We start from the raw sequence: 70,155 nt of genomic DNA, 5'->3' as shown, positions 1-70,155 counted from the left end.
TTTAGAAACCACGTGGTCCCCCAAGATGTTTAATTTTAGAATGACTAGTATGAGTTGTCCTTGTTTGGAATAATCATTCATGTATTGTCCCACAAGATACAATCCATAGCTTCCTTGACAGATCTTCCCTGGATAGGAGAAAAGAGTTTTACCCCAATTTTACGCTGCCAGAGAACCAATCAATCAAGTTCTGATGTGATTACAGTGCAGCTTACAATTCAACTGTTGCAGGGCAATCTGTGGTGGCTATCTATTCACACAAGTTAGCAAAACAAGAATCACCTCGCTGATACAGGGAAAAAAAGTGTTAATTCAGAAACCCTTCCTCAAAAGATGATGGAGTTCATTCCTCCCACGTGGTCGAGCAGTGTTGGGCTGAATTGCCTGTTCTCGTCTTATGTTATGTTATGTTATGTTATGTTATGCTTTGTTATGTTGTGTTGTGTTGTGTTGTGTTGTGTTATGTTATGTTATGTTATGTTATGTTATGTTATGGTAGGGATAAGAACAACTGGTTTTGAAATAGCACACTACCAAGCATTCTGACAAACTCAGCATATTAATAGCTTCACCCAGGCCTGGTTTTTGCCCATTTTTCTTATGTTACACTGTTAAGCAACTTTGTGATAGTTCTTAGATAAAAAATAATTATAAAAATAAAGTGGCTATATAAATTAAATTGATTTGATTGGAAAACATTTAAGCATATTTTTAGTTATAATAAAAATCAAAATATATATTTTATTTATTTTTATTCAAAATTTCTGTGTTTGCACCTGAAGTCTCCATAGAAATTGGAATATAGTTCCAGTATGGAGAGAGTGAGCTGCTTAGGCAAACATGACGCAAATACAACAAAAGAAAATACAATGCATCACACCACCTGCTGCAGTTCCGGACCCATTATCCAACACCCGGACGGGCGTACTAAATGTTACGGCATATTGCTAGGAACATCCCCATGGGCTCAAATCTGCATTCACACCATGCAGCACGGATGCAACAAGGTCACTGTGTTATTGACTGGATTTTCACCGTTATGTCACAGCACGCCACGGCTCCCCGCCCTGACCAGATCCACCTACAAAGGTGGGGGGAGGTCTTAAAGCTGGAAAGAACAAAGAAAGAGAACTCTTCTAAACAAGCTAAACATGTGATAGAGAAATAAAGTGAGGGAAGAGGTGATGGGGAGAACAATAAAAAAATGTAATTGATGGGAGTCACTATTGAACGATCGTTGGGAAGTGGAAGGAGGGGCTGGAGAGGGGAGGTGGTGGAGGTGGGTGGGAAGAGTGTGGAAAAACAAGCCTGTCTTGAGAGGGAGAGGTCGTGACAGAAAGGGGAGGCGCTAATGTACCAATATGAGGGGAGAGAATAATCGTTCAGGTTAAATACTTTATTCTCGGGCTTGAAGTCGGACGGATACATTTCATTACATTTTTTTGCGTTCGTTCACACCAGAAAAACACTGGATACGGTTAAGTATTGGATCGCTCTACACCGTCCTGGGTGATATGATGCTGGTGCACTTCTTCACATAGCCTACCTGAAACAAGGAAGCGCTAAAGGTGGTCAGAACTGAGGACTTGTAAAGAAAAAAAGCTAAACAGAAACACAACCGTCAGTGGAATACTGGATCCGAAATTGCGGGTGATTTTCACTTGAGCCAGCATATTGTCAGAAATGTCAGAGTGATACAGGCATATCATGCATTTGTTTAGTTGCGTTGGATGAATGCAGGTTAAACTGACAAGGACAGCAACCAAAAATTAAAATCTCATACCATAAAATCTAAAGTAGTTGTAAATATATCGTAGCTACAGTCGTATCTGAAATATCCTACAGTTTAGCAGCGATTCAAATTCGTATGTAACTTCGAATGAAGAGTGTAGCTACATAACTTAGCTACTATCACTGAAAAAAAATTACGTAATTTAAACAATAAACAAACACGTTTAATGAATATAGGCTAAGTCTTAAAATTATACCAGGCTATAAAACTAGAAAGCTGGTCACTTTCTGGTTTTAGTATTTTATTTTAAATTAGGCCTGCTTTTAATATTTCGTATTGACGAGCAACTATTTGTGTAGATATAGCCTAATTATCTTACATTTTTGCGCGGAGAAAAGCATATATGCTGTCACTTTAGTGCAATATATCGCTGGCCATCTCAGGGAAGGTCCGCATGTGAGCGCAATAAGTAACTGTAAATCAATTAATACTGGGAGTCTATAAATATCGTAGTATCGCTACAATATCGTTATTTGTAGGCAACTGGGTAAAATACACAGGGCAAGTTTTCCTCTCGTCGTGTAAGTAGTCGAAAGTATTTTAACCAGTGAAATAAACTCACACTGTAGGCTAAGTGTAGTTTCAGTTGTGCCTTCTGAAAATAACACATTTCATCCTGAGATTTACACGAGATTTGTGTTAACAAGCGCAAAGCCAGCGTTTTTCTATATCAAAGAAAGATAGGCTACCGTTTGTAAAAGTATAGCCTATTCATCGTTTTTAATTTGGTAGTATAAATGGGGTGGAAGTTGGTTACAGTATTTAGTACAGTATAAAATACACAAAAACACTGTTTACTGCCTCTCATACAGACACCGTGAGATCTTCAACTTGTAAAGACTTCTCATTATTCTGTAGAGAACTGAGGACCAAAATTCTTTTTTAAATAATAATAATCGTGCGCGAGAAAAAAATACTGACCAAAGGTTTTATAAAGCCACAACACTGAAACATATTCAGGCGTACGGTCAGATATTTTCTAACGGATCGTAGAACACTATAACTAAAATGACCGACGGTCCAAGACAGCGAGGGAACGCGGCATCCACGCCAGCCGGGGATTCCTCTTCAGACACGGGAAAGGACTCTGGAGTGGCTCTGAAGAAAGAGATCGGCCTCGTTAGCGCCTGCGGGATCATTGTGGGTAAGTCTCCTTTTGTTGAGAACACGGTTGAACGGATTTATTATGAAGGCTCTGCGCTTTACTTTCCTATAATTTGAGATAACGCCAACATGATGCCCGAATTCACGATGAAGTGCACGCTCCAATCAGAAGAGCCGTTGTAATTGAGAGGCGGAACTAAAATATTGAGTGAAATCATTCCTTTCATGGGCGCATCGACCGTGGGGTCTATGGGGTAGTTTGAAAATGTTCCTTGAAAGGTTTTATTGAAGAAGACAACAACTAAATGAAACTTAAAGCCAGTGGTAACCAGATCTACCATCATCTATATCTTCATTTCAACCCTAAATTGGCACACCTGACTGCTAATTAGCAGCTCAACAAGATCTCTTGCTGTTGAATGAGATGAGCTTTGTTAGGGTTGGAATGAAAACCTGCAGGATGGTGGATCTCCAGGAACAAGGTTTGTTATCACTGCTTTAAGTCATGCCGAGTAAACAGCGCAGTGTGTGTAAACCATAGAATTTTAGAGAGAGTTTCACAGGTTATTTTTTTGGGGTACTCCTTGAAACCTCATTGAAAGTCTAGGGGCTGCATGTGTGCATTACTGAATAGTGAATATCTAAAATGTGAAATAGTGCTTTGCAGTTATGCACGTAGGGTGAATGTGCATTAAAAAATCTGTCCTCACATGGTGAACAAATTCTAGCAAATGATCTTCAGTCTGCTTTTCCTGAAGACCTAAATCCTTCCATAATGTACAGTACACTGCCCTGTTACTAGCTGCAGGAGGTTCAGGCCCTGTTGCTCATTCAAAGCATCTTGCAGCAACACTGATCATACTCCGTGCCTGTACCTTTTCTTTGTCTGTATGCATTATGCATTGCAGATGTTAACTCTGCCTGTGTCCTGTCTTTGTCTGCTGTGCGCCTGTATCCACTGGGTGCCAGTGTCTGCTATTTGACTGCACAGTGTGTAGTATAATACCTATATCACTGAGCCCTTTTCGCTTTCTGTCTGTTTCCCATGTTCTGACATATCTATTTGCTGCCCGTTCTCCACGGCTGCCGTTGCTTTTAGCACTCGGTGTGCCGGGTCAAGGTTTCATTCCTTCTCACGTCCAGTCAGTCCTTTTCACGTGAATCGTCTTATCAGTCAACTGAGATTTATTGTGCCGTCTCTCTCGCCAGCCACCCTTTGCCCTGCTGCGCGCCATATTGAGCCATATGTGGACCAATCAGGAGCAAGCGCCAATGGCAATGTCTGTTCCGCCCCCCCCCCCCCTTCCCTATCATCCCCTCCAGAAAATTAAATGAACTAAAACAAGAATCTCATCGTGAGCTTTTTGGCCACATGGAACCAGCCTGTCTCTTCATTCATCAGCTTCATCCACAGATTGCCGCTCTTCTTCCTCTCGTCCGTCAAATCCACGGTCACAGTAATCGTCGTGGGCCCCCCCCTCAGATAGTAGTCTTGGGAAAGGCATTAGCGGGTCTTGGAACATCAGTAGATTTGGAGCGTTATTTGCGGGGGCACTGGCAGACTTTTTTTAGGGGAGCGAAAGAGATTGGTCAAGGGATCCTTAATCACCCAAATCAAAGCGCTCTGTGCTCTGGAGTGGACGTAATTTTGGGCTTATGCGCATTCTTCCCGGTCCTTGGCGGTTATTAAAATCATGAGGCTGTAATGAAGTGCTGCTGTCAGGCTCGCGTGCTCTGGGCTGCTGCCTTTTTGCGCAGGTTCCCAGCCTGACATGCTCAGGAGGATTTATGCTTAACTGCAAGCGAAATGTTAATCCCACTAATGCTACCGGACCTGCAGAATGGCCGCAGTCTGTGCAGCTGTGCAGTGCAGCATTAGAAATGAGCAGTAAGACGTAGGGATGCACAGTTATCTTTGCAGGTGCACATTTAGTTTTGAAGATGCACAGTTAGCTATAAGAAGGGCACAGTGAACTATAGGCATGGCCAGTAATATGGAAGCATAGGAGCTTAAGGACACAACATTTAGATTTGATGTTATCTTTTATTGTCCTTATGCATGGAAACGAGTATTCTTGCTGATTAGCCATCACATGCAGTTCCCACCATAGTCAAGGTACATAGTTTAACCTGATTCGTCCACACACATTTGCTCAGAAGGGTTACAGAACAAGATGATCTGTCTCTGATTCTAACCCAAGGTTAAGTACTTTTGACAGAGCAAATTAAAAAAAATCTCTCACAATCCAGGCACCAGCCTTCCCACTGCCTTGACACACAGCTCGCAGTCTAGTCATGAGAGTGAAAAAGTGTTTTTCCCCAGGTGTGGGTACTGCTACAGGTAGCAGGGATGAACCATCAAAGCTGGTATAGGTAGACCTGGATGACCCGGGAGAACAGACTCATTGTGAGAGAGAGGTTGGCACAGAGACTTAACCTTCTGTAACATTGTAATAAATACTCCAATGCAAGGGAGAAGCTCTTTGAAAATGTAACCACTGGTATCCAGCATTTCCCAAATATGATGCTGATGAAAGTATACAAAACATTCTTGAAGGGCCCAGAGCTGCACTAGGAGCCAAATATGTGGCCATGCGTCATATCGTGATGGGAAATGGCCTCTGAGTTGCTCCTAATAACAAAATGCCATTACTATTATGGTACCAATCGTACCATAGTTATTAGTTATCAGTAGTTAGTCATTGAGAGAGAGAGAGAGAGAGTAAAGTATGAGAGACAAGAGATAAGGGGCTTTGAGACTGGTAGAGAAAACCAGGTGGGTATAACCTAGATTTTTATTAGGTTCAGATTGCATCAAGTTGTTCTTTGAACTTTGACCCGTATACCAGTTGGCATATTTCTGAAAGGTACAAAAGTCATACTTAATGAAGGAACAGGGTTCAGATCACCAGCACTGATGGTCTGGGCCTCTGCTGGAGAACTTCAAAGACCTCCATCACTTTCAAGTATACAGAAAGAGTGGGGGTGGGGGGGGGGGGGTTAGGGAGGTGGAGGGGTGAGGGAGGGAGAGCGTGGGCAGGCAGGAACAAGATAAAAAAGAGGAGATTATGATGTTCAAGTGATAAATATGTTTAATGATAAGCTATCCCAGAATGCACCAAGGCTTTTCCGACAGCAGTTTATCCCCTGGGGTTTAATGTCCTTAACGTTACATGATTGACACCGCGGTTCACTCTGTTACTTGGTCGCTGGTGGTCTTGATGGAGGAAGATTACTTTTTTTTAAAACTCCCAAACAGCTCTCTTACTCCCCGCCCTGTAGCTTCGAGGCCGAAAAGTCAGACATAGCGGAATTTGTGGGGCAAGAACGCCGGCCTGTTTTTGTCCTGCCTGCTAAAAAAACGGGAAACGGGTGACGCGCTCGCAGGAAACAGGTGCTGCGTCTGTGTCAGCACTTTGTGCAGCTCGGGTGCAGTGCGAACGGCCTTTCTGTCCCACTGTCACAGTCACGCTATCGGCTACTCGCGCATGGTAGGCGCTGTGGACACGCTGTGAGCTGACCTGACCAGCTACACGATTGCAGCTGCTGTGCTGAATCGCTGAGTTGTGACTAGCAGAAGCTGATAACGTTTTTTTATTCTGCGGCAATTTGTGAGCCACAGGCCTATTGTGTAAGGAATGCATTGGACTCCAATGTTGCCCTCGGAGAACGTATAATGCTGCCCACAAATCTGAGAACGCATTATATTTCAAATATATATATAGATATAGATATAGACATGGACATGGACAGTGATTGATTGATTGATTAGATTTTTTGGCTTAAAATATGTACATATTTTACAGCCCAGAGGATAGCATGTTAAAGTGTTCAACACAAAGTGTTTACAACATGGTCCTCGATGGAACATTAAATGGATGATGGTTTGCACTTTTGCCTGGCACGAACGAGGTCCTGGCTTCGAGTCCCAGCTGCCCTGGTGGGTCTCTGTGCGGAGCTTGTATTTTCTTCCCGTGTTTGTGTTGGTTTCCTCCGGGCACTCTGGATACCTCCTACAGTCCAAGTACATTCATTTCAGGGACTTGGCTAACCCTGGCACATCTACAGAAATATTATTAATGCGCATTGTCTCTGTCAAATGAACGAATAAAAATGCTTATTCATGCTGCCATGTCCTTGTATTTCCCCTCTGCCGGGCATGCATGGTTTGGTGTTGTACTCACGTTTAATTTGTGTTTTACTCCTCCAATAAACTATTTACCAGGCTACTCTTCAATAAGCAGGTGCGCCTTGCTGTCTCGTCAGATTAGCCGTAGGCCAGAGGTATACAACTCTGCATGCCAGTTTGGTTTTAGTTCCAACTGACTTTTTGGACAGCTCTATAAACCATGCTGGTTCACTCCTCTTTAGGATTCAGTTGCAGTCTGCGGCTGCAGCTGGTGCTTATACGAATGTCAGGTCAAGACACGACTGAGCTAATTAGATCATTAAGAGCAGAAGTTGGGGCAAAATCCAGAAACGGATCGGTCCTCGTCGTGCATCCCCGCTATAGGCGGTCCCTCGACAGCCTGTGTTGGTGAAACTGACCAAGGTTCAGGGTTTGGCAGATCGGCTTGTGGCTCGGGTATGCTCATGAGGGCAGTTATCGTTGCTTGTTAGTGCCGGGCGCTCTGTGTTGCAGGTGGTAATTAAGCGTGTGACAGCTCATCGCACGTGGCACAGTCTAACCAGTCTCTGCACACTCGTGACAAATGCACAGCAGTTATTGAAAGAGCTAAATCAAGGCTAAAATGATAGCATCATAAAATTAAAGGAAACTCAATGGGATTCCTTGCATTTGGTTGCCCTCTCCAGTTGTGACGGTCGCGCTAAAATTCTCACACACAGCCGCTGTGTTGCTGATTGGCACAGCGAGTATGCCTTCCAGAAGGCCGTTGAACAGTTCATGAACTGGGATCACCACAATTGGTCTAGAAAGTTTTTCGCAATACAAAAGGGGGCAAGTGAAGCTGGTGTACTTATGGAGCATTTTACTGTAGTGGGAACGACTGGACTGACTGTATGCAGTTGGAAGGCCCTGCGCCTGCACATGTGCGTACACGCTGGAGAGCGCATGTGCAGCGATCGTGCCTCGCTCGGTCAAAACCGCAGACCTTCCTAACCGCACGTGCTCGGCTCGGCGGGCAGGAACTACGACCCCTGACCTTTGAGTTGTTATATCTGTCACGGCGTATTTGTGGATCCGTAAAAGCTGACGCGTCACCTTCGACCGCGGGCTCCTCAGATCCCTGGCGGCGGCGCTTGTGAACCCGCGCGCACGGGCGGCTCTCCTCACGTGGAAACGATGACACGGCCGTCTCGCTTCAGTGCGCCCCTCACCCCCCCCCCCCAAAAAAAACCGTGCCTCCTAGGGGACCCTCTCCAAACTGCCTGTCTGTCCGATGGCCAAGGAGAGCGTGAATGCTTTGTTCAAATTAATACCCACCCCCCCCCCCCCCCCCCCAGTCTATCCCCCATTCCCCCGTGTATTTTCTAGAGATTAATTTTCCTTCTTCCCCTTCCTGTCATTGTGTCAGCTACACTCATCTAATGTAGGCTATGCCATTTCATTATGGCAATGAGTGTATTCAATGAATTATTAAATACAGATTAATAAGGACAGCAGTAATAAGGACCACCGTTTTTTTTCTTTTTTCTTTGTTGTTATAATCAGTAAATAAGCACAATTTCTACAAATTAATTGCTCCGAAGGCTCACATTCTCTTATATGACTTATTTTTTATTACTGCCATTAATACGTAATGTATAATTATTATTATTTAATTTTTATTAATTATTAATGAGCCCCCCACCCCTCACCTGTTTCCTCTGTCTCCCAGGTAACATCATCGGGTCAGGGATCTTCGTGAGCCCTAAGGGGGTGTTGGAGAATGCCAGTTCGGTCGGGCTGGCCCTGATCGTCTGGATTGTCACCGGGATCATCACAGCCATCGGGGCGCTATGCTACGCCGAGCTGGGGGTCACCATCCCCAAATCCGGGGGTGACTACGCCTACGTCAATGACATCTTCGGAGGACTGGCGGGGTGAGAGACAAAAACAGACTGTAATTGACAGCCCCAGTGTTGCCCCAGTCATTGTGAGGTTCATGAAGCTTCTCCTGCCATGGAGTACTTTAATGTGAATGACACTGCCTAAGTAATAGACAGTTTGAACTATGGTCTTTGTACCCACTCATGGCTGAAATATAGCATTTAGTCATTTAGCTGACACCAGAGCGATTTGCAGAGATAAAAGCTTTTTTACAGCTGGATATTTACTGATATTTACTGAAGCAATTCTGTGCTCAGTGGTGCAATGGCAGTGTCCCAATCTTCACTCTCTAAATTACAAGCCCTGATGATACTACACTATCTCCCATATCAAAGCTTGTGTGCAGCTGTGGCGCTGTGTGTTCTTACCAGTATTGAGGCTCGAATCTAACAAACCCAACCCTTTCTCTCTGTATCTATGGTCACTGGTCCTTCTCAGTCTTCGTGTCTATGGTTAGTAAGGCCTTCTACTCTCACCATTTCCTTACCTACTGTAAATGGACTGCATTTATATAATGGACTGCATTTATATAGCGCTTTTATCCAAAGCGCTTTACAATTGATGCCTACTGTCCGCTCTGTCTCTATGGTTAATAAGCCATTCTAATCTGTGTATCTGTAGCCACAAACCCATCCCTTTTTCTCTGTATCTACGGTCGTTACTCCTTTGTGTCTATGCTTAATAAGCCCTTCTACTCTTACTGTTCCTATGGCCACCAGCCCCTCCCCTTCTCTCTGTATCTATAGTCACTAACTCCTCCCCATTTTCGCAGGTTCCTGCGACTCTGGATTGCGGTGCTAGTGATCTACCCAACCAATCAGGCTGTGATCGCCCTCACCTTCGCCAACTACATCCTGCAGCCCCTATTTCCCACCTGCTTTCCCCCAGAGAACGGACTCCGCCTGATGGCAGCTGTGTGCCTACGTGAGTGTCCTAGGGAGGGTGGCAGGGCATAGAGCCGGGGGGGGAGAGAGAGGGAGAATACAGTACGAGAGACAAACAGAACAATCACTGGGTGCTCAAATATAGAAATATCTACAAGCTCCGGAGATCAGGAAAAACCAACAAGGTGCTCATTGAACAAGAGGGCAGAGATAACTCGAAGGGAGCAAAGAAGGGTGCCTCAGTGCAGAAAGTATTAAACTGGGCTTACTTCAGTGCAGTTCACTCTCGTGCCTTGAACTGCATTGAAGTAAGCCCAGTTTAATACGTTCTGCACTGAGGCACCCTTCTTTGCTCCCTTCACAGTATGAGAGACACCCGTTATGTGTGTGTGAACACAAATGTAAGGAGTTGAGAGAGAGGAGTGGGGCCTCTACAAACTTCACACGTGCCGCAGAAATATCACAGCCGGGAGGCAGACGCAGAAGGGGAGAGAGATGGAGAGAGAAGGAGTCGTGAATCCCGTGTTCTGCCAGGCCAAATGCGGCCCTCCTCTGTGCCAGCTTTCACTCCCGACTCTGTTTGTCCATGCTTCTGTCAGATTTTGTATTTTTTAAACCCACTCTTAGTTTATTGATTATTCCTTCCCTTCTTTCTTCGGGTGTACACTTTCAACGTGACGGTGGCACTGTCACTCGATCTCTTGTTGTCGGCTGGGGCGTGTTCACACAGTTTGGATTCTGGCCAATGAGGGGCTAAGTTCACCAGGAACGTGAATGCGGCGTTGGATCACGTGACCGAGTTTCACCTGACACATTGCATTCTTAAACCAAAGCACTCTATCACCACTATTTTAATCATCCAGTCTGGTCATTAGAGATTCGCACCATGATTGACAAATTATTGGTCTGCATTTTATGGTTCCCTGGACCTCAGTCACTGGAAAGGCTAAAAGGAATAGACTGTGATACTTCACTGCTCCCCGAAAGGGTGAGGCAACATTCCAGGTATTTTTCTTTTCACTGTTAAGACGGGTTGACAGAATGTGACGAGCCATCCTGAGAATTTGAAGATGAGTGACACACTGCATTCTGCATAACAGCACACCTCCAAAACACAGACTATTGGTATTGAAGAAGGAGTTCTTTTAATTGAACACTTTTATTTGATTGGCTCAGGCAGTAGTATTTTTGCCACTGCTGCACTTCCTTGTTCTTAATTGGGCAGATGTTGGCAGGCAGCTTTGGAGAAAACGGCTGAACTGCAGTTTTTTTGGGATGTGTTTTTGTTCTTCAAAAGAAACTGGGGGAAAGGTTACTGGAGGACACACGGAATGAGTTTGGACGGTGTGTGTGTATGTGTGTGAGTGTGTGTGTGTGTGTGTGTGCTCGTGTGAGTGTGTGCGTGTGTGGATGTCTGTGTGTGTGCGTGTTTGCACGTGCGTGTGTGTGCGAGTGTGTGTGAGTGTTTATGTCTGTGTGTGTGTGTGTGTGTGTGTGTGCGCGTGTGTACATGCATGTGTGCCTGTGTGTGTGCGAGTGCGTGCGTGTACTTGTGTGTGTGTGCATGTGTCTGTGTCAGTGTGTGTGTGTATGTGTGTGTACGAGCACGCGCGCGCATTTGTGTGTCTGTGAGCGGGGTTGTACAGTAGCTGTCTGCTTTTGTTCTCTCATTTCATTCATGTTTCTTCAGCTTTTCTCCCTCTTTCCAGTCCCTCTTCCCAGTGTCCCAAAACATTCCTGGTAGGTCGGGCGTCGCTCTCAGGGCGCTCCTCTGGGAAGTGAGAGGGGTGTGTGTTTTCGGCGTAAGGGTTATATAACCATCTTTTGCAACATATTCCGAGAAGTCAAAAAGGGGAGCATCCTGCCGACCCCTCCATCTGTTTTCCCTCCCACCGCGTAAACGGTGTGATCCCGGGAACTCTCACCTTCTGTCTAGCCGGTGAGAAAATCTGAAGCAGAGACGAAGAAGTCTGTGTGTATGTGAAAGACAGCCACAGAGGAACACGCAGAGAGAGAGAGAGAGAAAAACATTTCTGAAAGAGAGTGTGCGTTTTGGAGTGACGGTCTGTTTGTGAGCTAGAGGAAGAGAAGAATTTGTGAGTGTGTGGGAGTGAGCATGTGTCTATGTGTGTGCGGCGCGTGCACGTGCACATTTGTGTGTGTATGCGTTGTTTGTGTGTGTGCGTGCATGTGCAGCTGCGTGCGTGCGTGTGTTCGTGTGCGTGTGTGTGTGTGTGTGCACGCCTGCGTGTGTATGTGTGTGTCCCTCCACCCAGCTCTGCTTTAGAGCCTAAGTGGGACACGTTCCTGTACCCACAAAAAAACATTTATTTCAGGACAGTGTTACTTTATTGGCCTTGTTTTTGACGGTTCGCTTTCAAAACAGGAGGCTCCCTTTGACACATGCATCTGTCCTGAAGCGTCATACTGATCTATAGTGCTGGAAAGCTGCCTACGTTCTGGATGACATCGCTCACCCACACACTATGATTTAGGACGCAGTACAGCTAATACATTCTTTATACAAAGCCAAAGTGGTGTACATCCATAAAGCTATGCACTCTTTTTACATGTAGAATGCTATACTTAATCTGTTTACATAACACCTGCGTCTGTTTCCATATAGAATGTCCTCATTACGCACAGAGGTATATATACTGTACATGGTGTTCATACTGCATTTCGCAGTCTGTTTGCACATAGAGAAATATAGACGTGGTATAGTGTAATAGTGTAAAGTGACACTATTATATATCTGTTAGCAGAACTAGCAGATATATATAATAGTGTCACTTTACAAAATGTATTACTATTTATAGTCTGTTTATTCATGACGTCACGCGTGTTCTGTAATTCTACACCGCGTGTAGCCCTAGCTGTTGCGGCTGCAGCTGTTGTTTGCCGTGGTATAGAAGGGAACACCGCGATGCCCATCTCAGCCCGGTCCCTTTTAGCTCTTTCAGGACAGCTGCAAGCAGGCCCCAGAGCTCCTGGGAAGAGCTGCGCTGTTGGCTTCCTGACAGGGCTTTTGTGCTCCTTGCGTTCTGCCCGAGAGCGTCTCCCTGCCAAACCCGCTACCTGAGAACCCCGAATGGCCACCTGTACAGCGTCTCATTACCCAGCCTTTTAAACTTTTATGTGGGAATGACTTTACTGAAAGAGAGAAGGAGAGAGAGAGGGAGAGAGACAGACAAAGAGATACAGACAGATTGTCAGGTTTCTCAGCCCTGCCCTATGCAACAGCAGGACAGTCAGTGAGTGAATGAGTGCATAAATGATTGAGCGGAGGAGCGATTCGGGTGAGCGAGGGAGCGCGTGGGCCGAGCGATCGAGTGACCGGCTGACTGAGCGAGCCAGAGGCCTAGCTCAATAGCAGACGAGGGAGTGACGTTGTCCCGGAGCGGCCTGGCGGACAGCGGCCGCCGAGCCGGGCGCGGGGGCGCTTTTTGGGATTGCGGGGGGGCTCATGTGACTCTGCTGAATGAACGGCATTGGTGAAGGTAAAACGGGGACAGGCAGCCCACTGTTGGGTTCCGGGGCCGGTCGGCGAGTTCTGCGCCCCAGGGCCGTAAACAGGAGGAAAGCTCAGAGAGAGGATGCAGCAGAAAGGCCAAAGGGTTTGACATTTGGTTTTAGTGACAGGGCCCTCCTTCATGTGTTACATGAGAGCCATTAAATCGCCCGTGCGTGCGCCCTCCCTCTCTCTCCTCCCTCTGCCCTGTCAGTCAGTGAACACATGCTGCGTAAACCCTCTCTCTGTGAAGTGTTAACGCACTGTTAATATGTGTGACCAGTGTGTATATGTTATTTATCCAGTCTCAATGCTGTCCATGTGTGCACTGTACTGTGCACTCTATCCTTCTCTTAGACACTGACCTGGGAACGGTTCTCCAGTTAGTGAAAATATATACTGTATGATATCTCTCTCTCTTTCATTTCTACTGACCTGAGAACAGTTCTCCCGTTAGTGCGTATATACTGTATATGCTATCCCTCTGTCAATTCTACTGACCTGGGAACAGTTCTCCTGTTAGTATGTATATACCTTATATACTATTCCTCTCTCAATTCTACTGATCTGGGAACAGTTCTCCAGTTGGTGTATACTGTATATTTGTGTTCTCCCTCAGTGCTCCTGACCTGGGTGAACTGCTCCAGTGTGCGTTGGGCCACTCGCGTGCAGGACGTGTTCACAGCAGGGAAGCTGCTGGCCTTGGCGTTGATCATCATCATGGGCATAGTACAGATCTGCAAGGGTGAGTGTTCATCGCCTGTCTGTGTGTCGGTCAGACCCGAGCCCTCGTCTGTCTGACGTCGGCGTGTGCCCTTATAACCCAGCTCTCTATGTTTTTCTGTTTGTCTTGTCTGTCTGTATCTGGTTTTATTTGTGCCAGTCTGAAGGGTGTGCTACAAAAGAAGCTTAACATTGCCCAGGGTTTCTCTTGTGCTTGCTGGCTTGGCAAAACCTAAAACCACAATCTGGCTTAACCGGTATCAGGCTGGAGGTTATCAGCTTGCTAAGTGAACACGGGCTTTGTTAACCAAGCTTTGTGCGCGTCTCCTTAAAAGTGGACCGTACTCCAGCTGCATGTTTCTCACCTGAGGAAAAAAGACAGATATGGACGGATATAACAGAGGGATACAAAGAACATAAAATAATCACAATGTCAAAAAGAAACACCGTTTCCACCTGCAAAGCCAGGGACGAGGGTTGGCAAAAAAATCCTAATAGTGTAAATTTCTTAGTTAATACCTTTTTTTAATATTAGTGTTTGATATTTAGGCTACCTTACCACTCATAACGAATAAACCTACACTCTTACTAATTGTTCTACAGTTTATTTATAATGTGACAAATGCTTATTCTAGAGTTCCTAAACCTTAAAAGTTATAAATTTAAAATATTGCCTGAAGCAATCACACCAAAGTTTATTCATGAACTTTAGGGAATTATGGGACTCAGGTCCATAATTAAGGGAAATAGATATGGATGCGTCTGGTTCCCTCTGTAGAGAATTTATATCTTCCGTATAGTTTATCCTCGAAGAAAGCCAGCGGAGTAATTCAGTCTTGAGAACACCCCCGAGCTCTCCAGGAATGGAAACGCCTTTTCCCAAAGAGTTGATTGGTCAAAGGACAGTGTTTTTATATGATTCAGTCTGATAGCCTGAACATAACCAGCCCTGGACCAGGTTAGCCATGCGGCATGATTTACCATGGCGATATACCTGGATTTTAAGTTATTCAGTTCCTTGATATGGAAAACCCAGGGTTAAAGCTTAAGATAGCTTGCTAACCCTATAATTGTATACACCCCTCTGATCTACATACACGCGTATGTGTGTCTGTGCGTGTGCGTGTGTGTGTGTGTGTGTGTGCGCACACGTGCAGGCACACCTATGCCTTTGGCCATTTTTGTACCCTCTCACAAATTACCTGTCTGCTGTACTTTTTTAGATGTAGTAAGTCCTAACATGCTCAGCGATGCAAAGTAAAAGTCCTCGCCAGTATTTTTTTTCCAATCACCATTTACTCATTGGCACAATTCTTCAGCCAGGAGATAAAACTGTTCAGTGAAATCAGCTGGCTTCAGTTCATGGGTGGAAGAAACACATGGCAGGACTTTCTGCCTGCTGGATTTTCCACCTCTGCATGTATTCATGAAAAGGGTGGTGCTCAGCTTTAACATGCATGTTCAGTGCAGACAGTTGCGCATTTTGCAAACTAAGCAGTTTCTTCAGTACATAACAATTAATTCAGTTTCTTTAACCTCAGACTCCAATAAAAATTGTATTTTAAACTTAAAAGCTGACACATTATCCACATATCCATGGTTGATAATACTGAAGCAATTCACACTCAACTCACACTCAAGAGCTAAAAACAGCATGTACTGTCCTAAGATTCCAATCTGCTCTGCTACCATTTGGTAGACTGCCACCTGCACTGGCCCAGCGGGACACATCCTAGCACACCAGTGACATCACTTCCTGTTGAAAGGGGATTGGTGTGATACGAAACCTGATGACATCAGCCAATATGGAAGCAAATTTCACCTCAGACTGGAGGTCATACGCTATTGGCCGTGTAGTCATAACACTCATGGCAATGTGCTTATCACAGCACAGCGACCTAGAAATAATAAGGATGAAAACGACTTATGAGTAATAATAATAATGGTGATCAGGTTTTTCTACGACAGCCTCAGGCGTAACACTACTATGAGCGCCCAAGAAAAACAGAGGGATCTGCATTTATTGTGATGGGCTTATTAGTGCCTTTGCCTGTGTAATCACCCATGTGTGGGAATTGCACATTGAGGGCAGACAGAGAAAGAGACAGAAAGAGAGGGGTGGGAAAGGGTGAGAGACGGAGGGAGGAGTATGCTGGGGGTCAGAAAAGAGTTGAGGGCATTTAGAATTTTGTAAGAAAAAATAAAGGCCGGCATTTCATCAGAATTTGTCCATAACTATGACTGATCAAGGCTCATCTTTTCTTCAGAGTAAGCTCAGCATTTACTAAGAATAAATAGCCAAAATTAGTTTGTGAAGAAAAAGGGTAATGCTTGCAGTTAGTTTTATGTTAAGTTTTAGTGGGATACAAGCCATAATGAGATAAACAAATGCTACTGGAAGGGATTACAAAGAGAGTGGAAACGAGACAGAAGGATAGGCAAAAAAGAATAGGAAAGAGGGGGGAGGGTGCGGGTGTGGGACAGAGAGAGAGAGAGAGAGAGAGAGAGAGCTCTTTTTGCATGATTCCCTTGGGACTGGCATTAGTTCTAACTGACTGAGCACTGGCTTAAAGCGCTTAATTGTACGTACCTGCCTCCCCGCCTTACTCCTCACCCCACTGCGCCCTCGTTCGCACCCAGCCCCTGGTCCGCTCTCCATTTAACCATTTACTCTCTCTCCGTCAGCGCACTGTTAATGCAGCGCAGGTAGTGGCCACACTGTGCTAGTCCTGGCGGTCGGTGGTGGAAACATCTCAAATGCAGGGCAGGTAGTGGCTAATCTCTGCTAGTCCTGGCGCTCGGTGGTGGAAACATCTCAAATGCAGGGCAGGTAGTGGCTAATCTCTGCTAGTCCTGGCGCTCGGTGGTGGTAACATCTCAAATGCAGGGCAGGTAGTGGCTAATCTCTGCTAGTCCTGGCGCTCGGTGGTGGAAACATCTCAAATGCAGGGCAGGTAGTGGCTAATCTCTGCTAGTCCTGGCGCTCGGTGGTGGAAACATCTCAAATGCAGGGCAGGTAGTGGCTAATCTCTGCTAGTCCTGGCGCTCGGTGGTGGAAACATCTCTCAGTTACAAACAGTGATTACTGATAGGGCTCGGTGCCGGGCACAGATGGAAAACTGGGAACCATGTGGGCCGGCATGCTACGCTGTGCTTGTGCCTTTTCTTTCTCTCTCACACTCTCTCTGATGCTCAATCTGTCTTTCTCTCTCATCTTGCTCTCTATCACTCCATCTCTTCTTCTCCCTGATCTTCGTCACTCATTGTATAGCACCCTTTCTCTCTGTCCCTCCCTCCCTCAGTTCAATTCAGTACAATTCCATAAGCTTTTTTGGCATGAAATACATACAGAAAATATACAAATAATATGCCAAAGCATAATATAAAAAATTAGAATTTGAAACAGAATGAAAAAACTATTGAAAGCAAGTAGTTATTACCCGTAATTATAATATTTGCAAGTTTAACAGATAACATATTGGTTATATTGTACTGCTTATCTGTACAGTGGTTATATTCTTGCTGGGTAGTTACTCACTGTCCCTCAGGTTGTGACTGGCTGAAACATATTTTGCAGTAATAAGTGGGGCTGTTGACCCTTCTCCCAGAAGGCTTTGCAGTTTTTCCACATTTGACAGAGGAGGAAATGTGTTTATAAATATAGAAAATTTGCTAAAGTGTTTTTTTTTCTGATTTCAGAATATTTCTCACAGTCTAGGAGGAAGTGCGTCTTTTCCTCCACCTCTCCTGTCTTACAGTGGCCTCTCTCAAATTTCAAATTCAAATTCAAAATGCTTTATTGGCATGAAATACATTTGTACTTATTGTCAAAGCATACACACACAAACAGGAATAGGAATACAAACAACAGTGAAATACAAACAACATTGTGGTAATGACAATCTCTCTCTCTCTCTCTCTCTCTCTCTCTCAGGGGAGTATCACTGGCTGGAGCCTGCTCACGCGTTTGAGAGTTTTCAGGAGTATGACGTGGGCCTGATCGCCCTGGCCTTTTTGCAGGGCTCCTTTGCCTACGGCGGCTGGAACTTCCTGAATTATGTCACAGAGGAGCTGGTCGACCCATACACGTGAGTGCTCGAACCAGCCAACCACAAGATCTGCTGAGGGTCACCTGTGGCCTGCTGCCCTGTTAGTAATCTATTCCTTTTCTGTCTCATCAGGCAGTGTGTAATGGATAACACACCACATATGACATGCTGTTTAGTTAGCACTTAGTCGTTAGTTCAATGTCCATTCAATGACATTGACAAGTTGTGGGTTTGACGATGTCAGTTAGCATGTGAACGTAGCATGTGATTGTGAAATTACCACTAGAGAAGCAATATGAGTGTAATTACTTCCATTGGTTGTGGACCTTGGTCTTTAGCTCTTCTAGACTACCAGAGTGGTTGCCAAAGGCCATGCTTTGAAGGCCACAGCAGGTCTGCTCCATCACACCTGCATGTAATAGGTTTCAGCAGTGTACTGTCGTGTCCAGTTTGCCATCTGTTAGCATTTGGTCATGATACCGTAGCCGTAGCGGTTTTCCATTTTCCATTTCAAAGTTATAAATTTTGTGTCACGTGAGTCAGATTGAGTAACAGATCAGTATTGGTTCATCTCTCTCTTTCTCTGTGTCTCTGTCTGTCTGTCTATCTGTCTGTCTCTCTTCCCTCCAATAGGAACCTGCCCCGCGCCATCTTCATCTCCATCCCCCTAGTGACGTTTGTTTATGTGTTCGCCAACATCGCCTACGTCACGGCCATGAGCCCGCAGGAGCTCCTAGCCTCTAATGCCGTTGCCGTGGTGAGAAGTCCCCACCTCACACTGACTCACAGTCCTATTCTCTTCTTGCATCCAATTCAAATAAGAAATAAGCTCAGTCGTCTCTTTGTTCTGTCCCAGTTTCTACTCTTTTCTCTCGTTAAGTCAAATCTTTTTTGTTGTTGGCTGTCGACCAACAATACAAGCTTAACCTCTTAAACTTAATTCACCAAAGCACAACTTCCAGAGCCGTCCAAGCATTAGCTGCACTTTATTTATATATCACAGTCTCACTCCCAGTCTTTCTACACAATGTTCTGGTCTGGTCTACATTCCTTGTGATACAATCTGAATACTATGCTCAGAGATGGATATGGTTTGTCCAATAAATGTCCAATAAATTCAGTTTTCTGTTGTCCATCATAGCAGCATCATATTTCATGTTACTCTTCTCACTTTCTGCATACCACTTCTCATTGTCTGTGAATATTTAGATGCCATATGTGTGTGTATACTTGCTTGCGCCACCTAGTGTGCACTGACTCCAGCGGCTAACCGTCCTCTCTCTCCACCCCTCAGACTTTTGGTGAGAAGTTACTGGGAGTGATGGCATGGATCATGCCCATCTCTGTGGCCCTTTCTACCTTCGGAGGGGTCAACGGATCCCTCTTCACCTCATCCCGGTCAGTCCGCCCAGCCCCCTGGTTCCCCTAACCCACTCGGCACCTCACCCCAAAACCAGCCGCCACCATTCTCTGGTCTCGGTCACCTTTTTCCCAAGTCCGTCCATGTCTCCCCAATCTGTTCCTCTGTCCCTGAGTGAGGGTACAAACAGTCCCAAATGTTCATCAGTTATCAGACACCGACTGTTGAAAAGAACATTTAGCCAATGTGATGCATGTTTTACTTCCAGTTTGTTTTATGCAGAGTGCAGCAGGTTGCCCTGCTGTGCACACTGTGAGTATAGAGACATTGACAGTACTCAGTGTGTCTGCACTGTACTGGACGTGATGGTCTCTATACCTCTCTCTCTCTCTCTCTCTCTCTCTCTCTCTCTCTCTCTCTCTCTTTCTCTCTGTCTCAGGTTGTTCTTTGTTTAGGGGCTACGTCTCTGCATGCCCTTGGGTAGAATTTGAGTATTTCAAAGTGACGCACGATATGGAAACATTCAAAAGAATGTGGTGTATCAGGGGGGCTGCTTGTGTGGTAAATGAAGAAGAGATTGAGATATGTTACAGTTGAGTGTGGGGGTTGGCCATTATTGTTTTTCTTTTTCTTTTTTGGTGGGCGTGGGTAGGGGTGGGAGTTTTGGGTTTGTAAATGGGGGGTTGGGTTCGGTTTGAAGGAAATTGTGGAAAGTTTTTGAGTTTCAGTAAAGGAACATAAAAAGTCAAAGTCTCTCTGTCTGTCTCTCCCTCAGGTTGTTCTTTGCAGGGGCGAGAGAGGGTCATCTCCCCAGCCTGCTGGCCATGATCCATGTCAAACGCTGCACACCCATCCCTGCTCTCCTCTTCACAGTGAGTCTCATACCGTTGGGTCGCCCTCTCCCTCTCCCTCTCTGCTCACACTTCTGTCGGCTCCTTCTGTTTCTCTTTCCCTTCGTTAAATCTTCAAGACGATCTTCTCCCTGCTTTTCAGTGAGCAAATGAGCTTGATATCTAACTTTCTTTCAACGACATCTACAGAAACAAAAAAAAAAAAAGATTTCAAAATGAAAGAAAGACCGACTGCACAGACTAGCTCCATTTCAAGAGTGTCCTGTAGGGGGCTCCACAAGCTCCGTGTTGAGGCCCTGACGCTGTCTTATCTGTCCTCTCTAGTGTGTGTCCACACTTCTGATGCTGTGCACCAGTGACATGTACACTCTCATCAACTACGTGGGCTTCATCAACTACCTCTTCTATGGAGTCACTGTCGCCGGGCAGATTGTGCTTCGCATCAAGGAGCCTGATATGCATAGACCAATCAAGGTGAGACCTAAGGATAATTCAGCCCACTCACTGGTACAAGAACTCCAAGATTACCCTTGTGGAAATGTAATATAGGACAATATACTGTTAAACTGTAAATATTGTAACTTTGTTACAGTGAATTTATGCACTGGGGGTGACGTTTCTGTAGCGTTGCAGGTGTGTGCAGGTGTGTGTGCTGAAGCTCAAGTGTGTGGCGTTTCTGCAATGTGTGTGGTGCTGCAGGTGTGTGTAGGTGTGTGTGCTGGTGCTCAGGTGTGTCTGAGAGAGTATGTAATAATTCTGCGTTGTGTGTGTCTGTACAGATCAGCCTGGTGTGGCCAGTGATCTACCTTCTCTTCTGGGCCTTCCTGCTCATCTTCTCGCTGTACTCGGAGCCCGTGGTGTGCGGTATCGGCCTGGCCATCATGCTCACTGGTGTGCCCGTCTACTTCCTGGGCGTGTACTGGGACAAAAAGCCCCAGTGCTTCAATGCCTTCGTCGGTATGCAAACCGCTTCTTTGCCCTCATTGTCGGCAATGATGATGTCACAATAAGAGATGTGTAAATGCCTGCCTTCTGCAAATGGCTCCAAAGTGTGCTTTGGAGAGGCTATTTTAAATCCTGTCCCAAAGCCAAAGTGTGCTGTTCAGGCACAACGAATGTGCAAAATGAATGGATACATTTAATGTCATTTTCTTGCAAAATTTTCAATAGGGACAGTAAGTTAAACAAATGTAAACAAGTGTGTACTATATAAGCATGTGTGTATGATTCCTCATTAACTCTGTACGCACAATGCGAATGCACATTGTGATAGTGAACTGTACTGAGTCTCTCATAACATGTCATTTCTCTTTTTCTTTCTCTCTCTCGCTCTCTCTCTCACTCTCTTGCAGATAAGATGACGTACGTGGGACAAAAGTTCTGTGTTGTGGTGTATCCTGCGGAGAATGAGGGTGGAGACGCAGGCAACAAAGAAGAGAGTGATGGTGGGAAGGAGGAGTGTGGAGCGCTAAAATCAGAAGAGTGCTGAACACACACACATGCACACACACACACACACACACACACACAACCACTCTGACTAGGCGATATCTTTATGCTAATTAAATTCAAGAGAGGTACACACATTCAAACATGCACATGTACACACACACACAAAATAGTAGCTTGTTTTCTAAGCAACATTTATAACAATCACAAGTGCATCATCAAACCAAGCTAAAGAAGAAAGTCAATCGGGAGAGGAAAGAATAAATGTTTCGCACTGCCACACTTCCAATGTATGGACTGGTATAATCTTTCACCCCCACACACAGTATGGTCGAAATTCCAGCATGGTTCCAACCTGGTTTTAAGCCTTGGTTTGGAGATTGTCAAGCTGGTGAACAAGATGGCTGAAATAGCAACCATGGGGGGCCTGCTTGGTACAGACAATTAGACCCTCACCAAATTCCAGATGGTATCCAGCTGGAGCAGAATTTGGTTCTGGCTAGATTCCATCACCAAATTCCAACCGGAATTTCCACCAGGGCACTCCCTTTGTACTGTGACAGTTCCACTGACACCACTCCTCATCAGGTGACATCATCAAAACCTTGCCTTCTTTTTTGTTATGCCCCGCCTCTTCCTCATAAGACTCCACCCACATCATCTCACAAGCACCATGTGCTTCTTTTGCATGGCACTGTGAAATACCACAAACCATCAAGTGACTGCTTTTACTTCTTTTTTTAAATGTACTCATCAAATTGAGAATTTCATTTCAATGGTAATTTTTGTTGTTGTTACAGCGAAGCTAGTTTTCTGATTCTTCACTCTTCAGTTTTCAGACAGCAAAATTCAGATTTCACATTTCTTTTAAATACACTCAAAGAGCTGTTTGTGTTTATGTATAACTGCAATTCCAAAGTAGATTTTTTTAATTTTAATAATTATTTTTATTTTTTGTTGTCATTATTTTTGCTATCGTTTTCTGTTTTTTTTGTTGTGTTAAAAACCAACATGAAAACAGAGGTCTACTTTTTATGCCTTCAGTAACGGAGGCATATGTTTTAGTCACAGGTGCGAGTCTTGGTTAGGTGCCTGTCAAATTATTTTTATGTTCAGAAGTAGTCCCAGATCTTTTTAAATGCCTTAATTATTATATAATCTGCTGGTATTGCTATTATGATTATTGTTATTGCTAATGGAAGATGAATAATTCCAATGCTTTATGAAGAAACAATTTTTCATGTTGTTTGAAAAACATGCAGGTAGTAATATAATAAAATATAGACTTTATCAAAAAGCAGTCAAAAAGCAACTGACTTTGCTAAGGGAGGCAGACAATCAGATACACACACAGCCACTGATTGACCAACAGACAGAACTCTACTAACTTGCCATAATTGCTGACATCCAGGTAGATTAATAGAGAGGTGGCCAGATAGCCATACAGAGACTGAACACATTAATGTTTGCAGACATACAGACAGGCTTAGTAGACCTATATTTAACTGTATGTGTAGCTTAGATAGAGGAGTAGAAGGAGTGTCCAAGAGTCCTCTGTTTATGTAGATGTTTCTGTCTGTACTGTACTATACTGAACTTCTGTCTGTACTGTACTGTGACTGTACTGTACTGAAGTTGTGCACATATTCACTCCTTGAACTTAATGGAGAAGTTTTATTTTTAGGTATGAACATGCCATTCCTAGATACATTCTTGTTAAGTGTTATATAATGATTAGCAATGGCCTAAGGCCTGCTGTCTTATAATTAGCCACAGAGGTATTGTTGGTAGTATTTACACTCCCAAAATAAATAACTGTGCCAACGGGCAACTATGCAGTAGCTCCTAATCCATCCTACACTCCAGATCTTACACACCCTTCATATTCTGACAGCCTGAAATTGAGGCGCAGAGCTACACTCGACGGTATCCTACAAACCCATTCATACTGCCGCCATTTTGTTTCAGCAGTGTGGCCCTTGCTATGGTGTGGCCTACATTACACTTCCTATAGAGTGGCCTTTGTTGTAATTATAGGGTCCAACAGAGCCATGGCACACATAGAATGGGGCTAACAAACAGCTAGTATTATGCTGTGCTACAATGCCGTGTTCCGCCCGGCATTCTTTGAAATAACCTGACAGTGAAACACACTCACGCGCACGTACAAGCTATTTTAACTCCCAGTCAATCCATGTATGTATGATAGGCTGACAGCTCCTTGGTATTGTGCACCTTGGAGGAAAGTATTGAGATGGTGGGCTAGGGAAGCCCTGAAGGGTTCCACTGTCTATGCATTAGGACTGATGACCCCATGGGTTGTGTGACCTCATAAAGGGTCAGTGTGACCTCATAATAGAACACAGTGAAGTTTGAAATGAACTGATGTCTATGAGAACTCTTTCAATCATTTCTGCACTGTACCCATACAGAATTGCTCTACACTGCCTGTTTGTTGTATTATAGTATTCTATGCCACACTAGTCTACTAAACAATACCAATTCCTTGCCTTGACACAGAAATCAAAATGCTGCTTGCCTGCTTCAAAAGACTGAAGCAGAATTCAAATGATAATAGAGCATATGCATGTGATGTGTGAAAAACCTGTGAATCAGGTAAAAAAGGTAAATTTTGAGAGCCATGCAAATCTGGGACAGTAAGCTTATCGTCAAACAATGACTGTGATCCCAAAGGACAGTTTTTTTTTGTGTCACAGATTTCAAATATGTGTAATGTTTGTCTCTATGGTGACTGCCTTGCTTTTCTAAGAGTTTAGTTTGACAAATGGTGAGAATGTGATCGTCTAATCATTCATGCCCAGAACACTCGCACACTCAAACTCTAAAACTTTAAATTTAAGCGTGCTGTTTCTACAGGAGTACTCTTTTCTTTTAGATTTTGTATGAGTTTCCACATGAATGTAAATAAAGAAGGAAATAAAAATCTACATACCAAACGGATTCAGACTCTGTCTTCAGGGGGAGAAAATAAATGTGCGTTGAAACACCACAAAATCCTGCATTATGTGCACTTAACACAACATAGAACACAGACCAGCCTCCGAAAGCTTGAATACTGCATACTGTGTAAATTACTTGGCCATATTTCTTCAATATTTCCCAATCTTTCTCCCTAATTTGTACACAGGTTTTGGGCCCCACAGTAATGAGCAGGCCAGCAGAAGAGCTACAGGAGAGCTAGCATGTGAATGAATGAATGAATGAATGAATGAATGAATGAATGAATGATTTATATAGACTTTTCCGAATGCTTCCAAAGTGCTTTCCAGTGATGAGTGGGAATTCACCTCACCCACCACCAATGTGTAGCACCCACCTGGGGTGATGCACAGCAGCCATTGCGCCAGAACGCTCATCACAGATTACCAAAGGTGGAGAGGGAGAGAACCTTTTTTTTTTTTCAGGGGAAGATTAGGTAGCAAACTTGAGAGAGCCAGGTTGGGAATTTAGTCAGGAACGTGCTCTACACCACAGGCCACACAATGCATCAAGAAAGCTGGCACAGCTGATGCATGTGGTACATTTGTGTCTGGATGCCTAGTGTATCATAGGGATGGCACTAATGCAGAGAAACTGAGAAACCCTAGCAGGCATAAACCACCACACTCTTGTGCCCTGTCACTGCAAACTCCCAGTCATGGTCAGGTACTGAGAAAGCACAGGTATGAGCCGGTAATGACTCCGTAGTGCCAGCATGCTTCTGTGGAGACGACCTATAGTGACTAAGCTACTGGGAGGACAAGTTATAGCCACTAGGTAGCTGTGCATCATTTGGTTGTCCCCGAGTCTGAGCAAATTAACAAGCATTTGAATATCAGGATATATGAATGGGTCCTTTGCACTCGTTTACAACACCCAATAAGCAGAACACAGAATTGTCTAATACCTCCGTTGTAGCTGACTCACTCTAAATTAATAATTTAGCACCCGAGTCAACCAGCTTTTATCTGGTAGCTTTACCATCCACTAGTGCAGGAATTTCTCACCAGTGCCACCAACCATAGTCACATACAGTTGCATGAAGCAGGTTTGCATTGGTTATACCCTGTTAAGTGCTGCCATCTAGTGACAGTTTAACGCAAGGCAACTTGTAATTTAATCAAGCAAAGCTACTGAAACTGGCATGCTCAAGAGTATATATATATACAGGAGAATTAGCTGAAGTCTGTATATTATCATGCAAGGGAATTCAGCTTTATTTGATATCCTATTGCTTTTAGCTAGAGTTAACTGGTTATCTGCAATGAATACACAAAACAATGCTTGCAGTCTGGATTAGACTAACAGTAGCCTATGCAGATTAAAAATGACTTCCACCTGCAGTCCTTTCCAGCCAATAAACACTGTATTTACTGAATAAATAAGTCAATGCGTTTTAATCGACAAACGTCAGATAATAACGTGGGAGCAGTTGTTCCAAACAAAAAAGGAAAATGAGCTCCAAAATGGATCACAAACGTCGACATGTGCCAAACACAGGTGACATTAACTTTAATTAACACATCAAGCAGTGACATCATTTCCCTCAGCAATCACCAAACAGCACCGCGGTGCTTTCCCATCCTAGCTGTAAATCTAAAGGGCGGCAATGTGCCGATTTCTAACATATTATAGACAAGAACTCAATGACAGAGAATCTGTTGGTAGAATGCAATTAGCATGAGCTTAATTTCAACAACATAGAGTTCTGGACGAAGCTGTGCGCGTGGTGTTGCTGGCAGACACTCTACGGTGGTCAAGGCAGGTCGGGAGTTAAAAGGGGGCCAGATGAATTCTGCGACTGTGGGGAGCCCCTCCTCTTAGTGCCAGAACCAGATGCAACACTGAGCCTCCCTGGATTTTGTAGTCTGCTGCCGTCTTTTCATCATTCCTGAAACAGAGGATGGGGGGAGCATTTAGAGGTGGCTTATATATACACACTGACTGAGTATTGCAGCTACCCATCACAGAACGAGAAAGGACTGGTTATGGTTAAGAGTTGATTTAACCCCTCCCTTTCCATTTTGAGGTGATCTGTGATGAGTATTCTGGCACAAATCCGCCCCTGTGGATCATCAGAAGGCGGGTGCTACACATCGCGGGTGGCTGCGATGAAAACATTTGAAAGGCGCTATAGAAAAGCAATTTTTTAACTAAAAGACTCACATCTGTTTCCCACTGTAGATGAGTCTCTGCTGCTGAGGTGGAATCCCTTCTTTCTCCTCCACCCTTTCTTTGATCCTCTCCACCTGAGAAAGAGAGAGAAAGTATGTGTGAGGGTGTGTGCGCGCACGTGTGTGTGTGAGGAGAAAGAGACAGCATTTGTGTGATCAGCCAGGGAACGGGTTTGATGGAGTTCAGTTCTATCATTAGAGGGCATAAGGAAGCTCAGCCAGGACCAGAAGGCACAGCTCACAGAACAAAAGTTGCATAAATATTAATACTATTTATGAAACGGATAGGTTGCTTACAATATATAAACTATATACACTGAAGGAGCAGAAGAATTTAAACTACATTTATAGGGAAAGGTTCAATGTACAGCTGAAAATGTACAATGACAGCCCAAGCAATACAGTACAATATGAGTGCACTGGGAGAACTGGTTGATAGAGTGTCACTGCAATACGTACAGACTGATTGGACATTACAGTAAAGTAAAACTGCACTGAAACAGTGGGGAATATCATCTATGCACACGACACTACTGTAATCCAGTGATTTAAATGCATAAGTGAATTCAATAAGATGAAAACAGCATTGACAACATACAGGATAGTTAATACTCTGTTAATACAGCCAATGACAAAGCAAACAAGAAGTGCCAGAATAAACTATGCAAAAAAAAATCATATGCCCTGTTGAAATAATCCAAAATATTCAAATGAAGCACTAACGCTTAATAAAGTATGCGCAGACTAGACACCGAAGTACGTGGAACGTCACTGAGACATCAAGCGTTAGTACAGTAGCCTACACACTGGCTGGGCATTGTAGCTCATCGAGATGGAGCTTACCTTGTCTGTTGGCTCAATATCGATCTCAATCTCCTTGCCAGTTAATGTCTGAAAGGCACATTGATGAGATAGACGGGGGTTCGATGGTGAAGTGAGAAAAAAAGATTGAAACAAAATTATTTTATTATATAATTCTGGCTATTGTAACACAGAAACTAACATTGGTTCCTTCATGCGTGTCGAGCAACAATTTCTTAAATCTATTCTGATTGCTATGATAACGTTTGCAAACCTATTTTGCAGATTAACCAGTAACTTCGCCAAAAGACCAAAACTAACGTACAGGACTCACGCACAGAGCTGACTTGCTATCGAAGTCTTGTACAAGCTTGTTTAGCTAATTTTATTCAGCGAGCAACCTGGCTAGGTAACTGGCTAGCTAGCTATTTTTATTAGAATAATTGATAGTTGTAGCACCTGGGTTTTTGTGTGACGTTACTTACAACCAAGTTAGTATTTCATTAATAAATTAGCTACCAATAAACAGTCACAACTGCCTGCTGTTTTCTGTATTAAGACCGTGGTTATGCCACATCTGCTAACATTAGCTATACTGTCATTGTGTGATGTTTATAATCTTCGACAACATTACCTTACCTTAACTTTAATCAACATTTTGAATTCTTGGCGTATCTAAATGCGCAAAAATAAATAATTTATAGTGGTGCACAAAATATTTAGATTATTCACTTATTCAGCTATGACCCAACCGATACAAAATTATAGCAAACTATTTCCCTCGGAATATTTCTCTCGTCGCGCAATTCTGTTGCAATTCCTGTGTAACGGAAGATAATCCCGCCTAGTTTCATTTGAGATGAATGGTTCCGGAAAGCAACTACATTTCGGATATTTTCCTGCAATGATTAAAATTGTTTATTGTGAAGGTTGGTTTCGTAAAGCAGTGTTAAATACATCTTATTAACGGAGGGTCTACCACAAGATGCTGTCTTGCAGCGAAATAAGTTTTTCTTTTAGAGTCAAGTCACTGTTCACGGTTCAGTGAGAGTCAGAAGATAAAGCGAGTTCCAAAACTACATTTACCACAGGCCCCTGCCTCCCCTTTTATTACCAGGAATTAGGGGCTAGCGATTCTGTACAAATTGTATCTGAAATGTTTTTAAATAAAGGTAAACCTCTATCAAAGCTCAGAAACCGCGGTTATTGTAATGTTATTCTTCGGGACTAATGAACGTTATTAACGTTAATTCTGTGCTTGTATTTTGATAGAAACTCACCAGAGGTTTTCACCGGAACTTATATACGCGAAGTCTAATTGTTGCTAGCTTCACGGAAATTCACAAGAAGGCTAAACATGTACATTGCCAATTTAGATATATTCATAATCTCTCATTGCAGTGAGTAGCTGTTCAACTGCACTTTGGGTGTGCTCTTCACTGATCATAAATGCCATTGGACAAGACTTCCATTTCATAGAATAAAATCCTTTTGGTGTGTGTTTGTTGTGATGTAATAAATCCACCGGTGTTATCCCAAAAATCTGGACTACTACGCGTTAGTTCATGCCACAGTCTTACCCCACCCTTAATTACCTTAAGTGGTACTGCCTGAAGGACACAAATGAACCCCTTTAAATGTGGGCTTGCTTCTGTTTCAAATTTCTTTCTTAATTTTTGTTGTGCTGCAATTTCATCTTTATCTACCAAGTCTTTCTTTTTATATTCTGATTTAATTTTTGTTAATACAGATTTACTGCAGCCAACACCAGTTCTGTTAAATGCCACTAAACTATTTGGGTTTGACTTGCCCACTAATTCATTATATAATTTGTATGACTTCACATGTTGTAATTGCTCACCTAACTGTCCTCCCTTTTCACCTTTGAATGGCCTGGCCTTCAGTGAACTTCCAGAATGTAATGCACGTAACTGACAGTGTACAGAAATGCATGGCCGGGCTACACTAAAACACCAGCAACAATTGCTGGGAACGTGATTTCACAGAAATGATTACACAGTGTTATAGGTATGGGTCTGTAGAGTAAATGTATACCCCCTTTAATTTGGTAACAATTTTTAGTTTTAGCAGTAAACTGGTATGCAAATGAGCCAGTACTGAACTGACATTGTATAGCAGCGTTTCCCAACCTTTTTCCTTCCACAGCACACTTTCCAAATTTACAGAATCTCATGGCACACCACTCTCAAAAGCATAAAAAATAAAACACCCTGCAGCCCCCCTCCACACGCATGCACGTAGGCCTAAATGTTATTTTGGGGTTTTAATTAAGCGATATGCATTTTAATAACATTTATTTTGGCTTTTGTGAATGGGATTTGTTCATTTAAGTTTTAAAAAAAAATTCATTTGAACATGAAAATTTTTTTTAAAGGATTTTTCACACGGCACACCTGACCTCGCCTGACAGCACACCAGAGTGCCGCGGCACACCGGTTGGGAAACGCAGGTGTAGCAATGCATGGCCTGGGCTACACTAAAACACCAGCAACAATTGCTGGGAACGTGATTTCAAAGAAATTATTGCATATTCTTGAAGATATGGATATGTAGAGTAAATGTATACCCCCTTTCATTTGGTAACAATTTTTAGTTTTGGTAGTAATCTGATAAACAATGAGCCAGTACTTAACTGACAGTGTAGAGAAATGCATGGCCGGGCTATACTAGAACACCAGCAACAATTGCTGGGAACATGATTTCACAGAAATGACTGCGTAATGTGAAAGGTATGGGTCTAAATATGAGTATATAATGTGTAATTCTATTCAATTGTATTAGTTACAAGAAGAAAAACGACAAAATCGCACTTAAATCATTGCATTTACCGAGCTTTTAGTTTGAAATCCTCTTACCGGAAGTTTCCAATTGTTGCCAGCTTCACGGAGCTTTGCTTGTTGTGTGAATTGGCAGTCGTACTTTTGTTCATATTTCGAAAGTTGAAGTACTTCTAAACTAGCGATGCGCATTTATTTCAGTCCTCAGTGCTAGCCAGTTAGCATTCTTATATTTTGAGTTGGGTTAAACTAATTAATTTGCTAACCTTTAAACCGGACTTACCTTGCTAGCCAGAATTTCTGACAGTTGTAGCTTGGTATCATAGCTGTATTTCGCGTGGTTACCAGATGACTTGGAACAAATAGCCGTGATTGTAACCGTTTTACTCGGGTGAATTACAGTTTATTTAGATACCTAAATAAGGGCATCCCTGGCTCCGCATTTTAGGCTAGAAAACAAACAGGTGAGTGTAATGTGTATATCAGTTTTAACTTAGCTACATGCTAACTTACTGTATTCGTGTTCTGTGTATGTACTGCTATGGTAGATATATTAACATTGATGTTTGTGTCTGATTTGGAAGCGCAACGTAATGTTTAATTTATGTATTTCTGAAGGAGTACCGTGCTCGCCCACTCCTCATTTTAAAAAATGTGAATTTCCGTTGGGGCTGGTATATGGGAAATATGTAAATTAAGGTTAGTAACGACATTACAAATGGCTACAGCACCTCCATTACAGAGCGATTGGGAGAGAGAGAAAGACCACCCGACAAACATGCCTCGCATTGAGAACGACATCAAGCTGGACTTCAAGGACGTCCTGCTTCGTCCAAAACGTAGCACACTGAAGTCTCGCAGTGAGGTACGATCTGTGTAAAGTTGCCATATGCCTGTAGTCTGTTGTAGCCGCTCTGTCGTTTCTGAGAATCCCCTGTCCCATCTGTCAAATTACATTTAAAATCTTCCATTCTGTTTTGCAATGCAGAATTCATAATTCCCTCATCCCTCATCATGTGCGTTTTCCAAGATGAACTGTGAGCTCAACTGTTTATTAGCCAGTCAGTGTGTTTGTGCTGCTGCCTACAATTCTGTATCTGTTCGTCCATCGCAGCTGACTTCGAAAAACATATGTTTGTAAAAAGATTTGGTTTCTGAAACTAAACTAAGAATTTGTTTCTTAAACTAAGAAATCTAAATTCCAGAGTTAAATTGGCTTTCATTTTGGCCAGCATATAAATGCAGCTTTTAGCCTGTGGCCCTTTCGGTTGAACATATGCAAACTTTGTCCCAATCTTCTGCTGTTTTTTGTGTTCTGACTTGTGGCGATCTCTTTGGCAGGTGGACCTGACCCGCAGTTTCTTCTTTCGGAACTCCAAGGGTACCTACAGTGGGATCCCGATCATCGCGGCCAACATGGACACTGTGGGGACCTTTGAGATGGCCCTGGCACTGCACAAGGTACAACAGTAATGGCATTGTGCTGTTGGTGAGCTTATATTTACCTGCTTTGGTTTCTCATCCCCCAGGTCTTTCACTTATTTTTAAACTGAAACCACTTCCCTCATCCCCACCACTGCTTTAATCTTCATTCTTGATCGTTGGTATCAGTTCATTGCTAACGCTGCGCATATCCCATTAATGTGGACACACAGGATTGGCTTAAAACCGTCATGTGGTGTAAATGCTGTTAATCTGCGCACCAAACTGATGTTGGGAAACAGGCAGTTCCCACTGACTGCTTTTCTCCCAACACTCACCTCCCCTTCCCAAAAAAAGAACTCACCAGAAGGTTTGGCATGGTCCCACCTGCACATTACGCACCCCATCTCCCCAACACGCACACACACACACACACACACACACACACATACATCCCTCAGGCCACCCCCAGCAACCGGACATCTGAATCGTAGTCTGAATAATACTGAACATTTGCCATTAGCAGTCAACACTAGGAGCTCTTTAATGGAATCATTTGAAAATGTGCCTGTCTTTCCTCTTTCCCCAGTTCACTGTCTTCACTGCCATTCACAAGCACTACTCCGTGGACGATTGGAAGGAGTTTGCTGCCCAGCACCCCGATTGCCTGGAGGTATTCTTTCCAAATAGATTTTTCACAGTTCATTACCCAGATTGTGATTGTGTTACTACAGTTAATTGCTTAGATTCCTCTTGTTTGTTAGAAGTCTTTCATTAAGTGAATGAGCGTAGGTGGGTGCGGAGAAGTTGTGTGGAAAGTTTGTTGAACCCAAGCCAAGTTTAAAATCTCTAGAAATGTTATTGTAAGTAGTATGTTTGCCCCGATTTATAAAGGGATAGTACAAGACAAGAGTTGCTGTTTAGCAAATCGGTAGTGGAAGAATGTAAAGTTCAAAGGTCCTTGTCTCAGTCCGTTTTGCATTCTGTGGCCTGGAATGAGTGTGAGGGGCCTGTTGGCTTGTAATACATCATCTGGCCTGACCTGTGGTGGTGGCGCTGTTGCTCCCTGATCAGTTTATGTCATTTTGGAAAGCTTGTGACTTGATGCTTCATTCTTTCTGTTTCAAAAACTGTGTGGCAATCCTTGCTTGTTGTGTAGCACCTCTTGCACTGATGTGCTGATGCAGAAATTGTTGTCTTGTTTAAAGACCCTTTCTTGGCTTTCACATGGACACACACTGGGTTATATCGCGTGCGCCGTACTGACCCCTCATTCCGTCTGTCTGTCCGTCTCCAGAGCGTGGCGATCAGCTCGGGGACCGGCGATGGGGACTTTGAGAGGCTCAGCTCGGTGGTGGCCGCGGTGCCGAAGCTGCGGTACATCTGCGTGGACGTGGCCAACGGCTACTCGGAGCACTTTGTCCACTTCGTCAAAGACGTACGCGCGAAGTTCCCTTCGCACACCATCATGGTGAGTCACTGAGGGAGGGCTCCCCCTGCTGTTCAGGTGGTGGAATATTTGTGAGCGGTTTTATTTCCAGAGGTGGAAAATACAGGGATCAGAAAGTAAAAGTCCTGCCGTGTGTTTCTTCCACCGAAGAACTCAGCCAGCTGATTTCTGTAATTAATTCTTCCTCCTGGCTGAAGAATTGTGCTGATAGGCAAATTCAGGTGATTGTAACAAAATAATCTGGATTTTCCCTCTCTGGTTATTTTAGAGCTGGTGCTGAGGATGATTCACTGGTATGAAGTGATGCTCATGATTATTTTTGGCACAGTAATAAGGACAGTTGTAATGAGTGTTGTGGTCTTGCTCGTAGTGATGACGATGATAATGGAGATGGCTTCTCTGCCGCAGGCAGGGAACGTAGTCACTGGAGAGATGGTGGAGGAGCTGATTCTCGCTGGTGCTGACATCATTAAAGTGGGGATTGGACCAGGTGATGTCATAATCAGTCTTTTTTGCTGTTGGTTGTCATACTGGTCTCTTATCGATTTCTACAAAGACAAGTTCTGGAAGGACCAGGAAAGAAACGGTGTCAAAAGAAACAGTGCGGACGGTTTTAAACTGTATTTTGTAAATGTGTTTTCTTTCTATAACTTTTCAAGAACTATCGAATGTGGTACATTTTCTCATTTTGTCTTTAATGTGGCAGAATGCTTTTAACCATTGCTAAGATAGTTAATGTGTGACACAAGTAACTGGCTGTGCAGTGTAACAGAACTCTCTCGTTGTAGTGATGTGGTAAAATGGGGCAAACACTGTACTGTAGAGTACAGTGCTATAACCTGTTGATGTGGTAATGGAGCATACACGTTGTACTGTAGCATACATTGCTATAACCTGTTGATGTGGTAATGGGGCATACACATTGTACCGTAGCGCACATTGCTATAACCTGTTGATGTGGTAATGGAGCGTACACGGTGTACTGTAGCATACATTGCTGTAACCTGTTGATGTGGTAATGGGGCATACACATTATACCGTAGCGCACATTGCTATAACCTGTTGATGTGTTAATGGAGCGTACACGGTGTACTGTAGCATACATTGCTGTAACCTGTTGATGTGGTAATGGAGCATACACATTGTACCGTAGCGCACATTGCTATAACCTGTTGAAGTGGTAATGGAGCGTACACGGTGTACTGTAGCATACATTGCTGTAACCTGTTGATGTGGTAATGGGGCATACACATTGTACCGTAGCGCACATTGCTATAACCCCCTATCTCTGTTTGCAGGCTCTGTGTGCACCACTCGTAAGAAGACGGGGGTTGGGTACCCGCAGCTAAGCGCTGTGATCGAATGTGCTGATGCAGCACATGGCCTAGGGGGGCATATCATCTCTGTGAGACACAGTTACTGATGATTTACATGCTTACATCATCTCTGTGAGACACAGTTACTGATGATTTACATGCTTACATCATCTCTGTGAGACACAGTTACCGCTGATTTACATGCTCACATCATCTTTGTGAGACACAGTTACCGCTGATTTACATGCTTACATCATCTCTGTGAGATTCATAGTTTTAAGAAATCTGAGCACTGGATTTATGTATAATTCTCTCTGTCTCATCCCTGTCTCAACTGTCTATCACTCACGCTCACTCTCCCTTTTCAGGATGGAGGATGCACCTGCCCAGGTGACGTCTCAAAGGCGTTCGGTGAGTATTTATGGCAGACGTTGAGCCTCATTTTGATAATCAGTGTGCTACAAAGTGAGATGTTTAAGAGCCTGAGCGGTGACAGGTGTTATTGTACAGCCGTAGGCTGCTTTATGTGTATTTTATCGCATTGACCGTTTGCTAACGGTTACATTACATTACATTACAGGCATTTAGCAGACGCTCTTATCCAGAGCGACTTACACAACTTTTTACATAGCATTTTACATTGTATCCATTTATACAGCTGGATATATACTGAAGCAATGCAGGTTAAGTACCTTGCTCAAGGGTACAACGGCAGTGTCCTTACCCGGGAATCGAACCTGCGACCTTTCGGTTACAAGCCCAGTTCCTTACCCACTGTGCTACACTCCATCCTACGGTTGCGTGACTGGCATTGTATTACAGTCATCCGCTAACACGACGCGGAGTCACGTTATCTCTTTAAAAGCGCATTCTGTCGGTGCTGCTGGGTTGTTTCTGCGACCCCGTGGAAAGGTTTGATATTTACCCGCACGCGCTGCTTCACAGGTGCGGGGGCAGACTTCGTCATGCTCGGCGGGATGCTGGCGGGTCACTCTGAGTGCAGTGGCGAGGTCATCGAGAAAAACGGACAGAAGTACAAGCTGTTCTATGGCATGAGCTCCGAAACGGCCATGAGGAAACACGCAGGGGGAGTGGCCGATTACAGGTGAGCCTGTGCAGGGGAGGGTGATATTACTGGTGAGGGTCATATTACAGGTGTGATATTACAGGTGAGGGTGATATTACTGGTGTGATATTACTAGTGAGGGTGATATTACAGGTGTGATATTACAGGTGGGGGTGATATTACTGGTGTGATATTACTAGTGAGGGTGATATTACAGGTGGGGGTGATATTACTGGTGTGATATTACTAGTGAGGGTGATATTACAGGTGGGGGTGATATTACAGGTGGGGGTCATATTACAGGTGAGGGTCATATTACTGGTGTGATATTACAAGTGAGAGTTATATTACAGGTGTGATGTAGGTGAGAGTGATTTTACAGGTGCAAGTGATTTACAAATGAGATCTAGCGTAGCTAAGGGCGAAGGTGGGAGTCAGAAGACTGGTGAGACTCTTGTAGGTGAGGGTGATATTACAGGTGGGAGTTTGTGTGCAGGTGAGGGTAATAATTCTTGCTTGTAAGAATTATTTTACAGTTTAGGCCTAATATGGGACAGTCACATTCCAGGTGTGCGTGCAGGTTCAGCAGTGATTATGGGTGATGGAGACTTGTGGTGTGGTAGCGCTGTTACTTGTTATTTATTATCCCTCTGTTTGTGTGTGCGTGTGCGTGTGCGCGTGTGTCTCAGGGCGTCGGAGGGAAAGACCGTGGAGGTGCTGTATAAGGGCCCGGTGGACGTGACCATGCGGGACATCCTGGGAGGCGTGCGCTCCACCTGCACCTACGTGGGCGCGGGCAAGCTGAAGGAGCTGAGCCGCAGAACCACCTTCATCCGCGTCACTCAGCAGCTCAACACCGTGTTCGGCAACAGCGGCTAGGCCCAACGAGCAAGGGTCTGCCGCACTGGCTCGGCCCGGTCCGTATGCATTTCTCTCTCTCTCTCTCTCTGTCTCTCTCACACACACATATGCACGGTTACGCACGCACATACGCACACACACGCGTGCGCGCACGCACAGTCGCACGCACGGTCTATGCCGTACGCACACGCTTTCCCGAGTCAGACAGACTCACCCTCTTTCCTGGACTCTGCCGCTCCAGAGCTCCTATGCAGTGTCATAATAACGCCAGGCTGCCTCAAGGTTAGTTATGAATGCCGATTTTAATTTGGGAACAGTTCATGTGTCTTGCATGTCTGCAGGAACTTGTTTGGCCAGTTTTAATTAGGATGTCAGTGACAGGTCAAGTAAGCATGAGCAGTATTTTATTGGACCGTAGTCATACAGTGTCTCGGTGGTAGTAGTGCTGATCAGAGATCAGTTTTGCCTTTCAGCTCATGATGGATAAGGTCTGAACATGGGCAGGAAAACCTGATCTTAGATCAGCACTCCTACTCTGAGAGGCTTTATGAACACGGGCCTGGATCTAGCAATTAAAAATGACACTTTTAGTAATGCTACTAACAGAGTATTTCAATAACTTCATGGGGATGTGAAGCACTTAGTAATACTGTATGACTTTGGTTCATTAGATTTTTACCTGTAAGATATGGCCTTACGTTCAAATCTGAAATTGACCTGTATTTGCTACAAAATTAAGCTGAAGTACTTTTTTTGCAGCTACTAGCACTAGGGCACAACCTTCCTGGAACAAGCTAGATTGTGACGTCACTGGTCCACCTGTGGACGTTTTGGAGCAGTCAACCAGTGGCACAGTAGTTGTTGTCTCCTCAGAGGTAGTTCATGAGAATGTATGTTTTGTTTGGTCATACTCATTTTAGGATCCTGGGGCAATAGACCTTCCTTAGGTTCTCTTTTTTTCCCCTCACATTTCATTGTTGAGCTCATTGAAAGTCAGCAGTCTTGGCTTGAGCAGCCAGGACAAAATAACCTGGTGAGGTCACAACCTTGCTGGTTCCAGTGCTAGGTAGTAGCTGCAAAAAAAAGTGAACTTCAGATTTCACATTCGAATGCAGGGCCATATCTTATCTATGGTAAAAAAAAAAAAAAAAATTTTTAAAAAGGCTAATGAATCTGAGCCATATTACAGAGGGCATTACATCCCCGTTACATTTTTGGTGAGTGGGTATTTTTGACTAAGTAGAAAATCTAATTTTAGTGTAAACACTGGAATGATTTTTCTCAGATAGTCTAGCATAATCTGTTCATAAGATGTGGGGAACATAATTAATGTGAGATTTTTTCCTCTCACATTTACATGGTTACTTCCAAAAAAAATGTTGGCCGTTAGCAAATAGCATTTTTTTAGATTTAAAAATATTATATGACTATCATAATAATTGAAAATGGATTACATGCTGGGTAGGGATTGAGCCTACAAAGAAAATCATCTTTTTAATCTATGACCGTGTTAAGCGTTGCCTCAAGTAGGCTCAGGTGTGTAAAGGTGAAGGAAAGGAAAGTGTTTGGGGGAAATTAACTAGTGTGCCAAGTTAGAAATGGAGGAGGAGGCCTGTGTCTCACGATGTACCTTTGACTGACAGAAAGCTTCTCCCTGGAGCTACTTATGGCTTCAGTTGGAAAAGCTCCAGCTACAGCCACCCACCACCCCCACACACCCTTCTCCCTTATTTCAACACGGGTTTGCCCAGTCCAGCAAGTATCAAACGTGTTCAGCATTAAATCCATTCCGTGTTAAGATTTCCCACATTTGTTTAACAGTTACACCAAGTAGTCTGATTGCAACAAGTCAATGAATCATTTGTTCAGGTGATGTGGCTGCTCAAAGACCGGAGTGATATTTTTAAGTGTCTGCTTTTAAGTATCGCACAAGTGTTTGTGCGTGTTTTATACACCTCATGAGTGAGTGATTACTGAGTGGAGGTATTTATTTTTTTAAAAGACTTCCGGTTTTTTTTCCCATTGCTTTCCGTTAAACAAATGTACATTTTATTGATTTACTGTCACTGGATTTTCTGACCAATAAATGCATTCCATAAACTGTTTCTGTGTACTGTGATGGTTTGCTTTTTAACACTGTGGTTACACACATGAAAAACCTTTCCGCTATTGGTGTCTGTCTTTTGAAAATTATTGCCATTTCGATATCACTTTATTATTACTTTATAAAATGTACAGGCTACAAGGCATATGTTACCAAAGTTTTTCAATAAATGCATGTATTCAATTTGTGTATGCATACCCAAGAATGAAATTTAATTTTTTTGTTGTAGTAATAGTTTTTATTAGACTTTTGGTGTACATAGAGTATACAAACAAAAAAATTATAAAGAAAAAAAATTGCCTGCTTCCTGACATTGTGCACCTCGCTTTATGTAATTCTATATAAAATACAAGTTGAACTCCATGAGCAAGAATGAAAGGGAATCTAAAGGTATCAATGCATCTATGACCACTTCCAATGCCATCCAATCAAATTCCTTATATAAAAAAACATAAAAAATGTGTTCCTACTGATAGTAAATATATAGTATAAGGGCCTATACTTTCTCCCTGTTTTTCCTAGTTTGGAATGCCTAATTGCAATCACCAGGGTTGCTCATGCTGCAATCTCTGCATCAGTGTTGGAAAGTACTCATGTCCGGTTTCCTCCAAAACTCATGAGTTCAAGCCACTGCCTTCCACGGTGCACGGGTGCAGTCCACAAGCTGCTGAGCTCGCACAGACCTGAGTCAAAGGAAGACACTTCCTGTGCAGCTTGAGCGAAGAGACAGTGGGCATCCACCTGACCAATATCAGGTTACTGGTGAGCAATGAGAAATGGTTATCCCAGATGAGTGAATCAAGAAAGGCTAATGGCTGATTATGCATTGCTCTGTGGCACTACTGGCCTAAGTTAGCACTGGCATGGTCAGGAGCACTGCTTTAACAGGAGGAGCCACCCAGTAGTCTTGGCTTTTGTTCCTTTGAGCTCAACACAAACAGTACACACAGTGCTGCATGGTAGTCACACCATTAATTAATGAGGCAATCGGATCACTACATTCAAATCTTGGCAGGATGATGCAATGAACATGACCAAGATCAAGTTGAATTGTTTAAGGAATTTGTTTATTTTAATTCATAGTTTGTAGTTTTATATGATGCTGTTGCTGTGCTCGCTCGAAGGCTGTCTTAAGCCAGCTGTAGAAAACTAGAAGCCGTTATATGAAGAACGTTTGTGAATCATATCATTCACTGTGTAGTGTATATGCACAGAATGTTTTTCATGAACTTATTTCATTGTCGTTTTTCTTTAATCATTGGCAGATGGGTCACATTCAATTTAATGAAGAACTGTTTTTAGATAATATCACTGTATTATGAATACGGTGTGATAAATTCATCTCTTATCGTGTAAGACAGCAAGCAATAAAAAAGACTAAGGGTCATTATAATTGGAGTATCCGCATAAAGACCGGCTATGACGTGTCACATGACATTTGCCAAAACAGGAAGCGAAATCATGGTGTCTGTGTACGGCGGTGTTGAGGGGTAAGAAAATACGCGTTTAAATGAAATCCATTCAAACGTTTCAGTTGTTTTTTTAACGAGTCTTTAGAAATGTGGATGCGAAACGTTTGGTTACTTTTATCATGGCGTAATTTCATATTGTGGCAGATATGTTAGTGCTGGTGGACCCTGCTAATTCATTCGAGTCCAATATAACTTCTGCATACAGAGCTACCTTTAGCTGATGCAGTGTCGCTGTGGCTAGATAGCTATCATACTGCCCTAAAGTATCTCGTAATACGGCGAGCTACCATCTTTTTACTGAAAAACATTGCTGTAACGTATGCTCAATTTTATAACAGTAGGCTAGCTGGTGAATCTTTCTGCATAACTATCTGTATTGTTTGGAATTGTTTTATGTAACTTACAAAAGTTGGTATTTATTCCACACTGGTGAAGGAGGCAATGAATACGTACTTTCAGTTTTTTTCCCCTCCTCCTATTCGTCTGTTTTCCGATTCTTTGTGTCCGCCACGTAGTGTCATTGCAATACAGCTAGCCGAGATCCGTTATTCCGGATGCGATCAGGCGAGTCAGGATACTACTACCACTGTCTGTCCGAGTGTCAGTCAGTATGTCAGTATGTCACTGTATGTCTGATTGTCTGTCCATATTATGACGGTTTTGGCAGAGGTGGGACCCATTCCAAAGCCGTGCTGGTGTCAGAGCATGGGAAAATCCTTGCAGAAACAGATGGTCCTTCTACCAATCATTGGGTAATAAAACATTTAGTACAGTCATGTACGTTTCTGCAGTTTTCACAGAACCAGTATGTTTCACTACATCTGGTTTTAACGCGTTTTTTTTTTTTTTTACACATTACTCTTTAATTATGCAGTATTGAATTCAGTAGTAATTATGGAAGTATCAATATGACATCACATAATGTTGTGTGTGCGTGTACACGCGTGTGTTGATTCTGTCTTTCAGTTGGTAGGTGTGGATAAGTGTATCGAGGCCATCAATGACATGGTGCAGAGAGCCAAAAGCCAGGCTGGCCTGGACCCAGATATGCCTCTCAGTTCCCTGGTTGGTCTCCCTGTCAATCAGCAACAGTACATTCACGGACCAATCAGATCACTTCCTTGTCTTCATTTCATATTTATATTGTAGATATCTGGCAACCATATAAGCACAGTTATCTTGTGTGTATAATCCATGATTCTGCAACAGAGGAGGTTCGTGTGTGTGTGTGTGTGTGTGTGTGTGTGTGTTTCCAGGGCATGTCCCTGAGTGGAGGTGAGCAGCGTGATGCTATCCAGAAGCTCATTGATGAGATGAAGGAGAGGTTTCCCAAGCTGAGCCACGGTTACAGCATCACCACCGATGCTATCGGTGCCATGGCAACAGCCAGCCAGCATGGTACCTTGCAAGCCTTCTCTTTATTCTCTTCTTTTCTGTTCTTTAAATGAATTTTGCCTCTCTGGCATGACAGCCATGCATAGTTGACGAAGCACACGCATGTCAAACAATGCAAGAGGCTACAACCCAGTACCACAAGAACTACTTCAACTCATGATTTATGGTTCTTTCTGATTGTGCCACCAGGGGGCGTCGTGCTCATTTCAGGAACTGGCTCCAACTGTAAACTGGTGAACCCTGATGGCTCTCAGGTGGGCTGTGGGGGCTGGGGACACCTCATGGGCGACGAGGGGTCAGGTATTCATGCCCACACAGTCCATGCTCACCTTGAGGAGGATTGACGAACGTAACGCTGCATAATGCTGTTTGTGAACATAGCTATACCTTCTATGTCAGTGGTTCTCAAGCTCGTTCCTGGGGACCCCCCTGTGCATGGTGGGTTCTTTTTTCAACCAAAATTGCCATCCCAGAATTTTAACGAGCTGTTAATTTTTCTTAATTAGGGGCTATTCATGTTTTGAAGGATTATTTATGCTCTTATGCCACATTTATGTTAGAAATGGCTATGCATGACATGAAGAATACATGTTCCATGTTCGCATCGTGCTTATTGTGCAAACAATATTATCATCATTATTGCAGACAAACGCATAAAAAGAGCAAAAAGTTTTTTTAGCAGATAAGATTAAAGACTGTGGTGAATCAGTAGGCTCCTAATTAGGTCATTGAACAGGTGTTTAAGTTCTTTTTAATTTCTCCTTTAACTGGTTAACACAATGCAGGTTTTGCTCATTATCATTTGCTTTGTCTGAATTATTTACCATTTTCCAAATGGCTAGTTTTAGTTGCCACGTGCCCACACTTTCATCAATGAGGGGCCTATTGATTCACCCCAGTTAAAAAGTTTTAACCTGTCTTTATGTAATTGTTTGGAATATAGAAAATGTGAATCTGGGACTTCTTCATAGCATGCATATATATTTCTGACGTAATGTGTCTTAAGAGGACAAACAATCCCCTCTAAACATGAAAAGCACATAATTAAGAAAAATGAGCAGCTTGTTCAAATTCTGGGATTGCAGTTGTGGTTGGAACGAAAACCAGCACAAACAGGTCTTTTCCAGGACCGAGGCTGAGAACCGTTGTTCTGTGTAGAGACCGCCACCTTGTATAACATCAGCATATTAGATATGGATCCAGTTTTACACTCTCTTACTAATATCATTGGGGCTGGCAATGGAAAATAGCAGCGCTCTGTTGTATTTCTCGTGAGATTTTTTAGCGTGAAAATAAAAGTATGTGTTCGTAAGGCAGCTGCCTCCTCCCCCTCATCAGCTTACTGGATTTCGCACCTGGCTGTGAAGACCGTGTTTGATGCTGTGGACAATCTGGTCACGCCCCCTCATGACATCACTCACGTTAAGAAGGCCATGGAGGAGTACTTCCAGGTGAAAAGTCTCTGAAATACAACACTGACACATATCCCACAATGGACTGTGGGTGCCCAATATAAAAAAACGTGGGCATTTAACAGGTGCCCAGAACCACTTGCACAACATAGATTTTTTTACATACAGTCCATTTATAAAGCTGGTTATTTACTGTAGCAATTCAGGTTGACTATCTTATTCAAGGGTTCAACAGCGGTGCCCTAACTGGGAATCAAACCTTACATCCCAGTTCCCTGTTATAGGGCACTGCCAGCCCGCAGAGCTGCATTGTGTAGAGAGTCACTCGGTTTTGATTTCAATGCTGTAGCAGGTCAAATGTGCACATCAAGGGTTATAAAATAGAGATAAGGCAGATTTATCATGAAACAACATGCAGAGAAGACTCCACAAATCACAGCGTACATTGTAGTAAATGCAACAGTGTTGGGGGTAATTTGTAGATACCGTTCAGTTATACTGTCCAAATAGCATGAGGGGTCATGGAAGTATTACCAGAAAGTATCCACCAATCACCGTCAGTATTGTTGTGTTTTCTTAGTGTGATTGTCTGAGCTCCTCTCTGTCCTGTCCGTGTTTTCTCATGCCTGGTTTTGAGCCTGTTTGGTTCCTGCAGGTGTCAGGGCGGATGGGCCTGCTCCCGCACCTCTACAGAAACTTCCAGAAGTCACACTTTGCTGGATTCTGCAGGAAGTTGTCTGAAGGTACAACCTAGTTGAGGGTTTCTTCATTTTTTCCCCCCACATTTCTCTCTCACACACACAAACACACATGGATGTTATATGTTTCATACGTCACACACTTCTTTGTCCTTACTTTACACTGTCCAGGTTTATCATGTGTGTAATCTGGTTATGGTTCCATGTTACATTTATGTGCTGATGTAGAAATGCACTGGCGATCGTGTACCTGGTAATTATTGTACTGTCCTGACTGTGTGTGCGTGTGCGTGTGCGTGTGTTGTGTGTTACCTGTTCAGGAGCTACAGCTGGAGATGCACTGTGCCAGCATGTGTTCCGTAAAGCTGGGGAAGTACTGGCTCAACACGTGGTGGCCGTCTTGCCCAAAGCTCACCAGGTGAGGGCGCTAAAGGGAGAAGGGAAATGTTTCATGTGGTCTGTGTTCATGTTCTGGCTCCTTCAGGCCAATATGCATTTGTATTTTCCGGCTTGCTATCTCAAGATCACAAGGTAATATTGAAATCCTAAGATAATTGTGTCTTGATATTTAGATATCCTCTTAGGTAATATGAAAATCCTGGCTGAATAATACAGTGATCTTGATGCAGGAAACTCTCAAAGTGTTATCTTATTACAACCTCAATAAGCCACCATACATTCCAGCCTGAAGGTTTTTCTTGCTCAAATTGCTCAAATGTTGACTAAGCGATCTCTCTCTCTCTCTCTCTGCCTTGTACAGGATCTGTTTTCCGGGGAGCAGGGGCTCCCGATCCTGTGTGTGGGGTCCGTGTGGAAGAGCTGGGATCTGCTGAAGCCGGGTGAGTGGGCCAGCTTCAGAAGGAACGTTCTGGAAAACGCTGCTCCCTACATCACTTCACAAATGCTTTCTTTGTACTTGTTTCCTTTAAAAATGCAAGCGTAAAGGTAGGATGAGAGCATGCGCTAAATCAGTGGTAACCAACCCTGTTCCTGGAGATCTACCACCCTGTAGGGGTTTTCATTTCAGCCCTAATTTGGCACACCTGACTTTACTAACTAGTGGCTCAACACAATCTCTAGCAGTTGAATAAGATGTGCTTTGTTAGGGTTGGAATGAAAACCTACAGGACGGTAGATCTCCAGGAATAGGGTTGGTTACCACTGTGCTAAATGGATGCGATGTAAAGGAATGAGACCTTTGCCTTGTTCTCTCTGGAAGGCTTCACAGACGTTTTGGCACGAGCGGCTGGGGGCCATTTCTCGGGGTACAGCCTCCTGACCCTGCGGCAGTCTTCGGCGCTCGGGGGGGCCAGCCTGGGGGCCAAGAGCGTGGCGGCCACGCTCCCCCTGGACTACGCCGCCAACGCACACGTCTTCTACACGTGCTCCTTCGCCAGCCAATGACGGCACGGGTCCCTGCCACGGAAGGGGACGTGCGGAATTACAGCGATGCGGACCAGGATACTACCTCATTACAGATCCACATGCTGCCGCCCATTTCTCCACAAGGCGCTTTCTCAACGGCTCTACGGAGGGGAATATTTTTTTAATGAATTTACATTTGAAATCACGGTTTGAAGTTTGCCGTCTTCAGTCGCCAAGGTTTGAGGGATATTAAAAGGCAAAGTAATGTAACTGTTTTCTACCGAAAATCACGATTAGGAATTGCTTTTACATTTATATGAAGTTTTCAATGCAAGATGTTGAAAAGATCACATAGATATGAAACAATGTACTTTATGCATTGTTTAATGGTCTTGCCTTTTTGGTTCTAATAAAGATCTTCAGAAGCAGTGGGTGGAAATTAAATTCAACAGAAATTGACCAATGGTGGGAGATGACCTTTCTGGTTCAGAGGAGGCCTTCAAATTTGTGGGGATGCTAGCAGAGTTCAAAAGGATACCATGCTTGTGCAAGAGCTATATCATTTTCTAAAATTATATAGCTCATATTTATGGTACAGCAAGTTAGGGTTAGGGTCAGTAGAATTTTTAGTTGTCCACACAAACACCAAACCAGCCTGGCACCTCATAGCAAACAGTAAGTTGATTCACATCACTTGAAGTAATAAATAATAATAATTAAAATAATCTAAATTGCCCATAGCTTATGAGTGTGAGTGAATGGTCTGTGTGCCCTGTGATAGGTATATCTTGCTCCTCGCCCAATGCATGCTAGGATAGGTTCCAGCACCCTTCGTGACAGTATAAGCGCGCATAGATAATGGCTGGATGGATCCCTGAATCACGAGTGTCTTCTGTGATGGTTTCCCGTCTGGGCCTTGCGATTGGTGCGTGCTCCCAGAATGTGGCTGCGCCCGTCTCAAATCTCCTCACCTCGGGCGACTTCATTCACACACGGGAGAGAGAAAAACACCGGGCCGACTGACCTAGCCTCGCCGCGGCGCGGTCTGTTCGCCCGCCGAGGCGAAGTCCTCCCACCTTCAGGTCAGCAGTCGGCTGGCTCGCCCAAAAAAGTCACGCGTCGCAGCTACAGAACAGCCCCCCCCCCACCATTCGCTGAGAATGGAAATGATGGGCCCATTAAATATGCACTAGCAGAGCGTGCCCGCAGCACTCCCTCGATAGAAAGGCTTCCTCTCCTTACGCGCACTGGGCAGCCGCCCGGCCTGCGCTTTCACTCCCTCTCTTGGGGGGGGGGGGGGGGTTAGCGGAGAGAGCGAGCCTTAAAGCGAGCCATAATGGACGTTTTCAATTAAAATCCTTGGCCGGTTTTCCGCTGCCAGGCAACGCAGCCGACAAGGTCTATGTTTAGACGAGTGTCCTGGAGTGACAGAGGTCGGGCTCCGAATGTTCCATCCTTCGGCCCTTCGTTTTTAAAGTCTCGCGCTTTTGTCGTTAGCCGGAAACTTAGCGTTTTTGTCCGGTTGATGACAAACTGCGCCGGACGCTAAAACGTTCGGGTTTTGGAAAACACTAGGACAAAAAATGCGCAGGGGCAGAGAGGAGAAAGCTTTTGCGGGAACGATAAACGTTGCTCCAGTCCTAGGGGGGTCCCCCAGCATCTGCCAGTTTTGCGGTTTTCAATAAAATCCCTGGCTGGCTGAAGAGTCTGCGCCGCCTGTTCCCCAAATCGGCTGCTGATCGAAAGGGAACCACAAAAACCTGCAGCAACCGCTCGAGCTCGCCGGACTGGAGTTGGACATCGCTGACATACAGGAACGTAGATGCTGTTCCTTTGCAAGAAAACATTTAGGTAACCAACCATTTCTGGGTACCTTACCATAATAAAAGGTTTAGATGCTCTTGAAAAGTACAAATAAGGGCAACAAAACTGGGTTCTGGTGTCAAACGTACAGTTACAAAGAAAGACTTCAGAAGCAATCTGTTCATGTAGAGCAAACAGACTTACATTTTAACACGGGATTAATGAAGTTGATTGCAACAGACAACTGAGGTTGGTCAGCAGAACTTGGGGTCACACGTTGAAATTATTCAAGACGTTTTCTGTATCATATGACAAAGTACGTTTTCAACATTCTGTGTATCAGACAAATTTTGTGGATCAGCTTGCCAGATCACGTCGTGAAAGCCGGTGTGCAGCAGACTGGATAACGGCAAAGACAGCAGGCGAGAGAGAGGCTTACGCGGGCTAGCGCCTTCTCTCATTATAAAACACTCCTGTGTCTTTAGAGACGGGGAAGGGCAGGAACGTCCAGGCTAGCTCACGATCAGCATCCGTTTTCCCTTCGCTGAAAGAACAACAGGAGACGGAACACAAGTGATGGTCCAAAGGGTACCCATTTTTATCTTTATTTGTCTTTTTTTCTTCCTTTTTTTAATGAAATTCGTACTTTATGTCAGTATCCTGACTTTCAAAAAAAAAAAAAAAAAAAAGATTTCTGTGTAAATCCCCCGCAGGCTTTTCCTATGGATTTAGCAAGATCGACTGTCTGACCCATGTGTGTGCGCGCATGTGAGCGTTTGTGTTTGTGTATTTGTATGTGTGCATGTGTGTGTGTACGTACGTGTCTGTGAGTGTGCGTGCGTGCGTGCGTGCAAGTAGGTGTGTATGCGTCCGTCATGTTTGGTAACCAAACCCTTCTCCTCCCCCCTCCCTCCCCAGCAGTGAACACCACTGTCCTAAAGACGCAAAACAAAAACGGGGAGAAAGATACAACCTGATCAGGGACATACTGCTAGCCACAAGAACTCACGTGATCGGCCCTTTTAATTGAAAAGAGGAGAAAACAAAACAAAGAAAAAAAGGCTCTACACAGAGTATGATGCTATATCTCTTGTGTCCGACAGAACATGGTGCCTGCCCGCCCCCCCCCTCCCCACCACCCTCCCAGTTTACACTTGAAACAAACGGAAATAAAAAGCTTATCGAAGAGTTTTTTTTGTCGTTGTTGTTTTTCCCTCGCCGTGTCTCCCACACGCCCCTGTCCCGAGTGCAGGTATGACCGCCATAGTGACGATCACCAGAGTCTCTGTGAGGGTGCCCCCTGGTGGGGGTGGGACCCTAATATTTCACGCCCGGGACAAACTCCTTTGCCTCTGGGTTTAAGCTGCTTTTGCGCTGTGGAGCGATGGAGGGAAGAGAGAGGGAGAAAGAGAGTGTGAGTGAGTACCCAAGCTAAACAGCACAAATGGGCACTGTGAACGTCAAAACAGAAACAGGAGGAAGCAGGGGGAAAATATGCTAACAAAACTATCCATGAACAGCAGTAAGTTCAGAACTTGCGCATAGATTCTCTTTTTAATTCTCGACCAAGCAGATCAATAAACTTACTAAATTGGCGATCTGGGCCTAAAGTGCAGAAGCAGCGACAAGACCTGATTGGAAAGAACCTCCACATTTAATGAAAAGGACTCCAACCAAGCAGTCTGTCTCCAGAACAGGCATGGCACTACATTACATTGCATTTAATTACAGTACATTCATTTAACAGATGTTCTAATCCAGCAAGAGACCATTAGCCCATCCACACGAGTGAGAGACTGAACGGGCGGACTTACCACGATGTCATCGGTGTTGCAGTCGTTGACGGACAGCCCGTTGAGCTGCTGCTGTATCTGCCCCACCCCCGAGGGGAGGTCCCTTGCTGGAATGAACCAATCCTGATCCTCCTCGTCTAGCATCTCCTGGAAACAGCGTTCCAGGAACTCCTGCTCCAACAGCTCCTCTTCCACCTGGGAGGGAGAGAAGTAGAGAGGTCAGGCCTGAACCCAGAAGGCCGTGTGGTTCAAAATAGGAAGCTGAACGCAAACCCCTTTGCACACAGAATAATTACAGACAGCTGATGTGTGGTGAGCCTTCTGGCACAAAATGGCTGCCGTGCATCACCCAGGTGGGAGTTGCACATTGGTGGTGGTTGAGGCGAGTTGCCTCCTTATCACTGCAAAGTGGTTTGACTATGAGAAACTTGCTATATAAATACAAGTAGCTGTTATTATTACTATAAGCAACAAGGTGTTGATCAAATGGACCAAAAATTAAAAATAGAAACATTGTTCCACCCTCCCTAATTCAGAAATGACACTTATCAGAGAGTCAAGGCTTTGGCACCTCAATGCCAGAGACTGGGATCACACAGTCAGGGAAACTGACAACAGATTTAGTAGTACAGCATTGCAACAATAACTAATAAGCAAACCCACAAAGGTTTAAATCCACATTTCTATTAGTAATGACTGCATTTCTTTCGCAGAAGCTCTTACCCACCTCTTTGCTAACACAACACTGCAGAATCAATTGCAATTATAGCAGCTACAGTAAAGCCAAGGTAGTGGGGTGTGAAAATATTTCATAACTGGATAAACCCGTTTAATTTTATGAATGACAGTTTTAAAGACACCGTTATCACTAACATTTCCATTGCAGGGAGTATGAACGTTCTTAAGGGTAACTCAGATTTTTCCATCCCGACACCTGACTCTTCTGTGCCCCGTCCTGTTGATGACTTGTGCCTAGGCCCACCAGTCTACCATACAAGGGTGTGATGATAATCACACACAAACAGATTTCCTTTACCTCTATTTTAAGTCACATTTTGGCCTGAATCATAACACTTGTTGTGTAGTGACAATAACATAAAAGTAGACTTAAAAAGATAACAATACTGATTTTATCATGTGTCAGACGAAGTTGCTATCCTTGGGGAGCTAGAACTGTAATGCGACTCACATTGACCTGTAGTTCCCACTGGAAAAATGAAGTTATTCCATTCCATTTCATATTGCCTCTATTTATGCCCTAGTAATACTTTCAGACACTTCAGTCACAAAAAAAAGGCCAATTACCTGTTATCAACAACTGTGGAGAACATTAGGGCTGCATAGAAAACCGCTTACTAGCCTACTATCAAGTAAACAGGTTGCATACAACTTGTATACTCAATAGTAGGCAAGTAAGCAGTTTCAGACACAGCCAAATCGTACACAAATCCCAAACCTTCCAAAGCAACCGTATACCTCACGATGGCATTCATTCAAATTTAAATCAAGAAACGTTTGGGGGCCCTTTTCATTAATCGAACAGCAACATTTAACTCCATTGCCTCCGGATTTCTGAGAAGCAGAGGGCAAAGTCTGATGAGGTCTCGTGTTTTCATCAGCTGTGCTGGATGTAGGGCAGGAGGGGAGACGAGCTTGTTGTTTAGTGCCCCGGGCGTCTCTGAAACAGCCTGTTCATGGATGTCAGCTCTGTTTATTTCCGTAATTAATTCACTGGAATAGCATAAATGACTTTCCCCGACTGGTCCACCCGTGACTGCAAATAGTCAGCAAAAAAATATAAAATGGCAACTACACATTTATGCTGGAGATGACAGCAAGGGTGTGCACTGATCTTAACCAATCAATACTTTCATCAGACGGCTCCAACCCCCCCCTCCCCACGAAAAAAAAAAAAAACACCTCTACCCACAATCCTCTGCGTGTTAAAGGCCAAATACACCGTCAGTCAGCCTATAAGAGGACCAAACGTTCTTGCACCCGGAAGTTATAATGACTGCAGAGTAATCAGGTGGACCAGGGCCTTGGGACCCCTGCCTCTCGTTCGTGCAGCGTGTACTTTTCATTAGAAGTGAAGGGGGCGTGGCCAGAGATAACACTCTCTGACAGGTCTGTGCTAGATAAGGGAAGGTTCTCTGCTCTGACGGGGAGATAAGCCACCTGCCAAACTGCAGCTTTATGCAGCCAGTGCGAGGGTGCGCAGAACCACAATCACCATTTCCACCTGCCAATTTCTAGCAGCCAAAAAAAAAATATTTTGACTAGCTCTGACGGAATCTCGTGTGAAGCAGAGCCACGAAGTTGTGGACGCGTTCGTCGCGTGGGATGTCACCATAGAGATTTCGCCGCGCTCACGGGCCCACTCCACCTTTGACCGAATCGACTGGCCGCCGCGTTGGCGCGGTTGACCGCTGCTCGTTTTCCTGGCCGATACCCAGACCTGGGCGGTGCTAACACGGCTAACGCGGTTCAGGTTTCCCGGGTCATCGGCTTACGCAGTTGGAGATATTTACTGAAGCCTTTCAGTTGAAGGCGTCGTGCTGAAGAGCGTAAACAACAGCCCGCCCGTCTGCTCTCCCCGCGGCCCCGCCCTTCAACCGCTATAAACGCCGCTGCCCTAAGGGGAATTTCATACAGCGCGACTATGCCAGACTACCTGGCTAGCTTTCAGAAATACTTTCATGCTTTCACCCAATCGGACTTCATTCCCAAAGTGTTTCCAAAGATTAGCTGGACTGACTGAATTCATTTTGAAAAGTCACAACTGGTTAAAAATGTATACATGCTCCACAGAGAGATAGGTCTGTAACGGGCCCAAGATCCTCTGGCACCCTCAAGACATTTTTATAGTGCTGGGGGCGGGAGTGGGCAGAGCATGCAGGACTGAGTGGGACAGGGGGACCCGGGGACGCCCATACAGCCTCCCATATGGACAGTGCAGGGTCCGGTAATGAGCGCTGACGCACGATAGTTCCCATCCCAAACCGCCAAATTTGGGAGAAAAAGCAACAAAGAGCATACAAAAAAGTTCTGCGGATTCCGATCCAACTTCATTACGTAAACAGAGGCGACTATAATTTAGTTGTGCTCCCGTCATTTTTATTTCCAAAACAATGTTCTCATGAAATGAGAGCAGCAGCTGTTTTCGTTAAACGGCCAAAAACGGAAATGAAGCTTTAGAGCAGCTACTTTGTTTTTTAGCAAAGTGGCCTAACAGGTCAACAGCTTAAAACAATTTCTTTGTTTAGTGAGGACGTCCCAGTCGTCAAACAGTTTGTTTGAATTTGTATTCATTTATGCAGCACATACAGCGAGGGGCTGTATGTACTTCCTGGAAAAGGTTTACTCCATAGCAACGTGCCTGTGCTAATAGGGGGACATTCAGAGGAAGTCAGCATATGACAGACAAGCTCAGGACCCAATAGGAGAACACGACATCACGACACAATGCAGTGCCGTGCAGGGCCAGTACTACGGTCTCAACGCTAGTGTGTTCAGTGTGCCACGCTGTGTACACATGAACTGCGTGAGTGTGCGGGCGTGTGTGTGTATGCGCGATTGTGGGCACGGGAGAGCAGGTGAATGCGAAAGCACGTGTGTGAGAGAGTTTGTGTGTGTGTGTGTGTGTGTGTGTGTGTGTGTGTGAGAGAGAGAGAAAGAGAGAGAAAGCACGTGTGTGCATGCCAGTAGATGAGTGTGTGCATGTGAGCACATTATGCCCGTGCACGTGCACGTGTGTCAGTGCAGAATGCTGACCTGTCGGTTGTACTCCTCCTCGTTCTCCATCCACATATACTCTGCGAATGGATTGGGCTCGCTCTCCCCGTGCCCATTGGCCACCGGCTCCTTCCCATCCTTCCCTGGGGCGCTGCTGCCCCCCGGCGTCTTCGCAACCTCTGGACCACTCATATCCGCCGGCTCTGAGAGGGGGGGAGGGGAGAGCAGTATGTGTATGTTCAGATGGCAGGTGTGGCAGGTACTTTAGCTACAAGTTACAAAGCTTCTTCTGGACGTTCTGCAAAAAAACACATTATCCAGAACGTCTGGGGGAGAGTGGTGTTATTTTTATTCCATTCCCAAGTTGAAGATACACTTGGAAAAGTTGTGATGAGGATAAAACTTTGTGGACGTCAACGACCACACTCACAGCCTAATGCCAATACTGTAATCTAGACACACAAATACATTTGCTTGAAGGCAAGCTATAATTCTGCCTATTAATATAATCAGATAGCTAACTAGGAAATTGACTAGATATGCTAAGTGATTGAATCAAACCAGTTTATTTGTCAAATGTAGTAACAAATACAGCAAACAGGCAGTTGTTCGCTGGCAATTAAGTGCTTAATGTTAGCCTACAAGCATCCTAGCATATGAAAATTGAAAACACAGTAAAACTATATAAAAAATAAATAACTAAAGTAAGAAAAGATAAGAGATAAGAAAGGAAGTAGAAATAGAGCTTCCAACATAGGCAGATATGGCACTGAGTTAGGCCATGCAGGTTCAGTCTCCCACAATGGTGTAGCAAAAATGGGGCACAGCTCTACAGGTTGCGAAAGCCACAGGTCAAACCATGTCTATAAGCATAGCTACACTGTACCAGTGGAGAGTGCTTCGTGGACTCATTTTTTTAGGCAAACTTTGCCATAGTATTGTTATTCCACTATTCGGTAGCTAATGGCAGATAATCTTTTCCAGCACTTAATCAATGGAATACCTTCCCCCCGCCCTATGGATGTAAGGTGTAGCATTGACACACCATAAAACAAACTTAACCCTGTTATAAAGGTTCATGATCATTTTTTAAATACATCCACAGTTTGAGGTTTTCCCTATTTAAACATTATTTATGGTTGAAACAAGCCAAACTACTTTTTCGAAGGCGCTACTCCTAAAAACCATCTGTAATTTCTATAGGGATGCACTGACCCGATCCTAGTCATCGGTACCGGGCCAATATTGGCCAAAACTGCTGGATCGGATATTGTTACAGTGACTGCATTTATCCAATCTGACCCAAAGATGTGATCTGCCATAAACGTGTGATTCGACAGATGGCAACAGTTGCACGCTAGAAGAATGTGACCACCAACCAGTGTGGAGGGTTTGAAAAGTTTACTTCAGTGACTAATGAGGCCTACTAAAAACATCTCACATTGAGAATATGCATGTGCTTTTACTGCTTTGAGATTTCACTATTCTAAAGCTACTCATCTCATTCAGCAAATCAACCGGCATTTTTAAATCGGTAGGCCTACACAGTATAATGAAAATATTTCCTCCTAACGTTTACAAAATCTGTCCCATTTGAGATAGCGATCTAAAAATAACCTCCATTTCAATTCTCTCAGGAATCTTATTACATCCAAAGGCCAATGAACCCAACATGCTAGTTACTTTCTCTGGTCTTAAAACACTTTGTTTATATTCTGTTACGGGCAGCTGAGACTTAATTTGTGAAACAGTTTGAAATGCTGTTAGAAAAAAAAATGTTGGATGGCATAATTTAATCATGCTGTATGTATTCTATTTATGCAAATATAATATTCAATATTTTTTGCTATTTGATATTTTGATATGAAAAAGTCTGCATGGCCACATTCTCTTCAGATGGTAAAATGACAAAACACAGGACAAAGTTACATGAAATAATTTCAGAATTTAGGTAGCATTGCTTTGGAATAGAGCTTGTTTAATTTGTGTGAGCTCAGATAGCTAATAGCTACTGTTTGTTGCAACTTGGCCTCATTTTGATATCGATGCATTTAACGGCAGGCCTATATTTAGTTAAGTTTAATGAATTAAACAGTGCTTTGTATGTGTGAGTAATGAGCATTTTTGTACGCTGAAAAACGTGTTTCTGTACAGAGGCATGCATGCAGGCATACCACCACCACACGCAGCTGGAATGAGCACAGCCATAAACCACGCTGCACACTGCAGCCGTCACAGACGCCGACCTGCTCTAAACTCTGCAGGCCGCGCCGAGCAGCTGCTCCTCTCTGGAGAAAGTTCAGACTTGTTTCTCACGACTCCCGCAGCAGCTCTCCAAAATGGAGTCAAAAAAACGCCTCCTCTCGGATTACCACAAAAAAAAAAAAAGAAAATACTACTGTGTAAAACGTGTAAATAAGTGCAAACCGTTCCGCTACGATGCGAGGCTAGTCTAAAGTGTCACTGCAGGGGTCTGCACCAAAACAAAGGGGAAGGAAGGGGAGGGGGGGAGGTGCAGCAACCAGGGCTGAGTGTGTGTGGACTGTGAGCAGTACATGTGATGTGCGTAGCGCACGCGGTGCGCGTAGCGCGTCTCGTTAGCGCGAAGCGCGACCGACGCATTCCAGGGAGACAGACGACACTCCCCTCTCGTGCTGGGGCCTTCACTTCCAACTCCCAACGAGTTGGACCAGTCCTACGCCAGCCGCCATTAACACACTCACACACTCACACACACACAAAAAGAAGCACAGGAACATTCCCTCAAAAAATAACTTGCCTGCAGGAGGAGGAAGAAGAAGAAGAAGAAGAAAAAAAAAGCCCGCACGTCTCATTTTTCACCCTGCTCCCCTCGCTCGCTGATCCGACGCCGTTCTCCCGCTCCCTGGGAGGCTCGCGGCGAGACGGGGCCGGGAGGCGGTGGCGGCAGGGCGAAGGTTCTAAACCCGACATTTCACCGCCGTTCTCCTCATTAGCACAGAGGCGTGAGCAACGCTACGCTGCGCGAAGAACAGATGTAAGCATGAGCGTGTCCGCGGCACAAGGTCACTGGAAATTAACTGCAGGATGGGCTTCAAAACGATACACACAGCGCCAGTCGTAACTACATACTGATGCCTTGTTCATCATGGATAAATACTGTATATAGTGCATCGGTACGATATAATTATTTGTAAACAGATGTAGTTCTCGTGTAAAGGTAATTATGTAACGATCTGAAAATCTAATAATTTATAGCCTGATGCGTGTCCGATCTTAAGCTATCGGTTCCATTAGCAGGACATCATGGGTTAGCATGGTTCTGGTTCAGGAGCAGTGATGTGCTCAAGCTCAGCAGCACAATTTTAAGTGCTTCTAAGAGGCACCACAAAATAACTTCAGATGAAAGCATGATGACGCAACTAAGCAGTGAGAGGGTGAGGGCTGGTGGTGTGTGTGTGCGCATTTGTGCGCATGTCTGTGTGTGCGCGCGCGTGCCCGCACGTCTGCACATGTCTGTGTGTGTGTGCAGGGAGATAAGCACCTCTCCAGTTCCAAACAAATTACCCTCCCTCTCTCCCATTCCCAGGAGACTAATGCAGTCATTTTGTACGTTACATTTCAAACAGGCCCTCCGTGGCGATGACGTCAATCTTATGTAACATGGGAACGGGCGAATCTTACTCATCAAACCTCCCTCTCTGCTGCCGTATCTCTCCCTAGCGCACATGCACACAGACCAATAGCAGCCACTCGGGTCTGTGACGGTGGTAGCTTGAGCATTACTTGGCAGGGAAACGTGCGCAGCTCAAACGCGCGCGGCACAGACGCAGTGTGGGGCTGACCTCTGTACTCCAGGGCACCGAACCAAGCAGGCAGCTGCCTCGGCGCCAGAGAAGGTGCCCATGAAAAGCCAAGCCCACTGGCAGAGAGAAAAACAAGGGAGCAACCAGGGCAGTGCAGACCCTATGGGACCATAACACCAAGGGCGAACAACAGACAAGCAGCTATGAACTGGGGGCGGCACTGTAGCATAATGGGTAAGGAGCTGGTCTTGTAACCTAAAGGTCACAGGATCGATTCCAGAGTAGGTCACTGCCGTTGTACCCTTGAGCAATGTACCTGCATTGCTTCAGTATATACTGAGGCAGCTATGGAGAGGCAACTACAAAGAGGTCCACAATTCAACAAACCTCACAACCACGAATGGTTTGCTGAAAAATACTGTAAAAAATGACAGGTGCTTTTAGTGGCAGTTCTGACAGTGGGTAGGAGACTATTCACACACAGACACAGACACACACTCAGCTCTCTGTGTTGTGCAACCATTCTGACAGGCCCTTTTCAAAGTCCAGCACAGCTGGCTGCACATTGTACCTGCAAGTGAGCAAGCCTGTGTGTGTGTGTTGCTCTGAAAATCTACACGCTCACAAGCATGTCAGCAGCAGACCCATCATGAACCATCAAAATAAGCCGGGTTTCCACCGCAGGCACTTTCCCCAGGAACTAGGAACCTTTTGAGGAACTCAGTGCGTTTCCACTGCAGGAACCAGGGTCTAAATTTATTTTACCCCCCCAAAAAGTCCCCGCTCGGGGGGGGGGGGGGGGGGGGGTACTTTCGAAAAGTACAGGAACTTAAGGGGTGGGGCGCAAGCGCTGAACGTTTCTGATTGGTCGGGTACTCGCAGCATTTTATTTCAATCGCCATTTTTAAACCAATTTATTATTTTCAAAATAATAACTTGAATTCAAACATTATGTTATGTGGCGCAGTAGCCTACTTTTGGTTATAGCCTGCCAACATCTACAGATGAGAAATTAAGGTTGAGGATTATTTTGTGTGCTGTTCGGTTCTTTTCTTGCTTTAGCATTAAGTCTGTTTTATAAAATATTAAGCATTGGTGCTGGGACAGCATATTACGTACCAAAACATTCAAACAATTTAATTCGGTTGCTGAACATTTTCATCCGGATTTTCTTTGTTAGCCCGTTATAATTGACTCAAAACGCTTGACACAGTTATGTGAGGTATGCGGTAGTTCTGCGTAATTTACATTGGGGATACAGTACTGGAAAAAATCACCTTCCACACTTTTTGTCAGGGTAAAATAACAGGTTAATTCTAGTAATCGTCTCTTTTGCTTTGTCAAACTGCCATAATTTTACTCTGCGATTCTTCAATTCCACAAAAAGACCAGGAAGACTAGACATATGGACTCTAATTTATGGTGCATGGTTCGCATCTGGAGGGCACACTTCAAGTATTTAGCTGCTCCGCTAGCAGTAACTTTAAAAGATGAAAGCATTGCAAACGGTGGCTGTACCACTGCAATAATAATTTAAATTTTTACGCAAGTCTGAGTTTTCATTCTATTTATTCTTGTCATTTTGCAATTATATGGAAATGACGATGAGAGTCGAATTAATAAATTCAACAGCCAATTGTTTACAACGTGTGCATGTTTTCTGCTATAAATGTTGTTACCAGTTATTTGTGGAATGTGAATGCATTCTGTCACCTCGGATGTCAAGACATGAAAGTGAAAGTTCGCATAAAAACATAATGAATGTGTTTGAGAGGATAGGCTATATAAAACAGTTAGCCTACAATCTGTATATGCGTCTGTTATATCCGGTCTGTTGCATAACAACGGTCCAAGTTGAACTACCAACGAGAGTTTTGCTTGACAACGGCAAAATAATATGCCCAAACGGCCACGGAAGAATATTTCAATTTCAGGTGATTGTCGATAAAAATCAATAAATACTAAAGTAACCATAGGCTAGTCATTATTGGTAACCCGTTATAGATGTGGAATAAACCCCCCCGGGCTGTCCCGTTATTGGAAAATAATGTACTTCGGTGGCAGTATGAAGTTACAGAAGAAATCATAGGACAGATGGACCGACGACGACGTCGCTTTTTCATACGTCAGCGGACTAATTTGCCTAATCGTCATGGTACTTCAGACCGCGGTGGAAATGCAGACAACAATGGGCTGAAGGAGCCTTTTAGTTCCTTGAAAAGTAGTTCCTGGGACTAAAAGTTCCGGGTACGTCGGGTGGAAACGCGGCTATAGGAACCAAGCACAGAAACACACACACACACAGACACAAACAGATATAGACACAAACACAAAGAGCGACAGACTTGCAGGCAGGCATGCAGGCACTCATACACATACACACACACACACTCTGAACCATGCTTCCTGCCTCGTTCTCAAGCTCCTTCATCCCTCCTCATGTGCAACATGAAACCGCCAACATTCAGCGTATGGAGCGCCCTAAAACAAACTAAAAGGGTCTCACAAAATGGAGAGGGACAATGCAAAAAGGTGCATTTACTTTTACACAAAATATTCCTTACATATGACACGCGTCCCTTACAACTACAGAAAAATACGTTTTAAGGAACATTTCTCCCACAAATTGCAGTTTATTTTCAAGCATTGCCGTGCATTTTTGTAACAGCTAAAGTAGATTACACACGTCAAGCGCACTCCGCTTAGCCCCACCTGGGTTCCTTCAACAGGAAACGTCAGTGATTGGCTGGATATGCTAGACAGGGCCCATCTGATTGGACAAAACACAGGTTGCTTAAGTTTCCAACTTGAGGACATGCCAGTAATAACCTCCTTGAAGAAGAGAGGAGAGGAGAGGAGGGGGGAAAAAACCCCACCGCTTGAATGCCTGGATGTTCTCAATTCACTGATGAAGCACCGGAAATGACTAAACACTGGCAGGAAAGCACAAACCCTCACAGATTTAATATCTGGACACTTCACCAGACTGTAATCTGCGCCAACAGTCTACACAGCAATAGTAATGACACAACACAACACAGCATTCCAACAAGCTAGCAATTTTCAACTTACCGCTGTCATTTAACCACTATTAAATGAGTCCAATTCGGCCACAGAAAGAAGCGGGGAACGTCAAGTTCGCCTAAGAAAAATACTTGCTAAAGTTCTAGCCACATTACAGTCCAACAACCGCTCTCTCAGCCTGGACTCTGTTTACGTGAGTTAGCGCGCTAGGCAGGCTCACGCTCAAGTACCGCTCTGCGTGTCTGTGTGTGTGTGTGTGTGTGTGTGTGTGTGTGTGTGTCATAGGTGATGCAGCAGCATCCTGTCACTGACAAGAAAGCCGTCAGACATTCACTTCAGCAGTTAACATGAGGTCAAGGCATTGTGCAATCGGCACCGCTCAAATGTTCCCACGATCAAATACGTGGTGACGCTGCCGATCAACCTTTATGTAATTTAAGCTTACTAATTGTGCGGTTCTGGGACCAAGTGTACTGAGCATTTCTAATGGCTGGAGGAACTCCAATAGCTACCAATGGAGCTAAATCCTCAAGACACATCATTCAATTCTTTTATTTTTATTTATTTATTTATTTTTAAGAGATTTCCTTCCCCTAGAATTTAAATGTTATTTATTGATCAAAACCATTTTTTTTTAAGTTACATGTAGACACAATGGCTGAAACACAAAACCAAAAAACGTCAAAACAAAACTGAAAAGCACCATTTTGCATTTGTTTATTTTTAAATCCGTGCTTTCAGATTTATTGGGCGAATACACGAGCGTGCATTAATAAAAGGAGCACACACAATGTTTACAAACATGAGCCTATGCAAGCAGAGGGCTGTTGCAGTGAGCTACGGCGTTATCGGAGGAAAGCCAGCGTTAATCTTCAGCGCCAACAAAAACAACAAATACCGACAGTCATCGACGCCGAAAGCGGTTGGCTTCTCCGTGTTTACTCTCCTCCAGTTTGGAGGCTGTATCAACAGTATCTAAATTCTTACAGAGCGGAGAGTCCTGAGCTGGTAGATTTGAGATTAGCCCAGGCCCTCTGAAATATGTTCCACATACAACAAAGCTGAGAGCGCTGTCCTTCACTAATAACCCTGGCCATAATCACTTACATCCATAACAATGTCACGTGTGCCCTCCTTTACAACACTACAGTTTAACAAACCTTTGTTTAAGAAAACCTTGAGAAACCGTATCAACCACAATGAGTCTGGGCCAAAAAACTAAACTCAATAAAAATCAAAAGCTGAAGATCCCCTGTGTAACTGTCCAGCGTCAATGCTACACGGCATCTCGGAATGCCCGTTTACCGTTCCTCTCCGAACAGATAAATACAAACACAAATTTTCTACACCAGTACACATTGCGTTTCTATAACCGTCTAGGCAGAAAACATGTTTTGGACAGATAGTGAGGAATATATTAAGCCTTTTGTTTCCGCATCACTGAAAACGGTTTCAGGCTCCGCCCCCTCTCCGCTCATACTCTCACTGCCACAGTCCGTAAGAGAACGGACTGTGCGGCACGCCGAGGAGACGTTGCCAGGCCAGTCCGAGCACCCATTAGCGCCTGTCAGTCAAAAGCCCAGACAACACAGTGCTGTCGCGGCTACGCACTTTCAACCAAGAATGCATGCACGCACGCACACGCACTGTGTCACTTTCCCTTTAATTTCCCTCGAACACCAGGGAAGAGCTCATTCTCATTAGCGAGCCACTGACCGACCACTATCAGCCGCAGCTAATAATTAACCAGTGTTCCCTGAGCAGGGTGACCCTAAACGGGCAGCCATGGGCCTGGAAAAACGGCTCAGCTCCAAACCCTGACCGTCCGCAATCTAAACACCCTTAGTTACATATTCTTACCACGACGGGGGGTGGTTTCACATACCAACAGCCAATGATTAGGAGACAGGTGAACACCTGCAATTACCGCGGCATTCTGGGAGTGGGAGATTCACCTGTCCGGTGAAAGGAGGCCGCGAGGCCTTGGGGGAGGGGGTGAGACAGACGGACGTTTCACAGCCCGGCGGGAGGAGCGAGCTGCGCCTCCGGGCGACATTCCGGATCCCGCTAGGGAGGGCGAGGACCGCGAGTCTGGAAGGAGGCGAGCGGAAAGCCTAGGTCTGATAAACATCTCTCGTTTCAGCTCCCCTTTCACTGGACCGCTTACGGCCGAGGAGACACGCCAAAGCGCCTCCAAAGTCTACCTCCTGCCCCCCCCGCTCCCTCCCTTCCTCCCCAAAATAAAAAAGGCCAAAATATGTGGATTTATCACCGCCTCTCGCAGTGAAGAAACGCTCATCTCCAATTAAAAACAACGCAGGCCAACGCAAATGCTTCCCCCATGCTCCATTAGGTTATCTTGGGGCCTTGTGAACCATGAAGATGACCATCAAGGGTCAAATCACAATATGTGAATGGTGGTCATTTTTCTGGAGTCTACATATTCAAACAGTCCGTAAACATCGAAAGAGAATGTTTTACTGTAGCCAACGTTTGAAGGGGGAAGGGCAGCAAATGTATCAAAGACATACAATTCTCTATGTGACACTAGGCAAGCAACTGCAGCCTTAGAAATATGTATGTGCGTGTGTGGGGGGGTGGGGATGGGGTGAATGTACATTTTTATTAACGTAATATTTTTATATTCTTTGACCCCCACAAATAACAAAAAACACTGAATAGCATAACCCATAATGTAGGGCCTGAATGCAAAGGAATACAACTGTTCTCAGGCAGACACAGGAAGAAGCGCCTGCTTAGAGAGCACGAAACACTGTAGCGAGTAATACAGCACTTGCTCCTTATGTAAGCAAGAAGGTAATACCATGGCTAAATACATTTGAATAGTAGCAGGATTTTAATGCATTGGGTTCGACCTTGTAAATTTAACGTTTGTTCTAGTTTAGCTGGCTAACGTTACGCTATTAAAACAGAAATGTTTGTATGTCTGTAACGTTACCGTCCACTCGTAATGCAATCTCCATGGGGGTACCTAAAATTATCTATTGCAATAGAGTATCTCTTGATGTAAATAAAAATACAACTGTTGCAGTACAACAAGTAATCTTAACTCGTATGAATCCAACGATTTATTAGCAAGAACCGCCGAGCTGGAACGCGTTGCGTAATGCCTGTGCGCTCTCCATGCTTCAGATCGCGCTAATCTGGTTTGTGCAGTTCTGTTGCTATACGGCTAGTCAGCTAATCTATATAGGGCAGTCTTGAGAAATGAATACGTCGACTCATGGCCATCCATAAAGTCAGTAAAGATCTGGTCGTTGCGAGCATTTGAGGCAACGAAGGCCAGCTGCTGCATCCTTGACACAGCGTGTAGCACATAACGTCAGGGCAGCTAGCTAGCAAAACAGCAAGAAAGGTGAGGTTAACTACCATTAGTAGTGGTGCATCAGAAATGGCACAGCACCGATAGTCAGCTACAGTCTTACTGGGCACAACTCAAGAGGCAATATATAACGCAGACCCATATTTTGTCGAGCTGCTTAATTATCTCAACGCTAATATGTCCTCTGCGTTGCAGCATTTCCCTGTAGCTTTATGGCCCACGTGGTTCACTCGCATCAAGCGCTACGCACCATTAGCTATCTCAGCTAAATTTGTTCCCTTACATAAAGCCAACTGGTGGGATTAAATAGACAGTTTGTTTGTCAGCATATGTAATCCAACGGGAAATGTTCTGCAAGCCCAAACTGGAAGCTAAGGCCCTAACATTAACAGTGTAGCTAGGAAGCTGCTGTCATTGCACTACATATACAACTGTACAGCTAAAGTTAGCCACCTAACAATAGCTATGTTGACTATAACGGTACATTTAGAAAGTAAGCAGTAAACAATCCAAATGTTGCTCAACAAAAACACTGTAGCAAGTTCTGGCCAGCGGACGACCGTCCTCAATCCGCAGAATGTCCAAATAAACACGATAAATAATTGTTTCCTCTATCAGTTCTACCAGTTAGCCATATCAAAAATAACCTAGTTCAAATAATTGAACGAAATTATTCAGATATTCAAACTATATCGCGTAATAGATGCACGTAGATGCAATTTGTTAAACAAACCTAAGGCGGAGGTGGTCAGAAGACATTTTAGAATCCAGTACAAAGGCAAGGCTAACAGGACGTGGTCAAATGGTATAACGTTAATTTGCTCTTCGTGTTTTTACAGGCTTGCGTTAGCTAACTAGTCTTAGCTTGCTGGTATCTCGGCCTGGCTTAAAGATGTACCTAGCCATCTTCGCTGGGTAGCTTTCCGTAAGCAACAAGCAAACCGAATACAAATAATCAATTATGTACTGAAACAGCTACTTTGCCGGTTGATTTCGACGAAGTGGCACGCTAGCCATCGCCAAAACGCGGTCGCCTACGTTCGCTTTCCATTATACAACAAAGGGTAAATTCGATTGACTGAGACGGGCATGGAAATCGCTGGTGCGGGACATGGTCCACGGAAATCGGGTCAAGATTATATGGATGCAACATTAAAACGTTTATGCAATACAGCTGGCGTGACGACAATTTTCACTTTTCCTACCTGGCATTGTGCTTTTCCCCCCGAATTGCTATTTTAGATCCACAAGGACTCAGCGCAGTTATGCGCACGATGCGTAGCTACTAGATTTGCGTTGGCTAACGTTAGCACATAAACCACGAACAAGGCGGTCATGTGGCCACGGCGCCTTAGCTTAAACAAACACCCACATCCCCTCCTCCTCCCCAGACTCGCTCTGAAACACACATGCGTGGCTCCCAACCTAGCGGATTCAGTAAGCTAGTTAGCTACATGTATAAATAGCCAGTCTTACTGCTAAATAACGTTACCTAGACAATTTAACACAACAAATATAGTTAACAGCTACCAAAAAAGCACATTTCAACAACTACTAGTCTAAACCAGCGAGCAGCTAGTTTGCAAACTAACGCTAAGTTGTCTTGCTAAACAGTCAGTACCAGGGAGAGTATGTCTTGCCAGATTGCTGTCAACCTAACGGTAGTTCACGAAGAAAACAACAAGCTCCCATCCAGTTAGTTACCAAGCTGGGTAGCATACAATAAATACCATTATAAAAGAACACTACGGTTGTACCGTACCAACCTACGTGCCTTAGGCAACGAACGCTGTGCAGTGACGGGTTCTTTAGGTCTCCACGAAATGTTGGCTAACACAGCTGCCAAGTATTAAACCACCACGCTAGTGCTAGCGCAAAATACGTCCATTATTCCCCATGAAATTACTATCCAGTGTCAGCAAGCCAAATAACTTGGCCTGTAAACTGACCATCCTTGAGATAAACTACCAATAAAGACACATCCATCCTCACCCCGTTCAAACGACAGAAGAAGGATCCAAACCGCCAAGAAACCTCAAAACTGTTGTGTAAACAGCAGCCCCTGCTGCAAAAAGTGCGTTTCTCCGCCGTCTGCGATTACGAAAAATATAAAAAAAATAATAAATAAAAATTGAATACAGGCACTGCAACAATTTAGGCTTCACAACTACACGCCTTTGTCCGTATCTTCGCCTGTTACTGGTCCAACGCGGTGTCTATCACCAGATAGCACACAATGACAATCGTGGTAGATGTCACGTGATCACAGATGCACAAGTCGCACGACAACCATTGGAAGTTTAACTTATCAGTCATTTTTTACATCACTTAATATTGAGTCCTACATTCGTAAATGCACCCCTTCATTCACAGCTTGATGGAAGCAAGGGGATTGTTTTTCTGTGTCTGGTCCCTTTAAACCGACATTTACACAATTTGATCCTGGAGTGATCCTTCGTTCGTTTTCTTGTTTGCGAGTAGTCTGTGTGAAAATTGTTAAATTGTTGCTAATGGAACATAGTTTGCTGCCTATGTAATTAATTAGCATGTTTGGAAATGACGTCGTAACAACACGTTATTTTAATAGGCTAAGTTAACTATTCGCCAGCGATGCGTATGGTGATAGTTTTAGATATGCGTTTGCACCACAAACCCACACGCGGTGCAAAGCTATTTTTGTCCGCCTTTGCGTCATTTGTGCAGGTGCTCCCCCGCATCTGTTTCAAAGGGTTCAGTGTCCTGTAAGTTCCTAATTTTGGCAAGGTAGGCTACATTTACCGGTAATTATCTGTCTAGAAGACTGTAACGACACTGATAACATTACGGTAGTTAGCTAGCTTGCATGTTATTGTTCAGCATGAATATAATGGTGTTTTTTCATTGCTGGGGGAAACAAAGTTTATGAAATGTGAGCATGTTTAGGTAAACGTTGCAATTATTCATAAATATGCCGTCCGCAGTGTTATTTGTTTGTGCAGTAATTTATATGTGGAAACTTTTCGCGTTTTCGCTCATCCCCTTGTGAATACTAATGCTGTAAGACTGGAGGCTATAATGGGGGATGTGTTCAGACTACTGTCGCACAGTGACTGAAATGTAAAATAAACATGAACGGTGAAACAAAAAGTTATAAATGCAGGTTGGCATGCATTTACTTATGTTGGTGCCATCCATCTACCTGAAGTTTAAAAATCGCGATCAAACGGATTATCCACCTGGATAGCTACTGCTCAAATCTCTCGTAGGCTAGTTCAGTGGCCTCATTTCTTGTCAGCCAGGATGTGAAACATGCCAGTTTTAGCTAATCGGAGCACCTGGGTAATTTTCCACTTAACACTTCTGGTGGGTGATAGCCTCACTCGAGTGTCATTCAATGAAGGCAGTAGAGCCAAATCTTTTTTTTTTCCAAATGAAAAATAAAGTGCGTGTAAAGGTAAGGTGTAATTTGTTGATGTGCAGAGATCATATAGTAGTTTTTTTTTTTTTTTTACATTTCAAAGCTTCATTTCTTATCTGCTATCAATATACTCAATGATTACCTATTTTTTAATTCACAGAATGAATAAATGAGTTGATAATTCACACTTCTCGTTATGCGCACACGGGCGCACTCACACACACACACAAAATACCTTGTTATGTTTTCTGCCTCTATTTGCCTGTGGATCAAAATTATGTGTCAGGCTGGATTTACACCTGTACACCCAAATTAAATTAGTTTATTGTGTTATGAATAATGTTCCTAGCATGGGGTGGAATGGAAACAGGTTTTATAACTTGCCCCAGTGGTATATTAATGATTGCGATTCAAGGCTGCATTGCTGCCTCTGCCCAGCAGGAGGCACTGTTGTCTCCTCCTTGAGCTCCACAAGCTAATTCTTCCAGCTCCATTGTACAGAGGGATTTATTTATTTATTTAAAGCATACTGCATCCCCAGAGAATGTAGTCCAGTACTAGTGACTCTCTGTCCCTATTCTTTTCCTAATAGCCACCCCTCCCATGCACACACACACACACACACACACACACACACACACTCCTACAAATCTCTTACCAGGTGTATTGTCCCTGGAGCCGAATGAGGCCTTTAAATCACAGTTGATGACAGCGCCCCACTGGCCGCACTCCACAGGGGGTCAACACGTAATCAGGAAAAGCCAACGCCCCCACACGGGCACACAGACATGCAAGCACACGCACACAGAAGACACACTCAAGCATACACAGGCACGCACACACACATGCAGTTACATGCAGACAAACTTATATTCACACAAACGGACACACACACGCCCATGTACAGCGCAGCCCATGCTCTAATGTGGAAATGTGCTTCCTTTCAATCAATCAATCTTTATTTATATAGCACTTTTCATACAGTAGATGTAGCCCAATGTGCTACACACGACTGAAAGACAATAAGCAAAGGCACAAAAAAGCAATACAACAAATAAAATAATAAAAGAATAAAACAACAATAGATGAATAAAACAACAAATGACGAGGCACCTTAAGCAAAAAGCCAGTAGAACAACAATAGATGAATAAAAGGACTCTTCTGTAGCTGCCCACGTGGGGCCGTTATTCACGCTGTTATTACTGACGGTGCGAGGGCCAGACGCGGGGTCAAACGAGTGTGCGTGCGCCGCGCGTGACCACGCGAGCGGTCTGTACTTCTGTCTGTCTGCAAGCTGCGAGAGAGAAGGTGGGTGTTTCCACCGTTTGCGAGCGTGCGGCCAAGACGTTCAAGCTGTCAATTCGTAACGCGAGTTCAAGCTTTTCCTCCTAGCGTTGCCGGTACTGCCGCCTTCACAGATTCCATTAGTTAATTTATCTCTTGCTGATGTTCGACTCTTCTCGAAATGAATCTGATAGCATTTGCAGTCAAAACACTATAAAACACTCTGAAATAACGGTGATAATCTGCGTTTCCTCTTTAACATAGTCCTGGAGAAGTGCCAAAGACTATACTACTTCTCTCGGCACGCACCGTATTCTGTCCAAAAGTAGCTGGGGGTTGCCTAGCCACCGCCCTCTCTGTGACCGATCGTGAGTCACTCCCAGAATTAATTTCTCTCTCGCCATCTCATGGAGATGGAATGTCAAGCCCACAACTCATCTGTCCAGACAAAGGTGACCTAAGTGCAGCGCCCCACGCTGCCGGGAGCGTGCTCAGTAGAGTGGAGGGAGGGGAGGGGAGGGGGGAAGGGGATGTCTGGGCAGGGCTCATTGTGAGCTGGAAGGGCAGGGAGCCTGTTCCTGCTCCACAGCGGAGACCAGGAAGACAGGAAAGGAGGGAGCGGAAGGCAAATACAAACGCACGTATGTACACGCATGCACCCCACATACACGCACGCATGTACACGCATGCACCCCACATACATGCACGCATGTACACGCATGCACCCCACATACATGCACGCATGTACACGCATGCACCCCACACACACGCACGCATGTACACGCATGCACCCCACATACACCCCATATATACGCACGTATACACCCCACATACACGCACGCATACACGCATACACCCCACATACATACCGGCATGTACACGCATGCACCCCACATACACGCACGTATGTACACATACACACACATATACATTCACGTATGCACCCCACATACACGCACGTATACACACATACACCCCACATACATGCATGTGTACACGCATGCACCCCACATATAAACGCACGTATATACACACACTCCACATACAAATGCATGTATACACACATACACCTCACATTCAAACACATGTACTGTATATAAATGCATGTACTCAACAAATATGCATGTGAACAGCTACATACTCCCCACACAAGAAGACATGCACACAAGCATGTGCCCCATGCACATGTATACACACACACATGCAAACACACAAATACAGTTAATACCTCCTACTCACACTTACACACACATAGCTGAACCTTCCCACATAAACACAAGCACACACATCCATTACACCACATATACACAAACATATGCTCACACACATACTGAAACCGACATATGTATACCCGCCCCTGTACATACATAATCACAAGCACATGAATATACACTGTATGACCAAAAGTATCTGGACATCCATTGATCTGGGGCTGTTTTTCATGGTTTGGGCTACGCCCCTTAGTTCCAGTGAAGGCAAATCTTAATGCTACAGCATACAATCACATTCTAGACAATTCTGCACACAGCAAGGTTCATATTGTTTTGTGAAGAACGATGTGGAAGACCTTGACTGGCCTGCACAGAGAGAGCCCTGACCTTAAACCCATCCAACACCTTTGGGATCAGTTGGAAAGCCAACTGCAAGCCAGGTCTAATTGCCCAATCGGTGCCCAACCTCACTAATGCTCTTCTGACTGAATGGAAGCAAGTCCTTGCAGCAGTACTTCAACATCTAGTATAAAGCCTTCCCAGAAGAGTGGAGGTTGTTATAGCAGCAAAGGATGGACCAACTCCATATTAATGCCCATAATTTTAGATGAGATGCTGGATGTCTAGGGTCCACATACTTTTGGCCATACAGTGTAGAATAGTATGTGCACACATACATACAAAAGGAACACACTCAAAACCACTGAGCAAGCTGAGTAATAGATGTGTAAGCAAGGGCAGATGTTGGGAGGTGGGAGTGCACTTAATGGTGCTCACTGGAGTATTTATCAGGTAAGATATCATCAGCTAAAGAGCTTGTGAATGTAAACACTAGACAGCACCTCCACTGGGCCTCGCCAGGCCCTTGGAGAGGCGGATAGATGGCTGCTGTTTGTTTTCAGTCCGAAGCCATCTTATCTGCGCAGCCACCATTTTGAGACTGCACAGCTGGTGCAGCCATACTGCAGGTATCTGATCAACTCGATCACTGTTGCGCATCAAGACTTCACTTCACTGCCATTTAGCAGATGTTTTACACAGAGTGACACTCAATGCAAACAACAGGGGGTCAACGTGCAGAACATAACCAGCACAATGCATGCTGGGGCACAACATGTAATAGCAGCGCCTGTCCTTTTCCTCTTCCCTACGGTTGAACACCGTGAACAGTGAACATATTAAGTCACATTTTAGGCATTTAGCAGACACATTCAGAGCACTTACATTCTCTACATGTGAACAGCTGGGTATTTAATGAAGCAATTCAAGTTTAGGTAACTTGCTCGAGGGCACAACAGCAGTGCCCCACCTGGGAATCCAAGCTGCAACCTTGGAGTTGCAGGTCCCGTTCCCTGACTGTTTTGCTACGCCGCTGCAGTCCATGTGCAATACTGCCAGCTGAATCCCTCTCTCCCTGGGCAATGCGATGGGCAATCATGCAGCCGAAGGCGGCACCGTGGCAGTCCGCATTCACTGACACCGCGGGACGCTACCATACGCTGGAACTGCGTTCGCTGGATGAGTCACCCAGCAGTCTCTGGTGCACGCTTCTGAAAGGTGCCATTTTCATTCTGTCCTCACAGAGTCTACCCTTCTGGGTAAAATTACCCTGAGCAGCAAGTAAACATCCATTTTGGGACACCGGTCCTTCCACAGTGTAGGAAATCTCT

The 70,155-nt window shown here is 44.3% G+C and overlaps 5 protein-coding genes across 9 annotated transcripts; 3 read left to right on the top strand and 2 right to left on the bottom strand.

Moving 5' to 3' along the window:
* Positions 1-1,361: 1,361 nt before the first annotated feature.
* Positions 1,362-24,736, top strand: slc7a8a (solute carrier family 7 member 8a). Its single transcript, XM_035426544.1, has 11 exons — positions 1,362-2,936; positions 8,737-8,941; positions 9,721-9,872; positions 13,963-14,088; positions 18,001-18,154; positions 18,749-18,872; positions 19,410-19,513; positions 20,251-20,347; positions 20,651-20,800; positions 21,106-21,283; positions 21,679-24,736. Exons 1-11 carry the CDS (start codon positions 2,801-2,803, stop codon positions 21,813-21,815), a joined length of 1,563 nt encoding a protein of 520 aa, XP_035282435.1. The 5' UTR covers positions 1,362-2,800; the 3' UTR covers positions 21,816-24,736.
* Positions 24,737-26,144: 1,408 nt separating this feature from the next.
* LOC118231208 (NEDD8-like) lies at positions 26,145-28,594 on the bottom strand. The gene is made up of 4 exons (XM_035424833.1): positions 28,390-28,594; positions 27,793-27,840; positions 26,942-27,024; positions 26,145-26,666 (listed from the first exon to the last, which is right to left on the bottom strand). The coding sequence occupies exons 1-4, from the start codon at positions 28,405-28,407 to the stop codon at positions 26,549-26,551; spliced, it is 267 nt and encodes an 88-aa protein (XP_035280724.1). The 5' UTR covers positions 28,408-28,594; the 3' UTR covers positions 26,145-26,548.
* Positions 28,595-30,632: 2,038 nt separating this feature from the next.
* Positions 30,633-38,767, top strand: gmpr2 (guanosine monophosphate reductase 2). 2 transcript variants are annotated; one of them, XM_035426982.1, is made up of 10 exons: positions 30,633-31,012; positions 31,291-31,413; positions 31,890-32,009; positions 32,560-32,643; positions 33,268-33,441; positions 33,829-33,910; positions 34,719-34,825; positions 35,105-35,147; positions 35,682-35,841; positions 36,492-38,767. In XM_035426982.1, the coding sequence occupies exons 2-10, from the start codon at positions 31,327-31,329 to the stop codon at positions 36,679-36,681; spliced, it is 1,047 nt and encodes a 348-aa protein (XP_035282873.1). In that variant the 5' UTR covers positions 30,633-31,012; positions 31,291-31,326; the 3' UTR covers positions 36,682-38,767. The 2 variants fall into 2 exon arrangements, with proteins under 2 accessions (XP_035282873.1, XP_035282872.1); XM_035426981.1 differs by having other exon boundaries at positions 31,277-31,413.
* Positions 38,768-39,899: 1,132 nt separating this feature from the next.
* nagk (N-acetylglucosamine kinase) lies at positions 39,900-45,568 on the top strand. The gene is made up of 10 exons (XM_035424888.1): positions 39,900-40,257; positions 40,907-40,991; positions 41,206-41,304; positions 41,496-41,637; positions 41,824-41,934; positions 42,973-43,085; positions 43,702-43,789; positions 44,065-44,162; positions 44,505-44,583; positions 44,964-45,568. The coding sequence occupies exons 1-10, from the start codon at positions 40,187-40,189 to the stop codon at positions 45,146-45,148; spliced, it is 1,071 nt and encodes a 356-aa protein (XP_035280779.1). The 5' UTR covers positions 39,900-40,186; the 3' UTR covers positions 45,149-45,568.
* Positions 45,569-47,480: 1,912 nt separating this feature from the next.
* On the bottom strand, positions 47,481-64,742 carry paip2b (poly(A) binding protein interacting protein 2B). 4 transcript variants are annotated; one of them, XM_035426546.1, is made up of 4 exons: positions 64,585-64,742; positions 52,480-52,643; positions 48,727-48,900; positions 47,481-48,286 (listed from the first exon to the last, which is right to left on the bottom strand). In XM_035426546.1, exons 2-4 carry the CDS (start codon positions 52,630-52,632, stop codon positions 48,230-48,232), a joined length of 384 nt encoding a protein of 127 aa, XP_035282437.1. In that variant the 5' UTR covers positions 52,633-52,643; positions 64,585-64,742; the 3' UTR covers positions 47,481-48,229. The 4 variants fall into 4 exon arrangements, with proteins under 4 accessions (XP_035282437.1, XP_035282438.1, XP_035282439.1 ...); XM_035426547.1 differs by lacking the exon at positions 64,585-64,742 and adding an exon at positions 64,359-64,504; XM_035426548.1 differs by lacking the exon at positions 64,585-64,742 and adding an exon at positions 64,367-64,502.
* Positions 64,743-70,155: the final 5,413 nt, after the last annotated feature.

This window comes from Anguilla anguilla, chromosome 7 (genome assembly GCF_013347855.1).
Source record: "Anguilla anguilla isolate fAngAng1 chromosome 7, fAngAng1.pri, whole genome shotgun sequence".
In the NCBI taxonomy this organism is placed as follows: domain Eukaryota; kingdom Metazoa; phylum Chordata; class Actinopteri; order Anguilliformes; family Anguillidae; genus Anguilla; species Anguilla anguilla.
This window is presented reverse-complemented; position numbering and strand designations above follow the sequence as displayed.

What these genes read in the sequence shown, in the direction of transcription:
- paip2b (XM_035426545.1), bottom strand. An exon ending in AGGAGGAGTACAACCGACAG is followed by an intron (nt 48,901 to 52,479) that starts GTCAGCATTCTG and finishes TCTCCCTCCCAG; the next exon opens with GTGGAAGAGGAGCTGTTGGA. An exon ending in GCAACACCGATGACATCGTG is followed by an intron (nt 48,287 to 48,726) that starts GTAAGTCCGCCC and finishes ATCGCTCCACAG; the next exon opens with CGCAAAAGCAGCTTAAACCC.
- LOC118231208 (XM_035424833.1), bottom strand. An exon ending in ATATTGAGCCAACAGACAAG is followed by an intron (nt 27,025 to 27,792) that starts GTAAGCTCCATC and finishes TCTCTTTCTCAG; the next exon opens with GTGGAGAGGATCAAAGAAAG. An exon ending in ATCTACAGTGGGAAACAGAT is followed by an intron (nt 26,667 to 26,941) that starts GTGAGTCTTTTA and finishes CCTCTGTTTCAG; the next exon opens with GAATGATGAAAAGACGGCAG.
- nagk (XM_035424888.1), top strand. Translation starts at nt 40,187, where the DNA reads ATGACGTGTCACATGACATTTGCCAAAACAGGAAGCGAAATCATGGTG. An exon ending in GTGTACGGCGGTGTTGAGGG is followed by an intron (nt 40,258 to 40,906) that starts GTAAGAAAATAC and finishes CGGTTTTGGCAG; the next exon opens with AGGTGGGACCCATTCCAAAG. An exon ending in GTCCTTCTACCAATCATTGG is followed by an intron (nt 40,992 to 41,205) that starts GTAATAAAACAT and finishes TCTGTCTTTCAG; the next exon opens with TTGGTAGGTGTGGATAAGTG.
- gmpr2 (XM_035426982.1), top strand. Translation starts at nt 31,327, where the DNA reads ATGCCTCGCATTGAGAACGACATCAAGCTGGACTTCAAGGACGTCCTG. An exon ending in TGGCCCTGGCACTGCACAAG is followed by an intron (nt 32,010 to 32,559) that starts GTACAACAGTAA and finishes CTCTTTCCCCAG; the next exon opens with TTCACTGTCTTCACTGCCAT. An exon ending in TAAAGTGGGGATTGGACCAG is followed by an intron (nt 33,911 to 34,718) that starts GTGATGTCATAA and finishes CTCTGTTTGCAG; the next exon opens with GCTCTGTGTGCACCACTCGT.
- slc7a8a (XM_035426544.1), top strand. Translation starts at nt 2,801, where the DNA reads ATGACCGACGGTCCAAGACAGCGAGGGAACGCGGCATCCACGCCAGCC. An exon ending in TCCCTGCTCTCCTCTTCACA is followed by an intron (nt 20,348 to 20,650) that starts GTGAGTCTCATA and finishes TGTCCTCTCTAG; the next exon opens with TGTGTGTCCACACTTCTGAT. An exon ending in ATATGCATAGACCAATCAAG is followed by an intron (nt 20,801 to 21,105) that starts GTGAGACCTAAG and finishes GTGTCTGTACAG; the next exon opens with ATCAGCCTGGTGTGGCCAGT.